The sequence below is a fragment of the Tympanuchus pallidicinctus genome, unplaced genomic scaffold (assembly GCF_026119805.1).
Source record: "Tympanuchus pallidicinctus isolate F22 unplaced genomic scaffold, pur_lepc_1.0 scaffold1, whole genome shotgun sequence".
Classification (NCBI taxonomy): Eukaryota; Metazoa; Chordata; class Aves; order Galliformes; family Phasianidae; genus Tympanuchus; species Tympanuchus pallidicinctus.
Genome location: NW_026294618.1, coordinates 43,875,525 through 43,940,987, shown reverse-complemented (window position 1 = coordinate 43,940,987; position 65,463 = coordinate 43,875,525). Strand labels below are relative to the sequence as shown.

The 65,463-nt window shown below is 41.6% G+C and overlaps 2 protein-coding genes and 1 long non-coding RNA gene across 8 annotated transcripts; 2 read left to right on the top strand and 1 right to left on the bottom strand.

Annotated features, from left to right (window-relative positions):
• The first annotated feature begins 19,356 nt into the window (after positions 1–19,356).
• SLC22A16 (solute carrier family 22 member 16) lies at positions 19,357–54,800 on the top strand. 2 transcript variants are annotated; one of them, XM_052685702.1, is made up of 8 exons: positions 19,357–19,466; positions 38,576–39,052; positions 41,080–41,197; positions 43,022–43,571; positions 45,146–45,273; positions 45,634–45,743; positions 46,219–46,318; positions 51,465–54,800. In XM_052685702.1, exons 1-8 carry the CDS (start codon positions 19,417–19,419, stop codon positions 51,675–51,677), a joined length of 1,746 nt encoding a protein of 581 aa, XP_052541662.1. In that variant the 5' UTR covers positions 19,357–19,416; the 3' UTR covers positions 51,678–54,800. The 2 variants fall into 2 exon arrangements, with proteins under 2 accessions (XP_052541662.1, XP_052541670.1); XM_052685710.1 differs by lacking the exon at positions 51,465–54,800 and adding an exon at positions 46,838–49,500.
• LOC128082050 (uncharacterized) lies at positions 21,145–32,937 on the bottom strand. Of its 3 annotated transcripts, none has more exons than XR_008207526.1 (3): positions 32,734–32,937; positions 24,371–26,640; positions 21,145–23,687 (listed from the first exon to the last, which is right to left on the bottom strand). It is a non-coding gene; the product is annotated as an uncharacterized LOC128082050 (long non-coding RNA). The 3 variants fall into 3 exon arrangements; XR_008207525.1 differs by having other exon boundaries at positions 21,145–25,254; positions 26,481–26,640; positions 32,734–32,933; XR_008207524.1 differs by having other exon boundaries at positions 21,145–26,640.
• Positions 54,801–58,113: 3,313 nt separating the features above from the next.
• Positions 58,114–64,888, top strand: DDO (D-aspartate oxidase). Of its 3 annotated transcripts, XM_052685824.1 has the most exons (6): positions 58,134–58,218; positions 58,835–58,967; positions 60,404–60,609; positions 60,753–60,861; positions 61,623–61,799; positions 63,134–64,888. In XM_052685824.1, the coding sequence occupies exons 3-6, from the start codon at positions 60,435–60,437 to the stop codon at positions 63,699–63,701; spliced, it is 1,029 nt and encodes a 342-aa protein (XP_052541784.1). In that variant the 5' UTR covers positions 58,134–58,218; positions 58,835–58,967; positions 60,404–60,434; the 3' UTR covers positions 63,702–64,888. The 3 variants fall into 3 exon arrangements, with proteins under 3 accessions (XP_052541777.1, XP_052541792.1, XP_052541784.1); XM_052685817.1 differs by lacking the exon at positions 58,835–58,967 and having other exon boundaries at positions 58,114–58,218; XM_052685832.1 differs by lacking the exons at positions 58,835–58,967; positions 60,404–60,609 and having other exon boundaries at positions 58,119–58,218.
• The last annotated feature ends 575 nt before the right edge of the window (positions 64,889–65,463 follow it).

Sequence of the window (65,463 nt, the reverse complement as noted above, 5' to 3'; positions counted from 1 at the left end):
GGAAAGAGCTGGGGGCCATTAATTAATTAGCAGTGGGCACAGTGGGTGTTATGTCAGCCCGAAGCTGCAGTATCTCCACAGGCATTTCCTACTAACCCACCTCCCGTGTGATTTAGATGTATCTGTTGTTTTTTTTTAATTTTTTTTTTTTTTTTTTTTTTTTTTTTTTTTTTTAATTTTAACACTGGCTTTTAATGTTCTCACAAGAGTCATTTACCAGCTGCTGCAGCTCACTCTCTGCCTCATACTGCAGCGCAGCTGGAAGCGGGACCTGGTGTCCTGCAATGCTGCAGGGGGGCAGCTCAGTTTTCCCCCCATCTCTGGCCACGACCAGCACAACCCCAGCACACTGCTCTGGGCCTGGCAGTACCTTACCTTCTGTTTCTGTGTCTGTCTTTTGGAGGCCTCTCTCCGAGGGCTGCCTGGCTGGCTTTCTGTCTCTTTTATGGGATTCTAAATTTGTTGGCCAATGCTCATTCTCTTCATTTGGTAAAACGCTTACAGCCCTTTGCTAAATCTGAATGGTTCCTCTCTAATTTGGGTTTCTGCCTTCCTGAAGCCCTAAGCCCTAAGGAGAGAGATACTTTGAGTCCAAATTAGTTGTCTGGAAATTGTTCTCCAAGGAACAACCATACTGCTGGCTGTGCTGGAGGTGAGGTTGGGAATGTAACCACAGTCATTTCTCCCTTCTGGGAGGTTTCAACGTTACTCTTTGTGGGCAGACACCCATATCGCTGGGTGATTGCATGGTGTTTGGTGAGAGGGAGAGCTGATCCGAGATCCCTGTTTCCACAACTGTGATGCAGGCTCACATAGGTGCTGTCTTAATGCCCAGAGCACAGTCTCTGTGGTCTCAGCAGCATTTTCCTGGAAGACAACTCCGAGGGTCCCAGCAGGAGAGAAGGCTGATGGAGCAGATGGCCTCAGGATGTGGTTGAGAGAAGGGGGGCTCATTGCTCCCTTTGCCCCAGGGAGGCCTGCAGGGCTGTGCAGCTGCCATTTTCTGCTGTTCTTTGCAGGCCAGGAGCTGGGCAAATCCCCCACCACAGAGTGCTCAGATGTGTCAGTGCCAGCCAGGCTGCAACTGTGCATCTTGTGTGGGATTGGATCCTGGGCAACATGGGGATGGCTTGGTGACAAGTATTTTTCCAGGCAATGGAGATGGAAACATCCAAGAAATGCACCTCCCCAGAATGTCTTCCAGTGGGATGGGCAGGAGCATGTTCAAGCAGAAGTTTTTGTGCAGAAAAAATGTTCATGTGTGTAATCCTTAGAGTATCTGGGAGACAGCGCTCAGGCCTCAAGAGTGCTCGGGTAGTTGGAGCAACAGCAGGGGAGGGAGCAGCTGTGGTCTGTGCGCTCTCAGTCGCTGCTGGCCTGCCTGCAAGGTTACAGCCAGGCTGGCCTTCCTGCCCTGCTGCTCTTTGCCTGTGCTCGGACTATATAATTCCTATAAACCACTCTTGCCCCAGTGTAAATGATATATCAATAAATCAGAAATGGCAAAAATATTGCTATGGCAATTTCAGGTAGAGTTTAGCTAGATCTGCTTCATTTTTTTCTTGTGGTTAGGTTAATTTTTAGAACTCGCATTAGCTGTGAGGTGGTGAATATCTCTTTTAGAAGCAGTACTCCGAGGGCACTTGCAGGAGCTCCTCTGCATCCCAGAGGTTTACCTTATCGCTTGCTGCAGGAAGACAAGTTTGTAAAACAAAAGAGATCAGTTCAAGGAAATGTGATCACCAAAGATGCCTCCAGCATCTTGCTTTCTTGGACGTGGAGCTGGAGCTGGATATTATTTGTATGCTCAGCAATACCACATTCTCCTGATCTCTCTGCTGTGCAGACTGAACAGTGCCCATGATAAGCAGTGCCTTCAGGGCCTCGCTCACATACTCATTCCAACACACACGAAGGAAGAAGAGATGCAGTAAAAGCTGCAGGTTTTGCACCTCTAGGAAGGTAGCTGGATCCCTTGTGTGAGATCAGGGTATTAGTGAGGCTCTCTGAAACCTATGTCTGCAGAAGCAGGTGGTTGTCTGGAGACTGACTGACTCTCTGATTTATTATTTTTGCTAGTTTTCAGTCTTTTCTCAAGCAGGCTGTCATGCTGCCTCTGGGATGCAGATGAAGCATCACCATCTACTGGCAGTTGAAAGGATAACGGCAGAAAAATGCGGCAGGTAATGAAATAAAGGAATGGGCTGTGCTTTTGCTAGATATCTGCAAGAACTACTGCAGGGAGGGATGAAAGGTGCTCAGAGCTCTGCTTTTGCACCACCTCACCATGTGGTTTCGCTCTGCTGAAGCCTCCTTGTCCACTCTGGCACAGTGCGTGCCTGGCAGTGACTGTTTGTTGGAGTCCCTCTTGCTGTGTTTGCACCTGCCCTTTGGTCTCATGTGCAGAAGCAAGTGACATTCCCCACACTGTTTGCCCAGGGTCTGTGTGCTGTGCCGGGTGATGCCCTTCCATCTCTGCAGTGTCTTCAGCCAGCTTGGACGCTTCCCAGCTGTTTCAACTAGGTGTCAGTGCAGAAAATATGCTGTTTCTGCAAAGCCCTTTGCAGCAAAGCAACTAGTAGATTCAGCACAGGGGTGTGTGAAGATAGAAAGATGCCATACTCCCTGCCAGAGAAGCTGCAGGTGCCCCATCCCCAAGGCACTCAAGGCCAGGTTGGATAGGGCCCTGGGTAGTCTGAACTGGTGGGTGGCAGCCTTGCACACAGCAGGGAGTTGGAACTGGGTGGGTTGTGATGTCCTTTCCAAGCCACACCATTCTGTGATTCTATTTGTTGCCCCCATTCACATGTGTTGCTGGCTTGCTGCAGTCCAGCAGGGATGTGACAAGTCATAGTGACATGAAGGAGATGGGAATCCTCTCTTGATATCAGCCCTCTCTTTGATATCCAAAGCCCACAGTTTTGCTGTTGTCCTTACTTGAAGAGTGGAGCTGAGCATGGCCATGGCTTTGCCTGCTCTTTCCAGAAGCCCCCCAGGGAGAAGTGTGGAGTCCCAAAGCCCATGCACAGACCTCGATGTGGGAAGGCAAGGGTGGTAGTTACAGAGGAAACTCACTTCCAACAGCAGCTCTTGCCCTGTCTCCCCATGATGCTTGTGGCATTTGGCCCTCCAATAGAACTTTGCCTTCAGTTTATGTGCACAGCTTATGGAGGTGACATCCCTTCTTGCTGCATGTGTTCTGAAGCTTGTGCCAATCTTCATATTGCTGCTGCAAGACTGCTGCCTTTAGGGCTCAGCTTGGGCAGACGCACTACAACAGCTGTTGCTGTCAGGTGTACAGGAGATGTATTGCTCCTCCCCAAGGTTCTAGACCTGTTGTGCTGAATACTTCTAAGAGGAAATGATAGGAACACCAGTGCTCGGCAGATGGGTCATGTTGTCTCCTAAGATAGACCCCACCAGGCTCTAATAAACCTTGGCTTTGCATTTGATTGCCACTTGAAAGGATCTGTTCACAACTACCTCTTGATATTCTTCCAAGAGTCTGTAAAAGGGCTGCAAACACAGAGGGAACAGGGACAAACCCACCCATCCTTAGGTTGTTTTTCTTACTGAGGACACTATGACCACCATTTCTCTCTGCCAGCTCTCAGCAATCGGAGGAGGCTGTTGGGCCAGGAGGAAGCAGGTTATGCCAGGGGCTCCTCTGATGCTGTCACATTATGTTTTAATGTTTGGGGTTTCAATGATCCACAAAGCAGTGTATCAACTTTTGTGTGAAAGAAACATCCCCACATCCTTGGGAACGGCAGTGAGTCCCCGATCTGGAAGTGCAAACCTGGCAGAGGGTGCTGTGAGGTGCATATCTCCTTGTGGAGTGACCATGGAGCTGTGCTGGGCAGCTGGGTAGGACGTGTGCTCTCTGCTGGAGCCTCACCAAAGCTACAACCTTCCCACAAAATATTTCAACATCACCAGCTTGGTAAATTCTAACAAAGGAAATATTTCAGCAGATTTTTACCTCCACCCTTCTTTCGTGGGTAGCACATGGCACAAAGAGAATGTTAAAATTGCAAATAAAAATCTATTAACTGTAAAAGGTGAATCACACACCCTGTGCATTGTGATATGGCAATAACTGTATGACTCTCTGCTATACAACCATTTCCCAGCGCAAACGTATAAAGGAGTAGGAGCAAGGATGCAGGGACAGTTTTACTTCTGGTTTCTTATAGTTTTTTGGCTCTCAGTTTTGCCAAAAAGTAAGCATCCCTTTTTAACATACTGGTTTGACACACCTGTGTCCTATCTCAAAAGCAAAGTGGCTTGTGAGACAGGGTCAGCACAAGAGGACAGAAGCCCAGATACAAAGCAGTTGTCTTTGTTGGTCAGCAGAAAAGCACATTTTGGGAAATAGGGCCACCCTGCAGGCTGGGAAGTGCAGCAGTGCCTTTCCTACCCTGGAGCAAGGGCAGCTTCTCTGCCAGGAGCACAGGAGGGTACAAGTAGATTTTCTCACTGCTGCTATAATCATTGAGATTTCTGATGTTTTCTGGTTGTTTTGCTTTGACTTATTTTCATTGTAGCCAATGAAGATGCTGAAAACTGCCATTGACTAATATCTGATCTCATGGCTAGAGTTGAATTTCTTCACTATTTTTCCCTGATCCATTGTGGGATATAAGGAAACATAGATACAGCTTTGCTGTCCTTATGCACTGAACAAATATCAGTATCCCAAGCACAGGGAGTGCTTGGGGGACTTCTGTGAAATGCCCACAGACCTTTTTTTGTTTTCCCAGTACTAGTATGTTTTGCACTTTACTTTCACTGTTCCTTTAAGGAAAAAGAAAAATACTCTTTCAGGGGTGTCAGCAAATCACACATCATTTTATGCACTGGGGTCATCCCACACTTCTCTGAAGAGTTCTACAATGTAAACTTCTAAGAAGGGCATTGTGAAAATACCCCACAACTTTAAAAATAAAAATAAAAATAAAAAAGTGTTTTTAATATTGAAGTTTGTACCTCAGCCATTTTTCACTGTTTTCTTGGCAATAGCTGATGTTGGATCAGAGGGAAAATATGTTCCAAAATATATTTCACAGTGGCTATTTTGGATTCAGTTGCCCATTTGATTGTGCCAAGCAGATCAACATTCAAAACACCTTATTAATAAAATTTTCTTCCACTCCTTTGCAGAAGCAAAATACAAGACCATAAGCATAGAGTGAGGCATGTATTAAAAAAAACCAACTGTATGCCCCAAGTCATGCACCCTGGAAACACAGGTATTTAGGTAGGGTGTTGCCCCTTCTATGCAGCAACTCTACTTTTTTTTTTTTTTTTTTCACATTATTTTTCAAGATTTGCCTGCTGAAATCAAGTATGAACTCCCCTGTGTCTCCCCTGTTGTTGTGTTTTTATCTCTTTCACTTCTTGGGTCTGAGTGCTCTCTGACACAGGTTGGAAAGCTTGCCTTTACTTGGCAAGGAATGCTGAACTTACCAATGACAGTTAAGATGCTCTTTTACAATTACCTGGGAGCAGGATGCACGTTCCTTGATGCCTCTTTTTACTTTGCAAAAATCTGCTGGGGTCACCTGGCTGGAGAGAGAGCAAGTGTCTTCAGGCTTTGTTCCTGCTCTGTTTTTTTTCCCTTTCAGTCAGGATTCAACTTTGGGGGGATTTTCTCTAATGTATCTTTACAGCACATCCCTCTTCCTGCTGCAAAGTAGAGGCACTGTGTTCACTGGGGTTTGTGTCAGCACACGGGGGCCTTCTTTTCCTGCCTCTTCCCAGGCAAAGAGCACCACAGTATTCACTCAGAACGCTCACACAAGGATAAGCTGCAGGATCAAGCCCTTGATCTGGATGCCAATATATTTGGAAGCTAATAAAACACATGAACAAAAAACACATTCATTTTACTATGTAAACCCTATAGCTTCTGCAGCAGCTGAGTGAACGTCCTGTGCCTGCTTAGCCCTGGAGCAGTATCACACCCTGTGTGTCATATACACCTCTGGGAGAGGACCCAGCTCCCTGGGGTCCTGTGGCAAGCTGAGCCCTGAGACCCATTGAGTCCACCATAGATGGCAGTGCTTCCTCCCTGTTGTGTCATTACTGTGTACAAAATTCAAAAGAAACCAGGGGAATGACTAGCAAAAGAATGATGTACTGGAGTTTTGATGTTTGCAGTGAAGAAGAAAGTAAATACAGGATCGTTTTCTCACGTCTGGATAAGTTGGAAGTGAGTGGCTGGAATTTTACCATGTTTCTAAAAATATTGTCTTTGAAGAGAGCAGTTAAAGAGAGTTGAAGTCTAGAAGAAATCATTTAGAAACCAAGTTTTTCATATATGTATGAGATCTGCTGAATCAAGGCCTGAACCTCTGATTGACCACCTGAGGCAAGCAATGAATCAGCCCTGGGAGCACAGGTGAAGGCAATTCACCTGTACTATTGGAAGGGGGTGGAGCCTGGCTGCACCTCTCCTAGACCTCATTTAAGAGCTGACTGCTTCTGGGGAAGGATTTCTTTGAAGATTGCTCCTCTTGGAATCTTTTCAGTGAACCCAGCTTATGGGTAAGCTTTCCGTCCATTCTTCTTTAGTATTATAACTTATTTAGCCTAACTTTCCTATGTATTTCTTAATTATAACATCTGGACATTCATTGATTATACAACACATATGCTTATGGGGGGAAGCACTAGCTGTGCTCTGCTGCTGCCACCCAGGCTCTTGTTCTAGAGAGGATCTGACCAGTGTTTTCATGTAGAATTTCAGAATAGTTTAGATTGGAATGGATCTTAAAGATCACCTAGTTCCAACCTCAACGTGGGCATGGCCACTTGATTAATCCTTACTTTGAAAATATGGTCTATGGCTTTTATCTAACACAGTAGTTCATTTTAAAACAGTACCATACGCCTTGCAGAATTTTTTATTCCTAATTTTATTTTATTTATTTATTTAATCCAAAATGCAGGGAGAAGGAATGCTGTGGAGAGTGCTGTTGGGATGGATGTCTTTCTTTGGTGTGAGAATATGTTTCATGCGACATCCTAATGCTGAGCTTGTCCACTCTAAGTAGCTTTCTGGTAATGAGCTCATCTATCAAGCTGTGGTTGAGTGTTAGCATGACATGTTCCTTTTAACCAAATCATTGCTCTCACTGTGAAGCAATGTCTCCACATGTGGCTGTACACAGGTAGGCAGTCACAGAATAAGGGGTAATGGTTTTAAACTGAAGGAGGAAAGATGTAGATTAGGTGTTGGGGCAAGTTTTTCACTCATTGAGTAGTGAGGTGTTGGAACAGGCTGCCCAGAGAGGTTGTGGGTGCTCCATCCCTGAGGTGTTCAAGGCCAGGTTAGATAAGGCCCCGGGCAGCCTGGTCTAGTATTTGATATGGCAATTGGCAACCCTGCCTGTGGGAGGAAATAGAAAATTAACAATCCTTGAAGTCCCTCTCAACCCAAGCCATTCTATGACTCTGCGGCTATTTGCAAGACCTGGGAAAGCTTTTGAGCTCCAAGAACATTTTGGATGTTTTGGAGATGTGGAGCCATGTCACCCTGTACATGAAAGAGAATCCAGGAAAAACTGCTTTTTGGCAGCTCTTAAGTGCCTTGGGAGCCAGAGCCCTGATTGTGACAAATGATGTCAGCGTTCCAGGACACAGAAGTTTCATTAAATGTTGATGCAATATTGTTTTTCAAAACACAGATGAGCTTCTGGAAACTGCTCTGGAGTGCATTTTGGAGTCAGTGGTGGAAATCAAGATGCAAAGTACAAATCACATTATGAAAGAAGTATTTTGGTATTTAAGGATTTCATCTGACATTTAAATAATGCTACATCTGTTTCTAGACATGTCTTAATATTGTTACAGTAATCCTTGAATAAATATTTAACTACTTGAAATATGCAAGCTGTAACAACTGTATAATTGTGAATACAAGTATATTTGAAAGGATGGCTCATGTTGTTAACAATAGCATCAGGACCAGCTCCAACATCACTGAACTAGATATGAATGAGCCCAATAAATGTGAGTCTCTGACTTGTTTTCAGCTGCAATCATAAATCATGTAATGGTTTAGGTTGGAAGGGACCTTAAAGCCTGCCCAGTTTCATCCATCTGCCATAGGCAGGGCTGCCATCCCCAGCTCAGCTGCCCGGGGCCCATCCAATCTGGGCTTGAGTGCCTCCAGGGATGGGACACCCACAACTTCTCTGGACAGCTGTGCCAGTGCCTCGCTGCCTTCTGAGTAAGGAACTTGCTCCTAATACCTAAGCTAAATCTCCCCTCCATTAGTTTAAAGTCATTCCCCTTGTCCTGTCATTATTAGATCATGTGTCAGTTTCCCTTCTGATTATAAGCTCCTGAAAAGTACTGGAAGGGTGCAATGGGGTCTCCCCTGACTCTTCTCCAAGCTGGACAAGCCCAGATCCCTCAGCCTTTCTTTGTAGGAGAGGTGCTTCAGACAATTTCCCTTCTGTCAGGAGAATTATTCCCTACTAATGCCCTAGTAACATCCATGTAAGTAGCATTGATATTGTTACATCAAGTAGCTAGAATTAAATATGTGCCTCCTACAGTTTAGGTTATAATTATGGGCTTGATTTCTGAAGTGAAATCTAATTCCGTACAGTGTAATTGGGAAGAATAAGAGGATCTGAGTTATCTTACCAATTGTTTCCTTTCAGATTTTCAGACATGTGGTCTTCCCTTTAAATTATTTACAGGGATTTGCTCAAGACCTTGGGGACAGTTGGAAAGGGCCATTAACTTTCTTATAAACAGAAAAAAAAACCTGTTATACAATTTTAGCAAGAAAATGGATTACTGAAATTTTACAGCACTCACGAGCTCTTTTTATCATCTTCGCTGCCACTGGGAAAACTGGTGAGCTCAGCCACCAGATGTTTCCTATCTGATGCCCCCAGTGTTTCCTATGAAGCGACTGTATTTGAAAAGATAGCCAAGAGCTGTGAATAGGCACATTAACCCTATCTTCATATGAGGTAAATTTCGTCAGCAAAAGCAAACATTGCTGTTGTTATTTTGACAGGTCTTTCATACGTGTAACAAAATCTGATGAGGATTTTATTTCAAGCAATGTATGAGTTCTGTTACTTAGTTGTCTACAAAACATAAAGCACTATAAAGATCAAGCAATTAATAACCCTGACAGTGATTAAAATGGATTATATTTGCTTTCCAAACAGAGGAGATATTTTTTTCCGGCCAGATTATTTTCCACTATTCAAACACCTCAGTATTACAAAAGTAAAGGAGTGCAGACACTTCTCCTGCTGTCATCAGACAAGCCATGCTCTGCACCCTGTACTTAAAGTTTGCTTTAGTATGAATGCAGTAATTCCAAGCTCCTTTAATGACTTCTCTTCCCCACTTGAAGTGAAATAGCCAATAGTTTCTCATCCTGCTTTAGACTTTTGGACACCTGCCTTGAGTGCACCTGTTTGTGGCACTGAAGGACGTGGTTTAGTGAATGTGGTAGTGATGGGCTGATGGTTGGAATAGATAATCTTAGTGGTCTTTTCCAACCTTAATGATTCTGTGATTCAATGAACTGAATGGCACTGTTCGTCTATCCTGTAGTTTGGGAATCTGAGGCCTTCAGAAACAATGCTGAGGTTCACATGTTGGATTGTGAAGAAGTGCTGTCAGGAAGGAGAGGCACCTCCCTGAGACTCAAGCCTTTCACACTCCAGTGCCTGCAGGTCCCAGACTACCCATGCTCGAGCTGGAAAGCTTTGTGGATTTCCACCAGAGTAGGAAGACTCTTTAAATTCCAGAATTTTATTCCAAATATATCACAAAGTCTCTGACAAAGTACCTTGGCTCAATGCAGCAATGTGGGGAGGAAAAGAAGAGGGAGGTGCTCAAAGGCATTTTGGGAAGGAGGAGACTCTCGGGATGCATTTCCTTAGCCATCTCTCCTAATGATTAATGGGTAGTCTAATTCTTTTCAAAAACATGATATAGTTTGTAGCCTACCCTGATATTTCAGAATAAGAAAACCTGGGCAACCTTTGGGAAATCTCACAGAAGCACTAGCAGTCCAGCAAGAGTGTGTTGTGCTGTAAAAGTGTGGAGGAGAAAATTGGAGCTGCACCTATTTCTGCTGCTCAAGCTTTTGCTCACCTTCATGCTCAAATATTGGCCTTCAATTCAGACTGTCCTGGTGCAATTACAGCCAGATGATACAAAACTCCCCTATGCCAGCTCAGTCCTGAACTTTGTCTTGATTTTCATTTTCAGAGGAATTGTGTTTGCTGTGCTCTTGCATAATCAGGAAATTATATGGGCACAAAAAAGGAAAGGGAAGAAGAGGGCACTTTGCCAGGGAAGGAGTAGTAGGCTGAAACAAGCACTTTGGTAATACAAGAAGGCCAAAATCAGCTAGCTTTGTCCCCCTTTTTTTTGGCAGTTGAGATTGATTGTTGATTTGATATTTAAAAAAAAAAAAAAAAAAAAAAAAAAAAGAGGGGGAGAGAGAAAGTCCAGAACCTCATTATTTTACTGATTTCGCAGCAATGCTGCCTATTTTCTCTATCTGAATTGAAGAAGCAATAGGGGATGGGGAAGCTGATTTTCATTTTACCTAAGTTTATATCTGGAGTAAGTGGCCCAGGATGATTTGTGCTTGCACTGGGAAATCTCAGAAAAGCATGAGATGTGCAGTAAGGGTACAAAATCACTGCTCTTGTTTCCTGACTTGTTTGCATTACAGTTGTCAAAATACCAGGTTGTTTGGTTTAGTTTTGCAATCAAATGCTTATGTTAAGACTTGCGTGTTTTGATGGTGAGCTTTGGAAAATTCAGTTGTGTACCCTCCATAATTTGTTCTGAACAGAAACAACATTTAGCACCTTAAAATAATTGTCCTGGAAGGACTGGAAGTCCCTGAGTGTGGGCAGACCTACTTTAGTCACTCTCGATCAGCCAAACAAATTCAGAACTAACAGTGGCAGCATGCTAAGTAATTCCTGCTTTCTGCTTGAAATCTCACATAGGCCAGCATGACGGGCTGTAGGAGGAATACTAAATAAACTGTTAATCCCAAAGGCTTGGCAAGAGCTCTCTGAGCATACCTGCCTCACTGTGGTCTTACAGCTTATTACAGACGTCGGCACAGCCAATGAAAGACAAACTGGGTCAACTGGGAGACAAGCAAATGCAAATCAGTGTAAGCCAGGTCATTTCTACTGCAAGATTTAAGAGGCAGGCATATCGAAGGGAGAACAAAATACTCTCATGAAGACAGCAGAAATGCTGTAGGGGTGCTGCTTTTGCTAGCATGTTGTCAAAGTTCAAGTAGTATTTTCACAGCAACATTTGTCTAACGACCAACAGGCATTGAAGAATCATATGCACCCATCTCAAAAGTGAAAAGAGGGACAGCTTCAGCTGCTGCTGTGTTAAACCATTGCTGGTTATTGATAGCTTGCCCAAGTGAAAGCAGACAGTGCAAACGTACTTTTTTTGTGTGTGTGCTACAGAATGCAAAAAGCTCTCTGTTGTGAGATTCTCTGTGCAGACACAGATTACCTTGTACAGGAAACCAGTGTTACAATTGAGTGCACAGTACCCCAGTTACTAGCAAACAGTGCCAGAATGTGTCATTTTTCCTGCATTTGCTGTCTAAAAGTGAGAGACAGATATTGCTTCCCCTGAAAGTCCTTGTTGTGGTGTTGTCACCTGTGCTGCCTGGGTTTGGAATTGCCTTCACTTGCTCCTACTTCCTTTGCACAGCTCCTGTGTGGGAAACCTCTCTGAAGTATTGCTTGATGAGAGAGGCTGGACTCTGTAGGACTCTGTATGAGGTTTTCTATGAGGCTGTAGAATTTAGAATTTGTTTCTTTCAAAATGTTTGTGGATTTTACCTGGCTCAGTTTTGCAGTAGTTTTTAAAGATTTAAAGTGTTTACGTGGCCAATGCCAGCCTGAGGTTGGATTTTCAGGCATGAGGGATACTTGGATGTGTCTTTTGACGTTTGCCTGAGCAAGCCTCTTTTTCCTTTGGCTCTTCATAGCAATCTAAATGCAGTCAATGCAGTGAATATAAACTTACCAGAGGCATTTTGTACCCTGAACTGGCGTGCAGTGTGGGAATGATTGTATGATTGCCTGTAGCCACATCTTTTGAGCCTGCTGACAAAGTTAGCTAACATTTCTGTCTCTGAATGAGAATTCTTGGTGAGATCACTTAATATTACCTGAATGCATATCTGATTTATTTATTTTTTTTTCAAATATGAATAACTGCCTCTTGTTTCTCGTGCATTTCTTCTAGGAAGGAAGTACTTTTCTCAAACTATTACACTTCACTGCTTTTCATGACAATGTTTAGATGATCTTACATTAGGAAATAAATGGCTTTTGCTGATGCATGGAGTATAATTTCTGCTTGTATTAGGCCAGGTACTGTTTCTCAGCATACAGTACACACAGTATGTATGCCAGATCTTTGAGGTGCTTGTGCTTGGCAGCCTTCCTGCTCTGAAATGCATGCTGCCACATCCTCAGTGCTTCAGACCATCAACAGATAGGATCTGGGAGTCCAAAATGCAGTCATTTAAGAAATTACTGGCACTCAGATCCAACCCACCTTTCTGCCAGCATGAACAGGCCAGCTAATAGGAGCTCTGTACCTCAGCCTGTTTCACAGGCCATATATTTGCTGAGGCATCAAGCAGGGGGCTGTGAAGCAGACAGCTGGTATTGGTGTCATCTTCAGTCACTTCATCTAAATCTGTCACATTGCTCCTGACTGAGTCCTTGGTTATTCATACTAAATAGTTGAAGTTAACATGATATGCTACCATGTTTGTTCTGCACTGTCAAGTAACCACAGTGCTTGCATGTGAGGTTTCAGAGAAGCTCCAGGTTTCAGAGAAAGCTCCATATATTGGCACTGCAGAAGCAGCAGGAATTCTGTCATTGCCAGTGAGGTTTAACTAACCAACTGCAACAAAGGATTTCTCTCATCAGTTTTCTCACTGCAGACATTTTTAAGCTAGGAGGCTCTATTTGCACAGCTGTGAAGGATACAGACTTTCAACTTGCTTTAGTACTAATTCTTTTGACAAATCTATGTGTAAGAGAAGATTGTATGAATATGAGAATGACTCTATCTACAAAAATACCTCATTTGATGATGTTTGATAGAAAAATTGAAGGAGTGGAGAATCTAAACATTCCCTAGGTTCACAGTTCCACTAATTACTTACACTTTCTGCCATGGACATGGACTTTTTTTCTCATTTCAATAAATCTGTCTTTAAGTTTCAACTTTTGGCTCATATTTTCTCCATCTGTGACACCACTTGATATCTCTCTATATATAATCTGTATGTTTTCCTTATTCAGGTTTAATGCAGTACAAATTCTGCTCACTTCTTAACTGAACAATCTCTAACAAGACAAGGGAACTGTTAGTTCCCTTCCCCTCTTTGATGCATTATCCTCTCAATATCTTTTATTTCTGTCCCTCTGCAATACAGAAAACTCTGAGAACAAACCATCAAAATATAGCTAGTACAAAGAGCAAGGTACAGCATTCTAAAGATGTCTTGTCTGTTCCCCAGTTAAATATGGCTTGGCAGGGAGCAGTGTTATAACCCTGCCAACAGTGCTGCTACAATCTCATGTGCTGCTGTCTCAGAAAGCTCACAAAGCAGATCTGTCACTCTCACGGTCACTTGAAAGTCTGGGAAGTTCTGCTGGAATCCTCAGGGCACATGGAGCTGGAGAAATATTGCCCAGAGCCAGCTAAAAATCGTAGCTAGTATGTCATCACTCTTCTCGCGGAAAGGGAGGAAACATATTACAAGAATTATAACTGAAACAAAATTAAAGACTTGGGATTTTGACTGTACTGTGTTATGTTTTATTTGAGCTCTCTTTAAATCCTGCTTTTGCTAAAAAAAATATGTTCTTAAGATGCTTATCAAATTTTTCTGGCTTTTATAAGGCATCCATGAAGATATCTGTGTTAGCAGGGAGTTTAGCTTTTGCTTTTCATAAAAGGTAAAGTCTAAAACTGAAACAGTATTCAGATAAATTCTCATTGCCTTTTTCCTCTGAAGGAATAGGTTTCTGAGTCAAGCTCTCACGCTATTTTCCTGCCCATTCAACTTTCTTTTCTGAATCTCTAAATTATTTTTAGATTACTCAAGAGGGCTGTTTAGTCATGTTGAACTATGGAAATTTCCATGGTTAAGCATATTTTTCGTATGCATTCATTATCTGTACAGTTGGAGTAACTCCAGACAGAAAGGTACAGTGCAGGAAGAGTCCTTGGAAATATGAAGCTGAAGCAGCATACACTGGAAGGTGTCACAAATAAATGGATCCTTGCAGACGTCCACAATACAACTAGGAGTCACTTGTTTGCTTGCCATGGAAGGGAACAGAGACAGGTAACTTCCAAACAAGAGGTGAGAAGGTTATGTTCAAGTTATCTTACAAATTATTTTAGTGGGGTTTTGTTTTAGTTTTTTTTCATTCGTGTGCCAAAAACAGATATTGGAGACCACTCAGGGTTGGACTCCACTCATACACTTGACTTGAGTGCTTGTGGCAGTAGTCAGTTCACCTGTTTGCTGCTTGACAGCTGCAGTCCCAGCACTCTGTAAAAACTGCTCCTAACCTGTGGGTTACAAGCCACGTCAAAAGGAGCAGGAAAGAGATGGCTTGGAAATTAGGTAATCAGTTCCTCAATGGAGCTGTGAAAAAGGGTTGGTAGATGCTATCAGTGATCTACTTTTGTATTTAGAGTCCAGCTGTAATTCAAAGCTCAGCATGCGTGTACATGTGCATTAGAATGTGTACCGAAATTCTCATGAGAAGCATGTTCCTTGTACACGTCTCATATATTGGTGACACTAATTTAACTTACAGAAGGAGAGGGCAGAACAGTCTGCACCAGTCGACACTGGATTTTTCCTAGTGAGAGTGTCAAACCAAAGGAGATCATTCTATAAACCATCTCTTCTCCCATTGCAAGTTGTTAAGATCACTTCTTCCTCAAGGATTGTGCAATACTGAGTGCCTCTGTTGAGCACCAACCTATCTGTGAACGCCAGAAATGAGGTTAAATTTGTAACTGAAGCTTTTTTGAGATGTGACTCTGAATATTTCCTTTAACATCTTCTGGGATTAAAAGACCAACTCTTGAAACCTCTGGTATATCCTGGAAAGAATTTTGAACACCATCTTCTCACCCCGGTGTTTTCCAAAGATTTTGTAAGAGAGGAATCACAACATCTCCAGTTCCTTCTGCTAAAAAAATCCCTAAAATTCTAAACTGGGTAGAGCACAGATGTGGATGGTCTCGTTTTGACACACTGTAATTAGAGATATCTTCCACTTCTTCAGATGCTGCTTGTGCTTGTGTAGTGCAACTTTATCATGCCGCAAGAAGCTAGAGAGCTGTGTACTGTCTGTGAACAAAGTCAGCAAAGGACCTCTACGTTTTTAGGTCACCCTGGTGAAAAACATCTCAGCGAGGAATAACTGTGACTAAAAGCACAGTTACTGCTTCACGTAGAATTGCTGTAACAGCACAGGAGGAAGGCAGGCTTAAAGCATGTTGTGCATCTTCCGAGGCTTGAAAAAGAAAGAAGGTGAATCTCTGATCACTGCATGTTTAAGAGAGCTGACATTGCAGATGTTACATTAATAACTTTTGGAAACAGACATGAGTGTTTGGAATTAACTTCAGTAGAAGAGGGTGCAATTTTTCTATTTTTATTCTGCTATGAGCAGTAAATCATGTAATTATAGAATCATAGAATCACAGAACAGCTTGGGTTAGAAGAGACCTGAAAGCCCACCCAGTTCCAACCCCTGCTTTGGGCAGGGCTGCCACCTCCCAGCTCAGCTGCCCAAGGTCCCATTCAATCTGGCCTTGAGCACCTCCAGGCATGGGGCACCACAGCTTCTCTGGGCAACTTGTGCCAGTACCCCACTACCTTCTGAATGAAAAATTTCCACCTAATGTCTAATCTAAATCACTCCTCCTTTAGTTTAAAACCATTCCCTCTCATCCTATTGCTATTAGACCACGTAAGAAGTCAGTCTCTCTCCATAAAGTCATATTATCTAAAATGCAGATATAGAGAAATGTGTGCAAGAATGTCTACGAGAGATTCCACAAAGTGACAACTGTGGATTGTTTCAGATTTAAAAAATGGTACTGAAAGGGACTTAGCTATTTCCTGCTTGATGTTTACACCAAAAATAGATCTTCCTGATACCATTATGCTGTAGAATCCTAATGAGTTTACTTGGTGTAGGAGCAAGACACTAAAAACAGGCAGAGAAGCAGGAAGGCATTACGTAGCCATAGTGTTTACTATTCGTTGCTGTTTGTTTTTGTAAACATCTATTTAAACTAGAGTGGCTCTTGGGAAAAATAAATGCTTTGTGAGTGTACCAGTGCTATCTTCAAGCACTTCAACTGGAAAAAATATGCTTCAGAAAAAAACAAGGTTGATTCAAATGAATGCTGATATTTTAAGGGAAAAATCACGTGGTGTACATTTAAAAAAAAAAAAAAGAAAAAAAAAAAAAAAGAAAAAAAAAAGAAAACAAGTCCCTTAGACTTCACATATCCTAAGAAAGTAACAAAAACAAACCTCGGACTTTGTGTTAAAAAAAATCCAATGCAGATGTGGACAGATAGCTGTAGAGCTTTCTCAGAGTAAAGCCTTCCAAAGGAGTATGAGATGGGTGTAGCACTGCAGTAGCTGTGAGGAGGAATCCTTTGCTGGACCTGATCCTCAGATTCCTTGTGGTGCAATGTGCTGTTTGCTCATGACCAAGAAGTCTGACAAACATCTGCTTTTTCCAGGTCTGTGCTGGAACAGATTGTCACTGCACTGCACGAACATCTGCACAGAGGTGCAGTTGTGCACTCAGTTGATGCCAGAGCCTCTTAAAGACACATCTCCCTGCAAAAGTGGGTAGGCTAGCAGGGAAGGTACTGTTAAAAGTGTTTGGATCACATTTTGAAAAGGAAGGTTGGCTTCAGTGGATTAATAGAAAATCTCCAGAGGTTATTTCATGCAGCCTGCTGGAAATGTGCCTTCCAGCAATTGCAGCATTGCAGTATGGTTTGGGGTGGAAGGAGGCTTTAGAGTGGATCTGGTCTATCTCCATGTCTGGGGAGAGCTGATAATAGCTTTTTAGTATCTTCTCTAGATACTAAAGGAGGGCTATAAGAAAGAAGGGATCAGACTCTTTAGCAAAGCCTGTTTGTGTTAGAACAAGGGGAAAATTGTTTCAAACTAAAAGAAGGGAGGTAAGGATTGGATGTAAGGAAGTTTTTTACACTAAGGGTGATGAGGCACTAGAACAGGTTGCCCAGCAGGGTGGTGGATGCCCCATCCTTGGACACTTCAAGGTCAGGCTGGATGGGGCTCTGAGCACACTGATGTAGCTGTGGATGTCCCTGTTTGTTTCAGGGGAGAACTAGATGGCCTTTAAGGGCCCCTTCCAACTCAAATGATTCTGTGGTTCTATGATCTCCCCATACTGCGCAAGGACACCTTCAGACTTGGAGGAGAAGGAGGGAAATCTTAAACCTGAGGGTTGTACCCACCATAGTTCTTCTCTGTACCTTTCCTAATTGTCACACAGGACTGACTGGGTGGCTGAAGCGTGTTTGTACAGCACTAAGGTCTTCTGCTGTCATCTGTCCTGCTCATTCTCCAGCAGCTTTAGATGGGTTATCTCATCCAAGCTAAGGTGTGCAATTGATGCAATAGAAGGAAGGGATGCCACCTAGTGGGACCTGGACAAACCTGAAAGGTGTCCCATGTAAAATGAATGAGGTTCAACAAAGTCCAGTGCAAAATGTTGTACTTGTCTCAGGGCAATCCTGGATATATATAAAAATTGGGAGAAAAAATCCTTCACAGTAGTGTAGTAGTCCTGCAGAAAAGGACTTGGAGGTCCTATTAGATGAAAGAAACTTGTCATGAGTGAGCAGTGTGTGCTTGCAGCCCTGAAGGCCAACAATACTCTTGACTGCTTCAAAAAAGGGGTGGCCAGCAGGGAGAGGGAGGTGATTGTATCCCTCTACTTTGCCCTTGTGAGGTGGAGTACTGTGTCCAGGTCTGGGGCCCCCAGTACAGGAAAGATGTTGAGCTTTTGGAGAGGGTATAGAGGAGGGCTACAAGGGTGGTCAAATGGCTGGAGCACCTCTCCTGTGGAGACAGACTGAGGTAGCAGGGCTTGTTCAGTCTGGAGAAGGCTTTGGGGAGACCTCATCATGGCCTTTAAATATTTAAAGGGAAATTATAAACAGTAGGGAAATCAACTTTTTGTATGGGCAGATGGTGATAGGGCAAGGGGGAATGGTTTTAAACTAAAGGAGAGGAGATTTAGATTAGTTATCAGGAGGAAATTATTTACTCTGTGGTGGTGAGCCACAGGCACAGGCTGCCTAGAGAAGCTGTGGTGTTCTATCACTGGAGGTGCTCAAGACCAGGTTGGATGGGAGCCTGGGCAGCAGAACTGGGAGGTGGCAGCCCTGCCCACAGCAGGTCCCTTCTAACCCAAGGCATTCTGTGCTTCTATAATTCTATGATTCTATAATTCTGTGATCTTGTCCTGCTCCAAGGAAGGCAGAATATTAGGTCCAAATATAATTAAGGCTTAATTATAAGTTAGTGTACTAGTGAATGATGCTGTATGGGACATGTTGCATATTTTAAGTTCAGTGAATAATACTATTTTGCATTATGTGCCATACTTTTGGGGAAAAAAATAATCATATAACTCATTACAACATAATGTATCCCAACAACAGGGCAGATCATAAGGCAACCAGAAGTAACTCTTGATAGCATGTAGATAATGTCCTGTGGGGAAAAAATGTATCCCCTCTTTTAACTGAAAATATCTGTACAAAACACACTGGAGCCTGAAATAGCAGATCGTTATTGATTGCCACAGGAGGAATGAAGCACATAATTTAATTTGGAGATGAGGGGGGTGATGAAGCGAAAAAAAGGAAAAAAAAAAAAAAAAAAAGTTGCCTGATGGGACAGGCAGAGCCCAGCCCTGAAGGAAGAGCTGGATCTGAGGCTGACGGTCTGTGTGAGGGATGTGAATGTTCTCAGGTCCGGGTGAGGGACGGAACCGTCCCCACCGCAGCAGTACCGAGACCGCGACCACCCGCACGTTGCCGAACCGTCAGGGCCGCTTCTCCGCTTCCCGGCCCGCAGTCCCTCAGGCACGCCTCTCCGAACCCCGCAGGACCACGTCCGGGGCCTCCCCTCCGAACGGCCCCCGCGGGGAGCCCCGGGCCGCGGGACGGGGCGGGGCGGGCCGCAGGGGGCGGGGAGCCGGGCCGGGCCGGTGGCTCTTCCCCGCAGCGCCGGGACAGCGGCACTGAGGCTGCGGCCCCGCCATGGCTCCCGGCTCCGAGCAGCTCTTCGACTCCCTGGGTCACTTCGGCAGGTAGTGGGGCGACTGCGTCCCGTCCGGACACACGCACACACGGAGGGTGACAGTGCGCAGCGCAGCGCATCGCACGTGCACGCAGCACCGCGTGTAGCACGGGCTTCTCTGGAGCACCGCTCACACCGCACCTCTAGGGTGTGAGCACGAGTGTTGCTCGGCGGCTTTGCTGATATTGGGCGTATCGCGATGCGTGGGTATGAGCGTATGTGTGTGTGTCGATGGCCAAAGAGTTCCTATGATCAGCGGTGCGATGCACAGGACAGCTGTTCTATGTGGGGTGTGACTGAGCGCCCGTGGTTGGTAAAATGAGGTGCGCGGCTGTGTGTGTGGCTGGTGTGCCTCTGTGAGGGTGAGCCTCTGGTTACACGTGGAATGGAGCAGAGAATGGTGGGTGAGGAAATGGAACTTTAGGACTTGTATGATGGAAAGGTGAACATCCTCTTGGCATGTTCTGTTGTGAGCTCTCTTTGTGCACAAATCCATGTGGGGGTTTTGCAGGTGCATACTGCTCAGAGTAGGTGTCCAGGGCAGACCCTTGTGTCACAATTTGGGTACAAGTTGATGTACTGGATCACAGCTTTGTGCTTTCTAGCTCAGTCACTGGTGGGCTAACCACAGTGCTTCTCCCACTGGCACATTCTGAGCATATCCCTAGAGCTCCTTTTAATGGTAAAAGTACACAGCTACACTGCACGGCGGGACATACTCTTAATCATAGAATCTTAGAGTGACTTGGGTTGGAAGAGACCTTAAAAGATCACGAAATCATACAGTGATTTGTGTTGGAAGGAACCTCAGAGATCATCTTTTCCAACCCCTCCGACAAGGAAATCTCCCATTAGACCAGGTTGATCAAAGCCCCATCAAACCTAAGGCCTTGAGTATCTCCAGGAAGGAAGCACCACGACTGGATTCCAACCCCAGTGTCCATAGCAAGCAAAGTATTGAGAACTGCTGCAGTTGTTGAGTATGGAAAGGCTATTTCTTTGCTGAACTGGGATGTTTGCTTACAATGAAATCTGCCAAGTTGTGACTGACATGCATATCCATCTGGACAATATCTTATTCATTATCAGTTCTGGGCCAGCCACAAAAATATTTTGTTCTGTGTGTACTAGGAGGGAATTCCTAGCAAACAGATTATTTTGCTGTTGCTGTCACTCTTTTGCCTTGCGCTGTTTTGTGAAAAATGAGCATTTGACACTGAGTACTGAAATTAATGAAGTAGTTTTCCTAGCTGAGAACATTTATCAGTACTTCAGTGAAAGTTTTCATATACTTTTTGCAATTAAAGGGAGAATAATCTGGAGGCCAGATTATATGAGATGCTGTTCATAGGAGTTGTCTCGGGTTTAGAGCTTTTTGGTGACCTGCAGGCTGCTGGAATGCACATGGTAAATAAACATATTACCCGTAAAAAGTTGTCTGCTACGTATATGCTTAATTATAATTCTAAAATAAGTTCTGATAAGTCTGTGTCCATCATTGTGATACTGACAGATACTAATTTCTTAGGTTCATGAAATTCCTACAGGGCCCATAGAAACTATGCATTGTGCATGGATTTATTAGGTCTGCCACAACCAGACTTAGCAGTGCAAGTACAACTGTTAGTACTTGGGGACTGTTCCGATTATCTTACACTCTGACAGATGAAGTAAAGAATGGCCAGCTGTTTGTATGCATGTATATATATTTCTGGAGAGAGTATACATGCATGATGTATCTGCTATGTATAATACGCTATACTATAAAATATATTACGTATATAATGATTCACACAGAACGCATAAAACTTTCACTTTAAGATAGCTTTGCAGAATTGACATCCACATACGTGCTGTCAATGTTTTGTTTTCCATTGGACACTCCTTTGGAAGTCTCACTGGTGATGCTGTAGTTCTCAGCGGACTCTTGAGACGTGCATGAACAGCCATAAAAAACGTGTCGGTTGTTCTTTCCTTTGCTTCTAAAGGCAGACTTTGAGCCTTCGTGGTGGGTTGACCTTGGCTGGCTGCCAGGTGCCCACCAAGCTGCTCTCTTGTTCCCTCTGCACAGCAAGGCGCAGGGAGAAGATGAGATCTCAGCCGCTGGGCTGAGATAAAGGCAGGGATATCACTCACTGATGGCTGCACAGGCAAAGCAGATGCTGCTTGGGGAAGATTAATTTAATTTGTTGCAGTTAAAAATAGAGTAGCATAATGAGAAACAAAGCTAAGAACACCTTCCTCCAATCCACCCCCTACTTCTTAGCCTCAACTTCCTGCCCAAATCTTCTGCCTTGTCCCCCTGATGGACACAGAGGAACAGGGAATGGGGACAGTGATTGGTCTGTAATGCTTTGTCCCTGCTGCTCCTTTATGGTCTCTCTCTGCCTAGTCCACTATGGGCTCCTTCGTGGCTAGACCTGGAGATATACTTTCTGTGGTGCTCATCAGGTGCATGAGTAAGGCCTGCATCTCCACAGGACTCTCCTGGGCTACTGGAACTTCTGCTCCACACCTAGAACATCTCCCACCCTTCTTCTACGCTTACCTTGGTACCTGCAGGGTTGCTCATGTCACACATCTCACTCGTCTCTCCCAGCTGCTGTTGCACTGCAGTTTTTCCTTGTTTTCGGTCTGCTCTCCTAGAGCTGCACCCAGCATCATTCACAGCTCAGCTCTGGCAGCAGGAATTTGCTTTTGGAGCAGCTGGAGCTGGCTCTGGTCTGATGTGGGGCAGTTCTGGGTTCTGCTCACAGAGGCAAACCTTGTTTTTGAATTTGGGAGTGAGTAGCATCCCTGGCCCATCAGTTCAAGAAAGCTGTTTCTGGTGTATAAGATCACTGCTTGCTATTGTAAAGGTTAACAAAAAAAAAATCCACCTGTATGCCTCAGAAGGTCTTATCTCTAATGGGCTACCTTAAAGCTCCCAATTTACCTGCACTGAACTGCATCATTCTGTCATGCAGCAGTTTCTGACAGTCAGTCACTTTGGGTTCTCCCTCTCTGCCCAGCCACTCTGAGTGCAAAACCCAAGTGCAGGGAAAGAGAAGAGATGAGTGGCAGGCCCAAGGCTGGTGATGCAGCTCGCTGTGCCCTAGCAGCTCTTTTGGGAAGCTTGGTTATTTTAGTCTACCAGCAGGACACAGACCTAACTTACCTGGTTGAGTGTGTTTTGCACCTCCAATCTACACCATCACAAAGTGTTGAATGGGGAATAGTGTAATAAGACATAGAGGCCCCGGAGCTTGTCCAGAGGAGGACAGTAAGGCTGATGAGGGGTCTGGAACACAAATCTTATGAGGAGCTGCTGTGGGAATTGGGATTGTTAGTCTGAAGGAATCTCAGGGCAGACCTTGCAACTCTCTAGAATTCTCAGAAAGGAGATTGTGGTGAGTAGGGTTGGCCTCTTCTCCCAGGTAACAGCAATAGGACAAGTTGCACCAGAGGAGATTCAGGTTGGATATTAGGAAAAATTTATTCCCCAATAGAGTGATGAGGTATTTTAACAGCCTGCCCAGGAAAATGGTTGACTCACAGTCCCTGGAGATGTTTGAGAAGTGTTTAGACATTGTACTAAGGGACATGGTTTAGAGGGGAAAAATTGGTGGTAGGTGGACGTTTGGACTAGATAATCTTTTCCAGTCGTGGTGATTGTACAGTTCTGTGTCTTGAGAAAAATGGAGTGCCTCTTACTGTTAGTGTGGATGAGAGTGAGGAGTTGATTTCCCAGTGGCACATCCAGGAGCTATAAGGTGCAGTCTGCGTGGTACGTAGAGCTTTCTCCATGATTTACAGTTTTTAGATCTTGGCTTATATTTTGTCTAAATGTCGGTGGTGGAAACTGTCAGGAGACAGGACAGTTGGGTGTCACTAACACTATTTTCAGGTTTTGTAATGAAATATTTCTAGATTCTTGTAAAAGATTGTTCTTTTAAACTATCCTTGCATTTGCATCTGGGTTTGGTTTGCATTTGCTTTTGTTCTTTTTTTTTTTTAACCAAATGAAAATAGACAGATTTTCAAATGTTAGTTTTATAAGTGAAGTATTGTACTAACTGTTGGACTGTTTAACAAATTGGCAATGATTGTTTTTTATCTTTATTGAAATGTTTATGTATTGATTTGGGTTTAAACGTCTTCCCGTAGTTGCCTTACACAAGCTTGTCACCTGGTGAATGGGTCTGCTCCAGTTGGGATTTCAGAAACAGCCCTGACCAGGATTAGCAGTGGCCTATGGGAAGAAGAGAGTCAGGACAGAGTGCCTGCTGGGGCAGGATGCTCACCTCTTGCACCCAGACTTGGGCTCCACGAGAGATTATCACATTTTTCAGTAGTCTCAGTGCTTTCTGTTAAGTGCCCTAACACTTTGCTAGGGGCCACAAATAGAATGGAGACTATACTTAGCCTGTAAAAAAGCAGACTTCATGTTAGGAGAGGTTCCTTCAGTGGGTGTTTGCAGTGCAATCCCTGCCTCTCAACACCATAAAAGCAGTATTTGAACACTCAATGCTAAGACCATTTCTCTTCTCCCTACATTCTATGACTCTTGTTTCATTTCTAAGGCCTGCACCAAACCATCCGTCCTCTTTTCATGTCTCACAACTTTTCCAGGCTCCTATTTTCATTCATTTATTACCTCTCTTGTTTCATAGCTTGCAGCTTCTCTTGAGATCTAATTACATCTTCTGCAAATTGTGATACATACATGATACTTTCAGGAATTTTCCAGAACTTATTGGATATGTATCAAATAACGAAGAATCCCAAGTATCTCAAAGTAAATGCTCATCCATTCCTTTTCAATAAGAGATAATAAGAATACTTTCAAGCAATGTTTTTTCAAACTCATGTTTTACCAATGTCTTGAGTGATTCTTCCCCAACAGAAAAAGACTTTTCAAGCAAATGTACTTACTGGATATGGAAAAAGTTGTGGTTTTCTTTTCCACGTTAGAATGGAAAAGCAGGTAATCATGTTCAGCATTTGCACACATGATTAGGCTTTACTTTAAGAACAGAAACATTACAAGCATTTTCAGAAATACTAATATAATTAGTGGTTAGTACATCCTACACAAAATTAACATTTGTAAACAAAATAAAATGAATTACTGTTTAAAATTTTACATTTTGCAAAAATGAGCAAAATACTGTGGTTTTGAGATTGCTAGCTGGATGCATGCTAGCTATTTTATACAATGGACAAGTTTATAGCAATGTGTCTTCATTCAGTTTTGAAAATGTGTTTGTGGACAGCTGTTTGCATTTACTGGAATGTGCCAGAGAGAAGAATCTCAAATCTAAGTCCTCCTTTGGCTCCTAGTCAGAGGTGGTGTTTGGCAGGAATGCTTGAGAAATATTCTTCAGCTTTATAACTGTACTATATTATGTCTGAATCAGCCTATGTTTATCTCAGGTGCCCATGGGCTAAAATAAGTGGACCTAGCTGCATCTAGCTGCATTTTAGGAATAATTGCTTTTTTTTTTTTTTTTTTTTGAGTATCCTGATATTTTGTAAAAGGCACTTGATCCCACTGGTGGAATGGCATCATAATAGCCTCGGAGAAGTGAGACAAGCCATGTGTTTTCACAGAGCAGACTCTAGCAGCTTCAACAAAGCTCTTATTATCTATGCCTGACTAGGCAAAAGTAGAAATATCTTCAGGGCTCAGAACCAAAGGTGGACATTGGCAAGTGCCCCTGGATAATGGGGTTGATGCACTAGCAGTGCTGTCTGCAAGAGGTACTCGCTGTAGTTGCTGGGATCCAGATCATGCTGGAGGCAGTCTAGCACAGGATCTGCACAGACAAAATTGCACTGCATCAGAATGTGCTGGCAACTTCTCCCCACCTGCTTCTGGAGGGAGTAAGTAGATTGTAACAGTGTGTGTTACCAAGTGTGTTGCCTGTGATTTGGTGCCTGGTATATTGCTGCTGTGAAAGCTCTGTTGCTTCTATGAAAGCTCTGTGAATAATTTTTTAATGATGGTCATGATTTTCTACAGTACAAAAGTTCCCCCAAGTTGGAAGGAAATGTTTTATAAAATGGACTTGCTCATGAGAAGCTTGGCCAGTATATTGCAGGAGGTGACATGATTCAAGTACAATATAGTATTAAATTTAAGGAATTCTTTGAAGGTCCCAGAAACGTTCAGCACATGCTGTAAAAATTTCTGTGCTAACATGCTGCCATACGCAACAAGAGCAGAACTGAAATATGTGCACAGCTGACAATTTATTTCAGGTTGCTTGAGAAAAATTAGCGATACATAAAAAATTTCAACTGAGGTCTCCATTTCAAAGACCAAGATTAGAAACAGTGTGATGACAAACTGTACAGGACAGAGACTTACAAGTGCTCATAATGGCAGATCTGACAGTGCATATAACTTGGGAAGGAATCCCATTTCTTTGAAAAATACTGAAATTGCCTAGAAAGCTAATATATGCTTTAGTATCATACACTGATAGCCAACTGTACTGCTCAGCTCACTCAAACCAGATGTTCTCTGAAGTTCATGTGAAATGAAAGGTGATTTCAGGAATCTAGATGAGCCATTGGTTGGATCAGAGACTGAGCTCTTTCCTCAAGAAAACGTTTTCACTAAGAGGAGAAGCTGGGATTCCTCTTCCCATTATTTGGAGGCATTGCAGATGTCTGGCATCGGAGGTGCTGCCTCACCAGTGCTGAGATGGGAATAAAGGACACAGCTTGGAGAGTAGATAGAAAGGGCTGATAAGGCAGGAAGAAGAATACAAATACCAGAAAGATCGCTCAGGAAACTGGTCTATAAAAAATATGATCTATACTGCTTTATGAAAAGTATTCAGCATCACACTTGGATGGAGCACAGTACCATCTCAGCAACCTCTTCTCCTGTCTAAACTGTGAAAAAGATTTGGAAGGCTCTGCTTACCCATTTGATCCATCCATCCCGTCTGTGTTAGCTCTGTGAGGAAGAAGTTAGCTGTCCAAATCAAGGCTCAATAGTGTAAATAAAATAAAGAAATAAAGATGAGCTCACCAGCATTACAGGCATGTAGTACAAACTTCAAACATCTTCCTTAGTCTCCTTGTCAGCAAAGATAATGAGACTCTTTAAAGTTGTGATTCATCTGACTTATTTTCAGTGAGTGCTTCTGAACAGGATGAATGAGGCTTCTATATTTGTCTGTGCTTCTGCACTGAGTGAAAAGGGAATCTAGATAAGTATAAATGGGTATGGATGCGTACCATACACAATATATTGCCTCCAAATGTATGGTATACATCCAAAGTCTAACTTATTCAACTAGTTAAGGCTTAGCTAGAAGGTTGGGATGTGGGAGATACTTCTGGCAACATACTTTCTGTGTCACAGGACTAGCCAGCATCTTTCTATCAAATCAACACAAAGCAGGTAACACAGTGTTTGCACCACTCTGCTCTATGTCAAATATAAGAAAGATTGTCAAATATGCAGCAGCACTACCGTTGCAATGCTTGATACCTTGATAGCTTTCCATCAGCAATACTTGTTGTCAGTTCCTTGAATACAAGCAATTCTAATAAGGCCAGAATTTGAAATGCCAACATTAAGATCAGAGAGAAGGAATCAAAGCTGTTCTGGAAACACAGTAGGCAAAAGTGTGTGGGTTTTCTAGCCTCTAAATTGCAGGTATAGATCTTTTTGTTCTTGGTGAAAAATCAGAAAATGATACTATTGATGTACTGTTCAGATAGTCTTTGCTCTATAAATATTACCATATCTGTAACATTACATTTCATTTGAATGTCCATCTGGAGAGAAAGTCAAGTATGAGAGGTGAAAAATAAGCAGTAATAAATAAGCAATATTCAAAAGCTATTCTGCCATGAAACTACTGAATTTACAGTGAAATTATACTGATGAGACCACATTTCACTTAAATAGCTCTTTGTGTCTCAGACTCCAAAACAAATTGCTATTTGGATATTTTTTGGTGTTTGGATCTTTGGATCTGGTTTATATCAGGAGAGATGGGAAATGGCAAGAAACTTCTTTCAACTCCACCCTTCTGAGAGAGAGTTCTTGTTTTGTCCAGGGTTAGAGCAATTGGAACCTCCTATCACTGACACTTGCTTCTTAGGCTCCTTGCAAAGCTGTAGTCAGTAGTAGTTCAAGGTAGCTGATCTTTGTTCTGTCTCTTATCCATTTACAATGGGTGCAGATAGTACAAAAATAGATCTGTTAAGAAGAAACCTGGCAGGTCTGAGCAGAATCCAGTTTTTTTGTTGTATTCTTGTGGAGAACGGAACACTCTGCATTTCTTGCAAAAACTTATGTAAGGTTAGAAAACAGCAATGTTCTAGTTCATTCCTTTGTACCATAAGATAAAGACTCAAGGAACACACCTGACACTGCTGTGGAAGGATAACAAGGTAAAAGAACATTACAGAACATGTTAGGAAGGTATTAAAGTGCAAGACCTTGGAAGAGTGACAAAAGTAAAATATGTGGTTTGTATTTCTTTGTTTTTAATTTAGATTATGACAAGAAATTGAAAGGTGTCTGCTTTTCACTAGGAAATCAAGAACAATGTAAAATAACTCTTGTTTGTTGGTGATGGAATAGATAAATGGCTAGGTTGTAAATAAGCTCTTTGTCTAATTAAAATGAAAGGCAGTATTTTAAATACCCAAGATCGATTAAATTGATTCTTGATGTTTCATCTAATGTATGTACTCAACAATGTGTAATTTTCCTCTGGTGGCCTTCTATGATGGAGTGATGACATTGGTGGGCAAAGCAAGGGCAACTAATGTCATCTACCTGGACTTGCGCAAGGCCTATTGCGTGAACTCTTGCCTTCATCCCTATCTCTAACTTAGAGACATATGAATTTGAAAGGAAGGCTGTTTTGTGGAGAAAGAATTGATTGGTTGTTGCAGCCAGCGGGTTGTGGTCAACAGTTCATTGTCTGTGTGGAGACCAGTCATGAGTGGTTTCTCCCAGTCTTCAGTCCCAGTTTCAGTCTTGGGTCTTCATTTTCATCTTTGTCAATGGCAGTGGGATTGAGTATGCTCTCAGCAAGTTTGCTGATGAAACTAAACTGAGTGGTGCAGTTGATAAAATGGGAGGGATGCCATCCAAAGGGACCTGGACAAGGTTGAGAAAAGGGCCCACATGAACCTAATGAGATAAATAACGCCGAATGCAAGCTGTCGTGATCTGGGAGATCCCAGATAGGGGAGAAGAAATCATTGAGAGCAGCCCTGCAGAGAATGGCCTGAAGAATCTGTTGGATGAAAAGCTTGACATGAGCCAGCAGGATGTACTTGCAGCCCTGATGGTCAGCAGTATCCTGGACTGCATCAAAAGAGGTGTCGCTAGCAGGGAGAGCGAGGTGATTATCCCCTTCTGCTCTGCCTTCCTGAGGCCCCATCTGGAGCACTGCATTCAGACCTGGGCGCCACAGTACAAGAAAGACGTGGAGCTTTTGGAGTCAAGAGGAGGTCCATGAAGGTGACCAAGAGAGTAGGAGCACCTCTTCTATGAAGAAAGGCTGAGGTAGCTGGGCTTGTTTAACCTGGACAAGAGAAGGCTCTGGGGATACCTCACTGCATCCTTCCAGTACTTGAAGGGAGACCTACATTTTATGCAATCTGATAGTAATAGGACAAAGGGGAATGGTTTTAAACTAAAGGAGAAGAGATTTTGATTAGATGTTAGGGGGAAAATTTTCACTCAGAAATGGTGAGGCGCTGACATAGCTGCCCAGAGAAGCTACGGATGCTCCATCCCTGGAGGCACTCAAGGCCAAGTTGGATGGGGTCCTGGGCAGCCTAAGCTGGTGAATGGCAGCCCTGCCCGTGCAGGGGGTAGAATTAGATGATCTTTAAAATCCCTTCTAATCCAAGCCATTCTATGTTTCCACAATTCTTCTTAGAGGAGAGAACACAGAAATATTTTCTTGTCCCATGAAATCAGTTAGGTTAGCAGAATCAGTATCCAACAGTGAAAACTGGAAGAAGTTTAAATAAAAACTGGACAGAGGATCATGGCCAGGCTGCTAAGCAATGCAAAACAAACTGAAAAGCTCTGCACTCATTTGGGAAGGTCCTGTGAGGCTGATTCACCACTGAAGGAGAAGTAACTGAGCACTTCTATCCAGAGTATTTGTGATAAAGAGGGGCAGTTTGGAGGAAAGGTGGGTTGTGAACCTGGAGAAGAAGCTGGAAGTCTTCTTGTGTTCAGTAATCTCCTTAAATGTTGGTGTAGAGATAACTTGCCATGTCTTGGAGAATACAGCCAATTAGGGATACTAAACTGGCTAAGGAGACGAATATTGGTGGGACAGACCACGTGGCCTCAGAAGAGCCAAGAGAATAGATAAATAAGGGACGATACATAGACCATACCACACAGTGCATGTCATCAAATCTGCATGAATATGCATGGGGAATTGTAACTTTTTTTTCAGCAGAGAATCTCTGGCTGAAATTGAGTTGCTTTTCCATGATGTTTATGTTGACCTTGTCTCAGATTTTAGAAGACATGTTATTGAAGTGTCATCCAGTGTGCTTGAATTCGTTAGTCTTACTTGTTACAGTTTTTCACAGGAGGTCTTCTGAAACTCAATGAAGAATGAGAAGTTTTATAAACATTTTCCTAGTGGGGAACAATTAGATTTCTCATCTAGAACCAATCTTTATTGGTTAACAATATGTGGTATGACAAAAAAAAAAAAGAAAAAAAAAAGAAAAAAAGAATTCAGGACTGAAAATGAACTGTCTAAATTTTCTTAGGCATTGTTATGAATAGGGATTGGAAAACACAGTTCCTTTTAACTATTACAGCAGTAAGGCTTAATTATTTTGTAAAATAGGAAACATGCTGGCCTTTGAGTGTTTTATATCTCAGCAGCTGTGGGTTCATGAAAGCTGCAGGAGCAGTTCTGGATGTAGGCAGTGAAACATGAAATCCCTGCCCAGGAAACAGAATGGGTTTGTGTCTTATACCTACGCTATCGTGTCTTGGTATTAGAAAGGATGGTCAGGAGTTGATTACTCTTCATGATGTGTAAGGTTATAGGGATGTTCAGCAGTTCAATACAGTTGTAACTAAACTCTACAGGGAGAAGGTAAACATGTCGCTGTAAGAGTATTAAAAGTGTCTGAACAAGAAAGGGGATTATAATGAATAGCAGTTCCTAATACATTTTTGGGTACTGTGTAATTAATAACGGAATACATTCAGTTAACCAAAATCGAGTAATGCAATACAAAGCAACAGAAAGCAGCTTTGATTTTCCTTAAATTTCAGACTTAGAGATATATAGAAAAACATATAAAACCAAAGTTAGGTGGAGAGTTCAAGAGAGGCAAAAAAAAATGGCAGTTAGTAATTATGGAATCTTCTCATGATTGACATTTGCTTGCTGCAGTCGAAAAGGAAAACAAATACTAGCAATATGTTTGTAATATGGCAAAAAGAGAAAGTTCACTTCCTCTTATTGGAAAAGATTAAAGATTTTGAGTAGAAAGTATCTTTTTTTTCTAGCATTATTATTATTATTATTATTTTTAACCATACCTTTACTCATTTCCCAGGATATATAAAATTAAATTAATTTAATTACACTGGAATTTACAGACAAAACTTTTGTTATTTGCTTTAATTTAAGGAGAGTTTTCTTCCTGTCCTTGTGCTCATGTCAAAAGTTATTTACATAGACACTGCAATACAAAGGACCTGCCATAGTTGCAGCAAAAGATAACCATTTCCAAAAGATAATAAAAAAATTAATGATATTCTTCTTGCAGTACTGGAGATATATCTCATGTAACACTTTTTATGGTAGCTGACAACAGTGTCTTTTTAATGACTCTTCGAGGTAATGTTAAAATGATGCATGTAGATAAAATTATAGTAGAAAAGGTTGCTAGTGTAGATGGAAAATGTTTTCTTATATAACTAAAGCTGGAATTCGTTTACTTTGACTGAGTTTGTTCTTCTGATGCTCAGATGCAGATCCATAATGAAACGATAGAAGTGGAACACAGGATCAGTTTTAAAATACTGAAAGAATGATTTGGTGTCTGCTGTTCAGTGAATGCATGTTGCTGCACAATGCATATTGTCACAATGATGGAGGCTTTCTTATTCCTGTTGGTACCTGTATTGTTGGTACATTTAACTGCATTCAACCGTGTCTTCTCCTCCTGAATACAGATTCTGGAAACGACCCTCCTGCTGATGTGTGCTGGGACTATCATTTGCATAGTTTAAAACACCCAAACTTTTGTCTCTGTAAGGCAAGCAAGGCTAGGTCTGTTGTATATTTAAGACTGGTTCCAAATCTGCACCTCTGTACCATAGCAAAAATACTTCTGTGTCTCATTGAGCTCCTATAAAAAAGTAAATGTGTAAATGTAAGTAATCACAGCTTGTTGATTTAGAGTGGGAAGAATGCTGAATGGCTTTTCTCACATTAAAAAAAAAAAAAAAAAAAAGAAGTGGGATTCAGAACTGTAAATAGTCACTAAACACAAATTCTTTTAGAAACGTTAAGTATCTGGCAGTTTCATTTCACTGAAGCCATGCTGTTGAGTGTATACTGCACAACAGCAACATGCTGTGTTTTCTGTCTTTGCTCTGGTTTGCTAACAGGGTGGTTGAAAATGCAGACAGTAAAAATAGTTCTCGTAAATCCTGTAGAATAGTGCAAGTGTTTGCTAATCATAGATCAACTGTGTGACTCTATCCTCCAGTGGAAGGTTTTTTAAAGTATTATACTAGCTTTTAAGGAGCATCTAATAGATTTGCCATCAATTCCCCTTCTCCTCTGATGGATAGACAAGAAAACAAGTTTTATCTGGAAAATATTTTGTGTTACATGAAGTTGTCAAAAAACACATTTTGAATTATTGTCTAACAACACATTTTGTCTCAGGTGTGCACTGCAATAACTGGCAATAGTAAAAGTTCTCTGAGGTAAGGACTTGCCCTCTAGCTGACACGTGGCAGTGTCTACTTCAGATATTGCCTCCCAGATGAACCACCCTGCAATTAGGCTGCTACTGAGTGCTTGCGTGGATGCAGTGGAGATTAGATCAAACAACTGATCTGGCTTGTTTGTTTTTTAAAATTGTCTCTTTTGACATCTTTTTTTTTCCAAGTTAGATCAGTTTCCCAGATAAAATTTGCAGCTGGTCCACATAAAAAGTACCATCACAACTGAGGAGATTCTCAGGGGATCGCTATGTCTGAGGGAATAAATAAACTGTGGGAAAGGAGAAGGGAAGAAATAACTTACCAGGACAGTGCCACAGGGTATGTTGTGTCATGAGATGATAGCCACAGTGACAGTGGTCTGGGATCTAGTTCATTATCCTTAGTGTTTCTTCAATTCAGGAACTGAAATTATGATATTAAAATTTGCTTTTCTTAGATCATAAAACTTGTGCAGACAGATCAGAAAATATGAAGGTGTTCTATTTTTACTGTAAGCTGCAAACTGAAAAAAGAATAACCGGGGAGAAATTTCACAAAATACTTTAAGAAGGACTGGCACATTTTCATGCTGTGTCTTGTTCAAGCTTTTATGAAGACAGTTTTATGCTCATTTGACTTCTGGCATTCATTAAGTGCCTCTGCACTGGAGCAGTAACCTACAAAGTCTTCTTGACTTCTATATTTGACACTCCTGGCAAGAGTGACAAAATGTACTTGCCAAATAATTATCTCCTGTGGCAAGTCACTAAAGAGATGGAAAAATACTGTGAAAAGCCAGAGATTATTGTAGTTTTTAGGACAGTCTTCATGTTCACAGGTCTTAAAAATAAAAAATAAAATTTTTAAATAAAAAAAACCCCACATAAAGTATTCCTTGCAACAATATACTTTACCTAATCCATTATGTGTATGTGAAGGTAACAGGCATATAAAATATCCTTTCCAGCGACTGCCTTTTTTGAGTTCAGTAGAGGAAAACAGATGACAGACTTTGCTGAGAGAAGCTTTGCCTTCTTTTGGTGAATGCTGGTTGTATTTATTGCTGCTGCAGTTCTATTTTCTTAACGTTTCAGTGCGTGAGCAGCAGTATCTCTTATGTCAGGGAAATTTAACTTTTAAAATGGAGTTGGTAAGCTTGCTAAAAGGATTACATTACATGAGCCTGCGGTTGAGAGATTTAAGCTTATTAATAGACGAGTTTCTTATCTGTCCAGTGTTCTTAACTCAAGAATTAGGGAAAGAGTTAATCATTCACAGCAGACAGCAAAGACAGCATAGACTTTAACCAGGGTCAGCAAAGTGCAGGGGTTCTGCTGTCACCTCCTGCCCCAGCACAGCTTGCTGCAGGGAATGCCCAGGGCCCCCAGGCTGCGGGCCGTCCTCCCACAAAGAAGAGATGCTGCCTGAGTGTAGGCCAAAATACAGACCCAGGATTTTAAGGCTGGGAAGAGCAGTGATGTGTCCTAGGACACCCAGTTGTTCAGAGGGAGGGGGCCTGGCTAGCAATGGAGCAGGGAGCATCTGTGTGCCCCCTTGCTCAGCACTGTCTGCTGTTTTAGCAAACCTCTGTCTACCACACGTGACTGGGCCCATGGCTTTCTCTGTCTTTTGTCAATCTGCAGCTGCCCTGGCAAGAGAAGTTCAATGTGTCTATGGTACTTTTCCATCCCACGTATCATCCTCCTTACATACTTTTCATGCTTTCTATGTATTGTCACTGATGGCCTAATTAACTCCTTTTTGGTAACTATGCGAGTTATCCAATTTCCTGACCTCTGTGCATTCGGGCTTTCTAGAAACAAAGCTCCTGGTATCCACAGGAGAAACTCACCAGTTCACAGGGTTGAGTGTTTCAATCTGGCATTGGCAGAGAAGATGCCATCAATACACTACTGTAGTCAGCCATGAATTTTGCCTTCACAGCAAAGGTGAGCTTTCAGGTTTTGGGGTTGTACATATTTTCAGAGTGAGCCCTAGCCAGCCCATTGTGGAATTTTACTGGAGAGAACAGTAGGGAGCTTTTACAGACAGAAAAGCAGCCACTCAGTGCGGAGGCAGGGCTGTGGGTTGCCTTCAGCCACTGGTGCTGCCAGACACGTCTGTAGCTTCACATCCAGCTGTATTCTCTCCTATTCCTGCTTCCTCTGCCTGCTCCTTGGCTTTTTTATTCAGCTGAGAGAGGTTAAAAACTGCAGTGCGGTCCATCCTTCAGGATTCAGCAACAGCATGACTACTTATTGTAAAAACACACTTTTCACACACTAGTTAGAAATGGCATACATTATGTCTGTTACCACCCCTCTGGAATTCTATTTTACTTTTAGTGTTTGCTTAGCAAAGGTGCTACAAATGAGGTAAGAAAAAAAATTACATTGTAGAGCAGATTTCTTTGTTGGAACTGAATAAAATTTTTGTAACACTGAAAACTGAAGAACATTTTTACAAGAACCAGTTACATCTAGTTTTAAGTTAAGCCCTTGAAAGATGGGAGAAATGTTGCATGGCACAGATATTTCTGTAAAATAAATCCTTTATTGCTTTTTGTAAAGGTGGGCACTGTTCAGTAGGACACAGTGGAAAAATGAGGAAGGGGTAAGGGATTGTAACTTACTTAGTTTTACAAAGCAACCAGAGGGGAAATCTGATAATTCTCTATGAAAAAATGATAAAAGACAAGGAAGATTTATTCAAGGTTGCACAAGGATGTTTCATAAGCGGCTAATAATCTCACATTAAAAAAGGGGACATAGAGATTAGATTTAATGAGGAATTTTCCAACAGAATGCTTTGACAGTGGAGCAGTCTGTCAAAATGGTTATTGAAGTGCAATCATAAAAGGTGTTCAGGAAGATATATGGTGAAACTCTCAAGGGTGAAGTTAGTGCAGAGATTAGCTAGGACTGATCAAAATTACAGCCCTGGTTATGCTCTTGGGATTTAGGTTTTACAGAAATAATATAGTGCATTTGTTCCTGCCATCTTCTCAGCCTATATTCTGACAGGCTTTTGTCTTCCTTCAAAGCTCTCCAACAAGAAAGAGCATAAATGTCTTTTTCTTTCTCACTTTTACGGGCTCTAGAAGAGAAGTGATGAACTTGATGTTTCCTATGCTGGAAGAGCTAATTAGGAAGCTCAAGATGAATGTATGGGAGTCTGAATTTATTTTGTTTTACCTGTGTCTGGGAAATAACAACTGGGCTGTCTGACACTACAATTTCTTCATTTTTTTCCCCTACAATTTTTTCCCCTGTATTCAGCACTGGTGAGGCCGCACCTCGAGTACTGTGTCCAGTTTTGGGCCACTCACTGCAAGAAAGATATTGAGGCCCTGGAACGTGTTCAAAGGAGGGCAACAAAGCTGGTGAGGGGTCTGGAACACAGGCCATATGAGGAGAGGCTGAAGGAGCTGGGAATGTTCAGCCTGGAGAAGAGGAGGCTCAGGGGAGACCTCATTGCTCTCTATAACTTCCTGAAGGGAGGCTGTAGTGAGCTGGGGGTCGGCCTCTTCTCTCGTGTCATTAGTGATAGGACCAGGGGGAATGGCTTCAAGCTACGGCAGGGGAGATTCAGGCTGGACATGAGGAAGTATTACTTTTCAGAAAGGGTAGTCAGGCACTGGAACGGACTGCCCAGGGAGGTGGTGGAGTCACCGACCCTGGGGGTGTTCAAGGAAAGACTGGATGTTGTATTGAGGGACATGGTTTAGTAGGAGCTATTGGGAATAGGTGAACGGTTGGACTGGATGATCTTTTAGGTCTTTTCCAACCTTGGTGATTCTATGATTCTATGATTCATGTGTAATGACAGATATTGCACATACTGGGCATCCTGGTTCCAGGTATGCCACTCTTTATTAGCTAGTGGAAGATGTAGTTGCATTGCTTCTAGGGCTTTAATAGAAGTCATCTAGTTCTGATGTCATCCCATTTTGCATCCTGCAACAGTAGCCCAAGTTTCTGAATTAGCTCTTGCTCTGCTATTTTTAAAAATAGCTTTTCTCTTTTGTTGAGAACAGTTGCAGTTAAAATAGCACTGAAGAAGATAAATTAATAAATATTACTAACCATATTTCTCTGTATTAACAGGGGGACAAAGGATAACCTTTGTTTTTTGGGTAGTTCAATATTGTTCAAAAGCCTTTCGGAGCAGTTTCACTCTTGCTTATGGGTAGCTATCTAGTTCTCCAGAAGCTGTACTGACAGAGGATTGATAGGTTTAAGGGTTGCTCTGGTTATGTCCAGTTTCTCTTGACCGTCTCTCTCACACTGTCTGATGGGAAAGAGCACAACATTTGTGGGAGTCTTCAAGAGGGAAGTGGAGCCCAGCTTACTGAGCTGCCACTGTGAACTTAGCCATCCGGCCCTCTCCTCAGACTGCTGTGGAAAAATCTGTAGAGCTATATGCATACAAACAAAAATGCATACAAATACAGTGCAAAGAAGGTGGAACTGTGCTCTTTGCAGTAGTGTCCAGTGCCGGCACCAGAGGCAATAGGCACAAACTGGAACACAGGAGGTTCTGTCTGAAGAGCAGGCAGCACTGCTGTGCTGTACGGGTGACAGATCTTCCCAAAGAGGCTGTGGAGTCTTCTCCTTGGAGATCTTCAAAAGCCTGCTTTTGAAAAACCTGCTCTGGGTGTCCCTGCTGGAGCAGGGGTTGTGCCAGATGGACCCAGAGGTCTCTGTCAGCCTCAGCCATCTAGTGATTCTGAGAGATGGGGATGGTGAGAGGAGTTAGACTACACAACAGAACTTTTCCATTGAAAAGATTAGTTGGACACTGAACACAGCACAATGTATTTAATTACTTTGGCTCTGCGTTGTTTAGAAATTCATTAGAAATTGTGATGATAGATGATTAAAAGTCCTAGGCTAGGTTGTGTTGTAAACCTTATCAGAAGAATTCAAGGCTAGATTGCATTCACGTTAGTAGGGGGTGATCTGGAATTTGTGTTTGTTACAGGCACGTGACATTTCAAGGCAGTTGTTTTTTAGGCATAACTTCAGCAGAGACAGCCTCTGACCATGTTTTAAAAAGCTCTTTTTTGTTTCCTGCTATCCAGATCCAGCGTATGCTGCATTAAGGATGTATGTGTAGAAACTCACCCAATGCTTCTTCAAATTTGTGCAACTGGTTGATTTCTAGTAAATAAAAAAATGAAAGGAGAAACCAAAGCCATAACGTTTTGTTTTGTTTTGTTTTCCCTGAGCAAATGTTTTACTAATTCTGTGCATAATTTTAATAGTTATTAGAGGAAGAGATTTCTTATGTTTAGACTGTGGGAATCTCCTAGAATTTGCAGTGAGTGATAATAGTTTACTGCAAGTCTTTTGACATTCAGAATATGTGTGCATTTTATACACAGAGACTTGCTTGCATCTCAAGCATATTTTAAAAGCTGTTAAAGTGACAAACTTCAGGCTATACATAAAACATTCTTTTACTATGTTTGTTTTATGATACCATCTTTATACATAACTGCACACTGCTGAAGCCAGACCCCCCCCAGATTTACAGCTATGTTCTTTTACAAAGCTTTTCACCCTTCAGATTCTTCCTCTACACACCTACATGTATTATCTCTTCGTCTTTGTGAGATGACAAAGCAAGGTAGAAGATAGATGGAGTAGAGGTAAATGGATACAATTAAGAGAAATGAAGGGCATAATGTGTTTGCTTTGTGCTATTTGACATGCATATCTCTATCCCTGAGGAGCCGAGATTGCAACATTCTGGTTTCTCTGACCATTCTTGTAACCTCAGGTCATCTTTTCGGAGATTTTGATGGGATGGGGTTGGAGCTGGGAGGTTGCTTCCAACTTCACACTGAAGCTCAGAATTGATTCTTTTTAAATGGTCTTCTCTGTGCAGTCATACACATAGCTAAGAGCAATATTGGCTTTTTGACAAAAGAGATATCTGGTATTTCCAGAGGACAGACTGCTTCTTTTCTTATCATTGTTTCTTGCAAGGCCTATCTTATCTTGAAGCCATGCTACAGAACAAACCACTGGAAATAGATAATGCTTCCATTTACAACTTTGCCGCAATCACTGGACTGATCCTAGCAAAATAATTGTGTTGATGGTTTTGTGTCTATAAAAAGCTTTCCTTCAGTAAACCGTTTTTACTTCCCTTTGCAGATTTCAAGCATGTGTGTATTTTGCATCTGTCTTTCAAGCTATGTCATGTGGCATCCATTACTTAGCATCTGTGTTCATGGCGGTTACACCTAACTTTGTATGTGGGATCCCTGGAAATGTGAGTAGCGTTCTCTTCTACAACTCCTCTAAAGCAAGTCTAGAGGACATCTGGACAACGTGGACATCAACAGAAAATTACATTGTAGCCCAGCTGGAAAATGGAGAAATCTGGGAACTTAATCAATGCAGCAAGTCCAAACGAGAAGTCAGTTTTGACCTAACATATGAATATAAAGGCAACAAGTCCATATTTTCTTGTTCTGATGGATTTCTTTATGACGATACAAAATGGAAGAGCACTGTTGTTACGCAGTGGGATCTGGTCTGTGACCGAGAATGGCTGGCAAAATTAATCCAGCCTACGTTCATGCTTGGAGTCTTGGTTGGAGCGGTGATTTTTGGTGACATTGCTGACAGGTAAAGTGTCATCCTCTGAGCACTGTACATTCAGACTGCAGTAACTCTGTGCTTGTGTACCTGTTCTGTTGTTTTCATTCGTTGTGTACAAAGTCAGGTTTCAATGTTGTTTATTCAGAAAAAGAAACTCAGTTTCTTGTTCATATAGCGAGTACTAATTTTCCAGTGTCTTTGCTAATCATTTGCTTTTGGAATTTATTTCCTACTTTATATTATCCATTGCTCTAGGCTTGGTCCCTCAAATTGCACTGTGCAGCTAGCATTTTGTCCAAAGACTTACTTTTTTTTTTTTTTTTTAAGAGGAATGGTAAAAATATCAAAAGTAAAACCTGGGAGTAAGTGTTCTTGTTTTCCACGAGGAGAGATTCCTCATGATAGCGTTTGTTTCTCTCTGGATATGCTGAACTGCTTGAGGACTACAGGAGGATTAAAACCCATGTATTTTGAAACAAAAAATGACCTGACCTTTGTCACAAATACAGCTCTCTGGGACTGATGCAAAGGCTTTGAGGGATTGAGCAAGCCCATTTTTTTTTCCTTGCTGCCTGATTGCATTCTTTGCCTGAAAGGTGAGATTAAACTTCTGCCTCCTGAAGGTTCGTCCAGACAGAAGTAAAAAGGGTCACTGCTGTGCTTTGCTGTGGTTCCACCTACTTACCAGCATGACCAGAGCTCTGCCTGAACCAAAGGAAAACCAAAGCAAGCTCAGGGCCCCCACCAGAGCATTCCTGTGACCGCTGTGCCAAGGCTGTCCTTCATTTGGCCCTTATGGCTCTGCCTCCCCTGCTGTTTTCTGAGATCGTGCACTGAGAGCCAGCTTCACAGATAGTCTCAGAAGTGGCAGTGAGATCCAGGATGCCTAGCTGTGCCTGTCTCCTCATATGACATTTAGTTTCCCAAGCTACACTGTACTGTCCTGAACAGTTTATATACTTGTATTTTGATTTGAAGACTCCTTTAGTGTTATGCATCTTTCTCCAGAGGAGCTTGTTTGTTAGGTGGAGGGTGAAGATATGTTCCACAGCAAACACTATGAGGAGCAAAAGGAGGCCAAGCACGTTGTTCTCTGGTTTTCCTTCATTAGTACAGCATTTTGGTCTGGCAATGTGGGAATGCCAAAAGATGATCTTCCTTTAGTTTGTCTTCTGGAACACATGGAATCAATCTTTCTTCTCAGTTCAAGGCTTTGTAAAACCTCATTTAATACAAAGCCAGAATATAATACCAACATTTGTTCTGTGTCTCTTTAATAAGCCATTGCTTTATTAATTAATACCCAGACATGATTTATGAAGTTAGGTTCATATTGTTCTCATTTCAATTAATTTAAGCCATGAACAGTCAGTTGAGATAATACATCCTGAGTTGCAGATTTACAACTATGGATTTTACAGCTGAAAGTTATTATTTTCTGACACATTCTGGCTGGTGAGAAATAAGTTTGTGGGTTCCTCCCATTCCCAATTAACAGATTTCCCAACAGAAGAGCCAACTGGGACCCACTGGGATCTCTTCTGGCAGGGGTCAAAAACCAGATGTGTGTAATGACTCCTTCCTCACACATCTTCCTGGTCAGGGCTGGTGAAAGATGGTGAAAGACCAAATAAAGAGGGTGCTGGAAAGAGCTATGAGGTGTTGTTGTTTGCAAATGAATATCTGAAAAAAGCAAATCTTATGTACTGACTTCATAAATAAGACAGAGTAAATCTGCAGATTAGTTATTGGGCAGTTAACCTTGACGCTGTTATGTGAGCAATATAATGTCACTTGTAAAACTTAGTTCTGGCAAGAACTCCAGGAGTTTCCATTTTCCTTGAGTTTAGTTGGAATTATTGAAAAGAAATAGAAATTTTCTTTCACATATGGCAAGGAAAATACAGGAAAATAATGCACAGTGCTTTTGGTGAGTGAGAGCCTTAGGTACAGTATTTTCAGACTCATTTCCAGACAGGCTCTCTGCAGTTGCAGTTTTATTCTGATGGAATGTTTATGGTTGCTCATCATTTTATTGCTGCTGTGCTTTACAGACTGGGAAGACAGCGCGTTATGTGGTTCACAAGTGCTGGTCAGTTTGTATTTGGCATCACAGTGGCATTCACGTTTGACTACTACAGCTTCGTCATTGTTCGCTTTCTCCTTGCTATGGTAAGAGAGGAGCTCACTGGCTCTTTCATGTGTCCTTTCCTTACCCTTCTCAGGAAAACCCCTTTTTTTCTTATTTCCTCTTCTACTTCATTATTCTAAAGCCCCATCTGTTGCACTTATTTCAGCAGAGCAGGGAGAGTCTGAATGTTCTTGGACCACAGCACTTTTCCTCTTTGAATTAATAGAAAGCATCTGTATGAAGCAGTGTTTGGTACCTCCTCCATCCCAACCTCTGCTGGACTGGTAATTAAATACCAAGTGTGAGCAGTGAACTCTGGTTTTTACATTGCAACTGGCATTGCATTTCTCCTTGCTGTTACAAATGGAGTACATATTTCTTAAAATAACAAATCTATAACGAGTATGATTTTTTATCTCTGCCACTTGCATTGATGGAGGAGAGATGCACTTTTTCTCTTCTATGCATCTCTTTGGTCTTTTAAACTACATCTGAAGTACTAAATAAATAGGTAGACATGTTTAGCACTTAGGTGTTCATACTGTACTTAAGGATGTTCCAGTATATGTGTCTAAGTATATCTATACATACATAGATATCCATATATCTATATAAGGTATACATGGTAACTGATTTTTACATCCAAAAGTATATTAATAATCTCTCATTATACAATGCATCAAGACATTAGAAAGCTGTCAGAAGAAAAATGATGTAAGTTACTTAAAGGAGGTTGGAAATTTGAAATTAATCACATAATTTAATATATTCCTGTGGGCAGTCAAGAGAGGACATTGTAGCTGGACCTGCCTTTGCCTGATTACAGCACAGAAAGGTTTCCCAGCAAGAAAACTGCATGGGGATTTCAGCCTTGAACAGTGATATCACCACGATTCACTTCCCTGGTGTTGATGCTAGGGGCTGTGGTAATTTATAAAAGCAAAAAACTCTGACCAAACAGATGCCATAGGTCTTAACTGCCCACTGGGAGTAGATTTGAGAGGAGATGTGAAACTGTAATCCTTCACCACTGAGATCAGTGCAGCTTTCCTGTCAGCTTCAGTGGGTTCACAGACAAGGGTTTATCAAATGGAAGATTTGTAACCAGAAAATAGATTTTTTGATTTGAGTAATCAAAATAATATACTGGAATATTTTCTAGGTAGAATTCTAGACGTGTTCTGAAATGTTTTAAGTTAACAAGAGTTTAGAGTGTTACTAGCAAAACTGAAATACATGTAAGATATATATAAAGATATATATTCAAAGAAAAAATCCTTCAATGAAGAATATGTCAGTAATTCCATTCTATTAGTATAGCTAGATCTGTATAAGAACCTGTAACTCTGAAAATGTGCTTCTCTTCCAACTGTAAAAATTTGATATAGTGATATTTACAGGAGTATGAAAGGTAATTCTCAGCAAATGTGCTGTCTGTGACATGCAGATTAGTATTAGTCTACTTAAAAGCCAAGGTTGAGGTTTTCAGAAGTGGTAGTTACTTTGGGAGACTGTTTTCCTGAGTGCCCAGTTTGTGATGTCGTTAAGGACTTGATTTTTGGAAGTGAAGTGATGACAGCTAGTTAGGCACTTTTTCAGGTGTCTCTTACTGGCTCTGCACACTAAAGGGAAGCATCCAAAAGCACATCACGTCTTAAAACCCAGTTCCCAGGTATTCTGAAAGTTTGAATGAGGTTTTTTGTCCAAGTGATTTGTTTTCAGGTTTGCCTCTTTTCTGTTGCTGAGTAACAGGTCAGCACAGTGCCAGTTAAATGTACTCAAATGAGGAATGCAGTTACCTGTTGCACGAGAAAAGTAGATAAAAACCTCACACTGTTTTTTTTTTCTCTTTCTCCATTCCCCAGGTTTCAAGTGGCTATCTGGTTGTGGCTTTTGTTTATGTGACTGAATTTGTTGGCATTAAAGCACGAACCTGGGCTTCTATGCATGTCCATGCTTTTTTTGCTTTGGGAATTATGGTTGTGGCACTCGTGGGATTTTTGGTTCGGACCTGGTGGGTGTATCAGATATTTCTCTCCATAGCAACTCTTCCCTTTGTCTTGTGCTGCTGGATGCTTCCAGAAACACCTTTGTGGCTGCTATCAGAGAAAAGATATGAAGATGCACAAAAAGTAATCAATATAATGGCAAGGTGGAACAAAGTAAGCACTTCCTGCAAAGTGTCTGAACTGTGCTCAGTCCAACAAGATGACCCAGGCACTGACAGAACAAGTGGCAATGGTGCATCCTCAACCAAGAAGCACACCATCTTAGATCTGTTTTGTAATTGGTACATTGCAAGAAGGACCATCACGATCTGGCTGGTCTGGTTCACTGGGAGCCTGGGGTACTACGTCTTCTCCCTGAGTTCTGTCAATCTAGGAGGCAATGAATATTTAAATCTGTTTCTCATAGGTAAATAGTTTTTGTGCTTTATTATTTTTCTGACAGAACTAGAACATTAAATTCAGAAATGTCTGGAGATTAGACAGACAGTTTTTTTAACTTTATTTATCCAACTATGAACCTTGTTCCAAAATTTTCTTGTTAATTGGTGATAAAGCTGATTAGTACAAGAAGAAATCTCACTGTTTTGAGAAAAGAACTGTTTAGAGAGAAGAACTGAGAATTTGTTGGTGTACAAAACTCTTTTCTTTTTGTCTTTGTGATTGTAAAACCACATTCTAATTTTCTCCTCTTCATCCTGCAAGCGTCTGGCAGATCCACACAAAACCTAATGGCAGCAGACCAGCAACACAAAATGCATATGTCATTCTGTTAAAATTAGGAGAACATAGAATAAGTTAAGGCTATAGTCATGTGCAGTCACAGTATGCTGAGTCAGTCTGTACAGAAAATAGATTCACGGTTCTCAGAAGCAGGAATAATTTTGTTTTTCTCAAAAATGTATTTTTAGTTGTGCTATTCCTTTAATTGATCTGACTGTAATATTCCTGTGGTTTATAAGCTGTTATGAAGCGCATTCAAGGCCTGACCTGAAGTTTGTAAGAATCAGTGGGAATACTCCATTGACTTCAGAAGACTTCAGGTTGGGCAGACAGCTCTGAGATAGCAGGGGAATAAATTATGTGCTTTGTTTTATGTGACCCAGTGCTCTCAGTTAAGATGTACATGCCTGTCCATGTACATCAACACACAGAAGGACTGTAACTCTTGTGAGCTGAATTTGAGTTGTCACATACTGTAGTGTATTGATAGGCTGGCATGGTGAAGAGTGAGTGCTAATAACAGAGAGCAGTAAGTAGCTCACTGTGCCCACCTCTTCCAAAAATATTCAAGCAGACTGATGTAGAGCAACTGGCTACAGCCTGCTTTTACCAATACAAACCTCAACATTTGTTTTCCAGTATTATAGGTGCATCGACATAGTACACATACTCAGTAGAGAAACACAGCCTATTTGTTCTTATGTTCTTCCCTGACATTACCCTGGACATAGCAAGATTCTTCATGAGCAAGTTGGCTTAAAACATGTCCGGAATGGTTTAGGATCAGTATGATTTATCTGGGGGCATACCATGCTCAAACAGAGTTTGTGAACAGTTCTTGCCAAATATTGGTCTCATATGGCTGCATTAAGTTTTTCTGGAAAGAGATGTTAGGAAGAGAAAATCTACCCAAGTGGGTTACTGTAAGCAGCTGCCCTCTCTTTAAAGCAAGCCTTGCTGTTTTCTGTAATTTTCCACCCCAAGGAGACTAGGAACTGCTCTATGCTGTAAAACCTGTTCCACTTGTCCTCCTTCATCCCCCACTGACGTATCTTAGGCTATGTTTTCCATCATCTGTTGCCATTTCTGTGACCAGATGAATGATCCTAACACAACAGTTGTCTCTAGATTTCACATATTCGTGACATGTACAATCAAGCTAACTTTCTAGATTAAATGAATCCCCATAAAGAGGAAGCTAGAGTTATAAGATGAATATGTGTAATCATGACTTAAAATGAAATAATTTCATACTGACAGGTGCTGTGGAGTTGCCTTGCTATATCATTGCTTGCATTGGGATGGACAAACTGGGAAGGAGAAACACACTCATTCCGTTCCTTATTTTAAGTGCACTGATCTGTGTTTTAATTATGTTCATACCTCAGGTTAGTCATATATTGTTGAAAGTGTTCCTTCAGTAGACATTTATTTTATTGATCCTGAAGTCTGTGGAGGCAGCTGTTCTTTCCAAATCATATGCTTTTAAAATGCAGCTGCCAGTCAAGGATAGATTTCTGTATTTTCAGTACAGACTTCACAGTACTGTTGCTGGAGACAGATGTAAAATGTTCCCAGGGCTTCAGAGAACCAGGACTGGTAAAAAGTTGTGTGGACACTTTACTTGCCTTAAAGAAAAAACGAGTAATAAATATTGCTTTGTGTTTAAAGAAGAGTCATGGATTTAATTCGAGTTTGGAACAGTGAAGTTTTTTGGTAATTTATTTATTTGTGATCTCTTTCATTAGGACTTTAATGTGTTAATTATCTTGGCAAACATGGCTGGAAAATTTTCAATAGGTGTGGCTTTTGGCCTTATATACCTCTACACAGCAGAACTGTATCCAACAATTGTAAGGTAAGAATTTTTGCCGGAAGATATCTTTCATTGTTTTGTTGTTATTTCCTTTTCCTTTTTATGCTGTTGTGCCAGAGCTAGCAGCTCTCGACATTAGCAACATTGGTCTAAAAGACAGGAAAGGACGAGTACCCCTGCTGCTAAGAGCTGTCTAGTATTTGGCTGTACAGTAAACTTTTATTAATTTTTCATTTCCTTGGCCATTGATTGGTTTCACTGAGGAACTAAAAGAATACTCAGTACTTTCCTGTATGTTACCTATGCCTTTCTTAATAGCCCCAGTTCTTCACTCTATAGTGCATGCTGAATGCTAATCTGATTTTGTCTTCATTTCAGAAGTAGCTGAATTTCACTGAAACGTAAATTCATATTGTTGAGGCAGTAGCTTTCTAGCATAACTTCAACTCATGGCTGCTACAATTTCTAATTGCTTTATTTGCTAGAATTCTTATCAAAATATTTGTTTTATTTACAGATCGCTTGCTGTTGGAAGTGGGAGCATGATGTGCCGTGTAGGCAGTGTGGTTGCTCCTTTCTGTGTGTATCTGAGAAGTGTTTGGATTTTCTTGCCACTTGTAAGTATTTACTTTAATTATAAACATTTCAGGTTCTGAAAATAAGTGTGTGTCACTCGTTTTTTCAGGAACTGAAAGTTGAACTTTTCCTTTGAAAAGAATTGAATGAACCATTCTTGTTCTAAATTTTAAGACTCAAAGATTATTAACTTCCTATTGTTAAGAATATGCAGTAAAGCAGAAGGGAGACTTTGAGTCACTGAAGTGTGAGAAGTTGTTGTGATGTGCAAAAATTTCTGTTCATTGGGTCCTTGTATAAATTTATTAAATAAAAATATTTCCCACAAAATTATACTTTATCTTCCATGTAACGTTTCAGAAGTGTCTCAAGTCCATACTTCTTTACTCTGCAGACCATGCTAATAACTTACTCTTCATTTTTTTCCAGAGACAGAGTTTTTCTCTTTAAGAAATTCACCGTGGTGGCTGTTTTTCTTTATAATATATATTTTTAGTAATATTATTCTATTTTTCTATTATTTATAACATTCTTCTATTTTTTTTATAATAAAATCACAGAATTGCTCAGGTTGGAAAAAACCTTAAAGATCATCAAGTCCAACTACATAAAATTCTTCTTTAGCCTTTTCCCTGGCTTCCCTGGGACGCTGCACTTTAGGAATAGACTTCTAGAAGACCAAGACTGTCTTAGACTTACTATGCTTAGTCTTCACATCTATGCCAGGGCATCTGCTTTGTACTTTTCCTTTACGTGAACCAAACTAAGCAATTCATGAAATGGAAAAATTAAAAAAAAAAGAGAAGCTAACGATGATGTTCATGGTAACTTTGACAAGAAACAGGACCTTGGATTCATTAAGCACACTGTAATGTAGATGATTTCCAGGTCATGCTACTATTGGATCCTTATCTCTAATTGCCCCAGGAGAAGACAGGCGCAGACCATTCCTTCATAGATCTTGGGCATTTCTTCTATGTTATGTAGCTTCAAACCCATTTTGGACAAAATATTTTGTTTCTTTCCTGCTCACAATAAACTGTATTTGTTGATTACATTCCTCTTACGCATTTGCTGCTTAGAAATCATGCAGCTTTTCAATACCTTTTTTTTCTCCTGGAAGATAATTTCTGCTGATGCAAAATTATAAGTAATTATGAAGTTTACATTAAGGTTATAAGTGAACAAGAGCTTATTAACAATTTAAAAACAGTTTGAGTTCTTTCAAAACCCCCTAGAATTTGCTTTGTCTAGCACAGCAATGTTATATGTAAACTGGATGTGTCAGAAGGTAAAAATACAATAGGATGTGTCTTTGACCTAGATTCTAATTTTCTCTACCACACTGGAATTTCGTGCAAAAAATGGCATTGTGTCCTTTTGATTTTGCAACAACAACAATGAAAACCTTATAGATGCTAGATTGGTTTGAGAGAATTCTTGGGAATTTGTTTCATAATATAAATTAATTACATTTAATTGTTTTAGATGAAAACAAAGCAGACCACAAAATAATTTATTCCCTCATGCTCCTAAAAACTGTTTTCTTTCTAAGTAATGACCCCATACTAACCAATACAGCATTTCAGGAAAGACACAGAGAACAATATTTGCACAACAGAGCAGCCATAAGGGAGCTTCTCTTTGTCTGGTCAATGTTTTGCTTACTAGCTGAGATAAGCTTTATCTGTGCAGAAGTGCTGCAGTCAAACCACAGATGATGAATGCTCAGGTATGCTGAAGAACAGTGGAAATGGCAATGTGAACAGAGGAATTATTTCAGCTCTGAGCAGCCCTCAGTGTGCAGAAAGTCCCCATAGTATTTGTGGAGCTGTGTAGTCGTTAACTGTGAATATGTTTTCATTATTAGCTCCTACTATAAAGCAATTGTCAGTTTATTAAATAGACTTGTCTAAGCATGGTGCAGATCTTGCCAAGACTTAGGTAAAGTAAGTGGTTTGGAATGAAAGTGAAATTAAATGGATTACATTTCTGAGTAAGCTGATGTATATCATGTTGACCTATTGTATACACCACGCACTGTCAAGCAGTTAATGCCACTATTTGTTTGACATTCTGCCTCGCATACAGTTATGCCACCTGTGAGCAATGCAAACACCTCATTTGAATGCCTATAAATTTTGAATAGCTTGCTAAAAATGTAGTTTGTATGCGACAACTTTCAAGAAGAGTTGTAGTAATGGTGCTGCTCTATGTGTGTCCTATTTGTGCTTCTCGGTGGTTCAGGATTATGTTCCATTAGTATTTTAACAGGACCTTGATTTTTCTGTCAAATGCATCACAAAGCACAAACAAAAACAACTCCACTGAGGTCAGTGAAGTCAAATGAATGAAAATCCCGTGTTTTAAATATTTTTCATTGTAGTTGAATTAGGGATTTTGCAAGTAAGATTACGCTTTTAGACTGGTTTCAAGCAATCAGATATGAACATATTTGATTGTCAGGCTAGAAGAATTTCTTGTTCTCAAAAGTAAGGGTGTTATTTTGTAGGGAGATTTAATGCAAATCATCTCTCTCTCTCTAGTACAAGTCTACTATCTCCCAGCCTTATACCAGTGTGAAATTAAATTTGTTGCTTCAGGTAGTGAGGAAGACTTAAAAAAATGGCAGCACATCTTTTTTGAAGTTATTCAGGGTAGCTGTTAGAAACTGCTGGATGCACTGAAGTGCTGGGAATAATTTGAGAGTTTGACTAAACTGAAAGTCAGATTTCAAATGAAGAGTCTGAAAAAGCAGTGACTTAAACACACACAGCTGCCACATTAATTTTAGTGGAGCTTAAACATACTTAAATATTTTGCACAACAATACACTTCAATCCATAAACATTTAACTCTTGGCTGTATCAGGAAAACATTTTCTGATGCTGAATTACATATGGACAATGTTACACACAGACATAACATACACACACTGTGTGTGTTTGGATCACACATAGGGCTAGATCCTGTCAGATGCCACATGAAGAGTAATGTCCAGTTTGCTAAAGACTTGTTTTGAATTATTGTAACTTCACTGATAAGTTTGGATACTGTCCCTGAAAAAATAGAAAAAAGAAAAAAGAAAAAAAGATGATGTTTGAAAAGTCACTTCATTAATATGCTGTGATTTAACTGTTTCATATTCTGTCTTTCATAGGAAGCACTGGAAAATGCATTGTAGATGAGGTAGAAGGGAAACAGAGGGAATTAGCCTGGGGTGCAGCAACTTTCACACTGAAAAAAAAGACACACAGTGATGGAATAGAGAGCTGAGATTAAAGGCAGGAAAGGTGGTGTTGTGCAGGTGTCCAGGATAGTGGGAGTTCACAGGGCACAAGAGGCAGGTTCATGTGAAAGGGAAACACTAGAAGAAAGTGTCTGAAAGACCATATGGAACAGAGAAGACATACATCTACAAAGCATAGTGTTGTTTTAATGTTGCTGTCAGGCATCAGTAGTGACCCTGTTCTCATGAACTCTGAGTGTATGGATATCCAAAGAAATTAGTAGTCTTTTAAGCTTCGGTCTCCTCAAAATCCCTCAGTATTCTCAATTATAAATGTATGACAGCCTAAGAAAATGCATAAGAAAGGTCAATATGGAATAGAATTTTGCAGAATTTATCCTGTCTTGCTGTGACAGAAAATAACTTCTAATAGTAGAGGAGAGTTTTGTGCTCAATAGTGAGTGTGTTCTCTGTTCTAGTTGACTTTTCAGACACTTTGTATTCTTCTCACTCAGTACTATTTCCTCTGGTCCTATTACTGCTAGGATATTTTTTGTAATTTCACATGGTGACCGAATGAATATTTTATTTTTGCTGTCACTTGTGCTATTAAACAGTATTTTGAAGAAAGAAGAGTGTATGGAACCATATGAATTTTGCTTCTCAAAAAGTTACTTGAGACAAGGAAAAGCGGCAGAGTGCATTTGCATGAAAACAGCTCTGTTCAAGGTCACAGTGGAGAACTCCAGTTTTAAAGCATCTTTCTAACTTGAGAAGAAAGTCTTACTTAGATGCAGATGGTAGCAGGCCAGTTCTTGTCTCCAGCACTGTGTGAGGAAGAAAGGTGTTGTAGTTCCAAATGTCTCACACTTGTAGGGCAAGTATTAAACAAACAGGACAAACATGAGAATCAGCACAGGACCAGATAAAGATAATACAGTATTAAAGAACACAGTCATGAAATGGAAAAACACTGAGGCCAGGCATGATGTACTGTGCAGAAGCATTTAAATCAAGAGAGATTTGGATTATTTATAACCTAACATTGGAAGAATGTCAAGGTTTTAATGCCTGTACTGTACTTCAAAGGAGGAAAGTAGAAACTGTTCTCACTGAACAAATAAAGAAATAAAGGGAAAAAGAGATGCTTGTGGAGCGTGTGCATCTGCATCTATCCTGCATGGTCCTGGTGCTTGCTCCTTGACACCGAAGCATGCTGTTATGGTAGCATGTATGCCACAGACAAATCCAAGATGTGACCGTGGTGCACATGTCAGTAAATACCTGCACCCCTACTGGATCTATAATGAAAGTTCAGCAAAGTATTCCTGTTGAGAGTTATAGTTTCTGCTGACCACAAGTTAAGTGCTCTCCTGACCCCAGATGCACATTTCTGCAGCTCCAGGCCAACAGTCTGTACCTAGAAATTCTGGTCTGGCTGTACATAGGATGAGCAAGGATGCGGGTACAGGGGGAGAGGTTCAGGAGATAGAGCGTGGATTGAGGTTATAGGTGGTGGGGAAGTTCCAGCTCTGTGAACACGCATGTAAAATAAATGAATGCAATCCTATAATCTATTTTTAAATACATGCATGGTAGTAGAAATACCAAATGAAGATATATATATTCTCTTTTCTCAAACATAATTATTCCTCCTTGCACTGTATTGATTCCTTATGGAAAAAAAAAAAAAAAAAAACAAACCAAAAAAACAAAAACAAACACTGCATTTGTTCTTCATTAATTCTAAACTTGCTATTCATTAATTCTGCCACATAAGATTTCATTTACACAATAAAAAAGGAGATCTTTTGTACAGACAGCATTTCAGACTTATGATATTTGCTTTACACCGCAGTTCCTTGAATTTTATTTCAAGTGTACTCTCAAGCAAGACCAAAGATTTGCATACCTTGAAAAACATTTCTACCCTTACAGCTGCTTTTTATTTCTTCTAGTTGCTTGTTGGAATCATGGCTCTTCTGAGTGGAATATTAACATTAATGCTTCCAGAGACACTTGGAAAACCTTTGACTAATACTTTGGAGGAAGCTACAGAAATGGGAAGAAAGAAGGAAAACTGCTCAGGAAAGACTCCTCCAGCAGACAGTGGTGCAGCATTAGAAAAGATAGAGATGTTTGGTCAAGAAACAGTCAGCACTGAGAAATAAAACAAGATCAAAATGGCTGTTCTCAGTTTTAACAATTATATAATTTATAGGTTATTTTATTCAAGAGAAGACTGTTCTGTAATATCTGTCCCTTTAAATTTGTATCACATCTTGCCTTTTTGACAGAGCAAGAGTACGAAACCTTTTCCACTTGACTGAGGTACTGCAGAAAATTTGATGAGATTTCTAGATCCCTTCTCAAACTTATTTTGCCTTTAGAAAACCTGTCTGACTTGCTGTGACCAGTTGGAGTGATTATTTTAGTTCTGTAACATATCTGATTACATATATGTAAAAAAAGTGCCAATTCTTACTTTGGATTTTCTGTGGTTAGACTTGTAAACCCACCACAATGTGTCTTGTCTTTTTGCAGTCATCAGTTACAGACTCGAGAATTCAATACATAGTGAAGTCAAACTCACAGTTATAATTCAAGAGAGAAGCCTTAACCTCATCAGGTCATACTAATAATTTCAAACTTAAACTGTTTTTTTTTTCTTTTCAAAACTGCTTCCAGAAAAGTTATCTTTTCTAACAAAAGTATTCTGTGGAATAGCTTCTGACTGAAAAAATAATATTAATTTTGCAAAATGTGCAAATAGTTCGTATATTATTCACTCTGTTGAATGGTAAATGTATTTTTATTAGTAGCTTAGAAAAAATTGTTCACTGGATCTACTTGCTATCTTAATAAGTTCTTTTTTAGAGAAAACTGCCTGAGGCCTTTTAAAATACTTCTCATTCCAGACTATTATTTCCGTGCACCCTTTCTCACTTTGTTCAGGTCAGATTAAGTCTCAAATTTGTCTAATGCTTCAGAGCAACACCAATGCTTGTGTGCCAAACACTTCCATACTTCCACACTTAAGAGGCTGAGCCCTTCTTAGTCCTCAGAGTAGAACAAGTGGTATATGAGCCTTATTCAGACTCTGCAGTGGTGGTCTTAGTTATTAAAGAAAGATTAGTAGGCATGGAATCTAAACACATTTGTATTAGACTCCATAGACTCATGTGGACTCTGCAGCTCCATTTTTTCCTTACAGTACAAAAAACCAGTTACAAAAGTATAACTTAGAAAATGATATCAAGAGGACAACGAGTTATTACTTGTTCTGTTTTTTTTTAGTCAGTGTCTGTCAGTGTCTTTTAGATCTTGTGTGAGCATCAACACTCATTTACTGGTGCAGTGACTGTGCCTTATGACTGTGGACCATAGAAAACATATAGATAGGAAAACATAATTCTAGCTGCTCTTTTATGGCTTTCTGCCCCAGCTCTCTTTTTGCTGTTTACCTCTAGTCCCAGAGGTTTCTTCCTTGCCTGTGAGTCTGTATCCTTGTTTGAGCAGATGGTGTGGGAAGCTTCTGAACATCCCTTGCCTGGTTTGTGTGAGCTTTGCTGTCCCTGGTGTGAAATCACAGTTCTTCTCACCTGAGGCACCTACTCACAGGCTACCTTTCACAATCTCATGAAAGCAAGTCTCTCCATGTTTACTTCTTTGACACGTACCCCAAAATCAGACATCTAAATTATTGTAGATAAATATACTGTGTGCTGTATAGTTTATTTGTCATTTTTTCTATTGTATCTGCATGACCTTATTAGTTTCAGTGAATTCTGAAACTAGAGTAATTGTTTATATCCCCCTATAAAATATTATTTCTTCTTCACTGCACTGTCCTACTGTCCTAGAGTGCTTTGGTTCTGGATATAGGATCCAGTCATGTCTAATGTGACAACTAATGTGCTTTGAAGGCAAGCAAAAATCAGCGAATTTACATTTAGGGTGTTTCTGTGCGATAATTAAAGAGGTCTTTGTTCTCCCTTCAGTTATGTGGGTGTCCCAGTATTTGCAGAGAAAACCTCTGAAGAGAACTGCGTGGATTACTATGGCTTCTATCAAGATATAATTTGCTCAGCAAAAGTATGTGCTTTTAACCTTACCCATGTGAGTAATCCCATCATCATTCAGAGGAGCACTTGAATACATACTGTGATGACTAAAGATAGGATTACTCATATGCTGTGGCTTTCTGTTTTGCTCAGGAACAGACCCAGTATTCTTCCACTGCTTTCAGATCCCCCTCTCCCAGTTTCCAGAGCAGAACAACTGCCATTATCTTCAGGATCTGTTGCCAAACCCCGAGTGCCCCACCTTAAACAAGTACTTAACCATACTAAGGGAGAAAAGGGCAGTCGTTCTAACGGGCAGTTAAACTGACTCAGTCTGACTTTGCAGCCACTGTCCCCTTCACAAAGCTCTAAATAATTGTGTTATTTTGGGGTTCTTTCACACGATACTCTCTTTTTCATATGTAGTCCTATCTTATCTGCTTTCATTGCATGGGACAGTACAGTATGTTTTAACAAGGTAATAAAGAACAATTTTAAATTAATTTTTCTGCTTTCTTATCTGCAGAATAACTGACTTGGACATTACTCTGCTTTAAATAGTCAATGCATTTTATGTTTTCCATTGACTTGAGGGATTCAGGACCAGGTAATCTGTAATTGGTGTATGTAAGGTAGGGAAAATAAGAAAAAAGGAAGGACTTAAATGCACACTGATAGTGAGCAATCCTTGTGGGCTACAGTTTTAATCTGTACTCTGAAACACAATGCAGCCTGATGGCTTTTAACACTTAAAGCTAGTGCTTCCTGTCTCTGATGTCAGTTTGTACTTGGTCTTTAATTCAAATGAGATTTGAATTTCCCTGAACCAATTATACTTTTTTTTTTCCTGCTGGAAATGAAATGTGAATTGATCAACAGGTATAGCTTTGGGGGTTTTATGCATGAGTAGCTCTGAGGATGCTCTGGGGCTTCCTGTCCTTTCAGCTGAAGAAGAACATTATTGTAAAAAAGGGAAATAGCATTTCTGAATTTCTGTCAGTAGAATTTCTGCTTGTTTCTATTTCCATGTGGAGGAAAATATGTTTAACACTAGTTATATGTTATAAATGTAGCATAGATGGGATGAGTTGTTTTCTTTCTCTTCAATATTCATAGATTATCTAAATCCTCTTGAAAGAGAGGACTGAGTTTAAGAAAAAGAGCTTCTAAGTTCCTTTGGGGCATGTTTTCCTCTCATTGCTAATAAAAACAATTCCTTTTCATAGTTTTTATCTGAGTCCTTCAGTTCTTTTAAGTTTATATTTGTCATATCCATCTTAGAGCAAATTTATCGTGCTGAGCAATGGCTCTTGAAATATGTGATGGTTTTTTGAGTTTTGGATTAGAATTCTTATAATTGCTGCTGGTCATTGTTTCACAACGATAATTTGTTCTGTCCTAAAATTGATATAGTATTTTACTGAACAGTCACACAGTTTGTAAGGGACATCCTTTCTGGGGTGAGTGAAGGAATTTTCATTAGTTCAATGATAACAACTAAAGAAAATAAATGTGTTTGATATTTTTAATCTGTATTTTCAAAAGTTTGTGAAGAGATGCATTTTTACTTTTATAGCTCACTTCAGTTTATGGAAGTTTCTGCCACTTAGAAAACACAGTAGACAAAAAAGCTGTGCAAGCAATATACATTCTGTATCAAATGCTCTGGGCTGTGCCCTGAGTGAGTGAGGGAGAGAATCCTGCCTTCAGGATTCCAGCAGAGAAGTTCTGTATGACAGCTCTGTGGAAATATAAGATGGTGTGACGCCTCTGCTCTGGGTGAAAAGGGGGTGGAGGGCTTGCTGGCATTCTCCTGTGTCTTTCACAGTTTATTTTTACCAGCTCCTTACGTGCAGTCACGTAGGAAGCCTCCATAGCATGGGGCTCAGCAACATGCAAGTTCTTTGTGTGTGCCTTACACAAGAGCTCACAAAATGCAAGGTCATTTGAACTGTGGGGGCATGATGCCAGAATGGCATTTGTGACTGCTAAAAGGAGGGTGTGGATCCATCTTGTACACTTGTCTGTGTATCTGAAAGATGCCTGCCTGAATCCCACAACAGAATTGCAGGGAACAAATTAAACTCCAAGATTTAAAATGGTGAGTAAAGACAAAAGAACAAGTTTATGCAATCAAAAGAGAAAAACAACCCAGCAACTCAGTGACTTCAGTCAAGTCATATCTGCACTGTTTTCATCTCTCATGAAGAAAAGTGTATTCACAACCTAACCATTTTGTATGTGATTGTGAGCCAGGTGCATTTTGGAAACGTGGGGAAAGTACGTGTTCTTGGGAAAGAGTTTATTTGCCCAGAATATGTGGCTTTAATACAATATATGTGAACAACAATTTTTTAACATGCATGTAACTGCAGATGATAAATACAAGAATAAAGCTAATCACGTTATTTAATGTCTACACTTTTATGTAATGTAATGAACTCCTAATGCTCAGCAGCTCTTTTTGGTGCATGCTTCTTGCAGGAGCTGGGCTGCTGCTCTGGCATTTCCTGCAGATCCCTCCTGCAGTAAAACACACGTGATATCTGTTTCCTGTTTTCACATGCAGATGTAAACTGATATTTGTATAACAACTCATTATGTGGTTACTTGTTTATGCATTTCAGTTGCAGGAAGAATATGATTCTTTTCTCTCAATATTTGTATAAGCTGGCTGGAGCAGCAGTCCCTAGGACAAATTTAGTAGTGACAAAAATAACTATGGGTATAAAAAAATGGGTAGGAATTGATCAAAAAGAGAGTAGGTGACTACAGGGGTGACAGAACAATGCAACTCATATCCACTTGGCGTTTTGTGGATGTGAAAACGAAGTGTAACTTCTTGCAGGAATTGAAGTTCACAAATGGCATAAGGAAAATGAGAATTGCAGCTATCTATAGCCCTATTCTTTTTTATTTGTCCTTTAGTCCTTCTCAGGAACCTACTTATTTTCCACTTCTCTTAACTTTTGAATTAGTGCAAGTTGTGCCACGCATACTTTGTTAATCTTGTTTATTCTGATCAAGTTACACCCGACACTTGGCTTCATCATTCTTGTTTTTAATGGCTTTATATGTCCTTGGTAGGTAGTTTAGATTCTTCCCTGAAGGTAACTGGAGTGAGTAGCTTTGTTAAGAGAAATGTTATGCAGGAGATGATGAAAAACAGAGAACTCAACAAGAGCCTGTTAAAATACTATTTTTTTTACTAATAGTAAGAAATCTGAATCACCTCTGATACTGATTTCAAGAGCACTGAGTTCAATGAAGCTGAGAAAAATCAAGCCTAAAAAGCTGATATCTCAAATGGGAAAATATTGTTTTCTTAAGATGTCTGACATATTAATATGATTGCAAAGAGATTTGGACACAAAAACAGCTCTTTCAAAGAAACGATTAGCCTAGGTTTATGAACAATCAGAAGTAATGGCGAATTGCTTCCCCATCTAGTGACAGATTAACTCCTCTCCTCCTGCATGCCTGTCTGACACAGGCTTGGATACCACTTGGGTGCTTGTTGTGGGGAAGAAAGGACCCAGCCATGATCCTGGATCATGGGCCTCTAGCTATTCATGTTGCCTTCTAATGTTTCACTTGGGGAGAAAGATGACTTGCACTGGATGGAAAAAAAGAGCACGACAGGGCAGTTCTTACAAACCTCTCCATGGTTTCATTGCCACTGATGAGAAAGAAAAGCAGTTTTCACTGCGGCGGTCATGAATGTAGCAAAAAAAATGTTAGTACTTTCACAAAGCTTTTTGATACGGAAATCAGTATTGCCAGTACCTCTCTGATATTAAGAGATTTCTTCCCTGTCTTATACAATTCTCTGTTCTTCTCAAAACTTTCAGAGAAAATCAAGCTGTACTATCATTTTGGCAAAATTTTTCCTTGTTTTTTCCGTCACTGAAGGAAAAAGTGGATCTAAAAAGGTCAGTGATTATGTGTGTGTATGAAATCATGTCTTTACTTGCACGGTTTCAGAGCAGCTCTGAGGAAGGTGAGGCAGGTGCTGTGCTATGTTTGCCCTGCTGCTGTGCTCCTAGACCCCTTGGGGGCTTCCTGCTCGGTGCTGAGGCAGCTGTGGGGAAAAGGCTTCATGGCAAGTGCTGCTCCAGGAGGATGGAGGGGAGCTGTGCTGCTGAGCCTCTGAGTTCAGGCTGTCAGTAGTCATCCGAAATGCCACGGCAACACCATGCACCCTGCAGTAAGACACCCTGCTTTACAATGTTGTCAGGACCCTGGAGATCCTGCAGGCAGGTGTGCTTCTGGCTAAGCTGCATTTTCCTGATGACAGCATAAATGCTCGCAGGCTTGGCTGGCTGGCTTGTTCTTACTGACCATGCTGACTGATGTGCCATGTGTGTTACCACCACTCTGACTGCCTGCTGGAATCTTGCAGTGAGCCCAGTGCAACTTTAGAAACACCCAGTGTGCAGCTAATTGCTAGTAAGAGAGGTAAAGTGGGATGGAGGAGCCTGGGAGCCTCCTCTCCGTGCAGCAAGCCAAGTCCTGGCAGCCGGAGAGTAGGGCTCAGCTGTGCCCGGGCTCAGAGCCAGTGCTGGGTGGGTCGGGTCGGACACACGCAGCCTGCAGCAGCAGTGGGGCTGGGGCAGCTCTCAGGGGCCACCCGGCCTCTCTTCTCCAGGTATTTTGCTCTCCCCACTCTTGTTTACTTCTGTTTCGGTTTTGTTTTTGTCAGCTGCGATGGTGCTCAGCGGGCAGGGGAGGGAGGCAGCTGCCTGCTCAGGCAGCAGTAGGGCCACAGGGCAGCACTGCAGGCCTCAGGAGCTCACAGAGGTGGGACTGCACTTGGGTATGGCAGGAGATGGGTCAGAAAGAACCTGCCTGCACTGCAGGGTGACAAAACAGACAACTTTGCTCCGGCCTGGCCATTTGTTCTGACCACAGAGGAGCAGGAGGGTGGCGGGGGCACTGTGTCAGCTGGCTGGCCATGCTGGGTAAAAATAGCCTGTCCTTGTGAGCCCTCTCAGGTGCGTGCAGGCAGGAGTGTGAGTAATCCTTCTGCTCATTGCATCAGCAGCTTTGCAGAGCCCAGGCTGTGCTTGCTGCTGGGAGCAGGGTGGCCTTTAGCCTGTGCTTTGCACTCAGTTATTTTTTGACACATTAGCACATTAAGGTCTGATGTGCTCCTATCTTGCAGCAGTCAGTGCTGGAACACAGCGTGACAACTGTCCATTGTGTTTGGGCTCCTGTGGGCTCCAGCAGCACCCACAGCCCCTTCCTGCTCACACTTCTGACAGCTTTTGCAGTGCTGGGATCAGCTGACATCAAACCATCTCGCCTGTGAAAATCCCATCTGAACCGGGGAGGTTTGCAGTGAAACCCAAGCTGCCACTGAGCTGCAGTTCCCCTTTCTTCCCCAGCCGCAGAGAGGTCAGTCGGGAAATTCAATCCCCATCTTAGTCCTTAGGGCCCCAACGCCTTAAGGCGCTGGAAGGGCCGAGGGGTGTGGCTTGTGTTCAGAGCAGAATTTCTTCAGACTGGGTTTATGGTGACAGCGAAATGGGTTGGCAGTGCTGGTTCAGGGTTCTTCTTCACTCCTTTGTCCTCTTTCCTTGCTGTGTGGGCACTTTTGCGGTTGCCTTGTGAAAGGAGATGTAATAATTGACAGGAAAAGAGTTAAGCATCATCCCAGAACAGGAGGAGAGGTTGCAAAAACCCTGGGCCGTGGTGCAGAAAGAATGCAACGATAAGCAGCAGTGCTGGTCCCCCCTCCCTCTTACCACACAGCAGGGACATGGCTTAGTGAGCATGATAAGTTGATGGTTGGTCTAGATGATTTTAGTGGTCTTTTCCAGCCTTAATGATTCTATGATTCTATGACATCAAACTTCATGTAGTTCTGCAGGGAAAGTGAGAAGCTATGAAGTGTTGTTGGTAAGGACCTTGTAAGTATATGTAAACTCACACAGCTTGTCTCATCCAAACTTTCATCAAATATGTCAAAGGCCATGGAAAGATGGAAGGGAAATCAGCATTACCCTTACAACTGCAGGTACTGTTTTCCTGAAAAGATTCTCAGAGAACCATAGGTGAAGCTGAATTCTGAAGTCAAGGATGAGTGAGTCCCCTTGGACTCATGAGGAGAACAAAAGTAAAACTGTAGCAAGCAAGACCAAAGGCCTGTCTCAACCAACACCCCCTCCAAGAGTCAGTATTGGCAGTACTTCAGGAAGGCATGAAAGCTGTAGGCAAAATAAACTTTTCCCCATGGCGCACCTTCAGCTTTTGGCAGGGATCCCCAAAGGAATGTAGGTGCACCTCAACTCTGGTATTTAATAAAAGCTTAATAATAATGTAATGCATTAATTAAAGATAAATCTGAAGGATTTATCACCTCTGCCTTTGCCCAGTCTGCTCTGGGCCCATTTATTCCCTGGCTTTAGCGAGTTTGCGGATGCTGACGTCCAAACAACACTGTTCCTCTTTGGTGGCTAGAGGCCAGTTTTCCTGGAACTCCAAGGGGCACTTCTGTACTCCTGACCCCACAGGAAGATTGATGGGTGCTTCACTCCCTGGGTGCCACTGAGAAAGACTTACCCCATATTGCTACACAACTGCCCTATGCACCGACCTCTCTCTTGCTCTTTGCTGTGGATGGGGCAGGGACTGTCTGAGTTGGGACATTTCTCAAATGTGTGTTGTCATGCTGAGGGGTGGTGATGCTTATCCTCACCTTTGTGCAGTGGCAAGTCTTTATTTAGCTGCCAGGGGTTATGTTGTGTCCTGCGCAGGTGTTTAAGAGCTGAAGATGCTGTGCACACTGCAGCTGGGACACGTTACCTATACACCATCTCAAATGCCCACAGGTGCCTATCTCCAACAGTCCCCAACCCACAGATGGCAGCTCCCAGGGTGGCAGTGGTGGGCGCGGGGCTCATCGGACTGTCCACAGCGTTACGTATTGCTGAGGTGAACCCCAACTGCTGCTCCATCACTCTCCTTTCAGAGCAGTTCAGCCCCAACACAACGAGCGACGTGGCAGCTGGCATGCTCATCCCTCACACTTACCCAGGTGCGTGTGAGCTGGTGTGCCAGCATTTTGAGAAAAGTATCTTTTCCTTCACTCCCGCATGTCCTGTCTCCTCGGTGCTGCCTTATCTACTTTCACTCTTTGAGTTTTTACTCTTCTGTGTGTTTGGTTGTATTTGCATACAGGCACACCAATCCACGTGCAGAAGCAATGGTTCAAAGAGACTTTCACCTACCTTTTTGCTATCAGCAACTCAGATGAGGCGTCAGAGGCTGGCATTCACCTGGTCTCTGGGTAAGAGCAATGGCAGGGCAGCCTTTGGCACGCAGCTACTTTGTGCTGCAGCAGGCAGAGGCTTTTCTTTCTGAAGCTCAGGTGCATGCCTCTCATAGTAGCTCTCAAGATCATATTCCCAAGAAACTGTACTGCAGCTGTTTCAGTAGGATATATTTTCAAGCAAAGTTCATGCATGAGTATGCACAGGGAAACCATGTGATACTGGCCTGCCCCAAACTATTTTTTATAATGGATATTCTCCGTGCTGTCATCAACCAGCTGCTTGCAGCAGAGGTGATCTCTGGAGGTGGGACTGCAGGATGCTCCGGCTTGTGGAAGTCAGCATGGGAGTGCAGTGGGTGTGTGTGGGACTGCTTCATGCTGCCTGTGGTGTACACCGAAATCTGGCTGTTGGGAGCGCTGGAGCTGGGCTTCATGGGTACACAAAAACATGTGATCTTCTCTCCAGTCCCTCTACAATCCCAGCTGCAGCCTTTTGTGATCATACTATTTTCTTCAGATCTTGGCATTTGACAAGTTTTAATGTGGACCCTGAGCCTCTCTCCAGTTGATTTTCCCCAGGGTATAACACTCAGGCCTTCTGCTTGAGTGCGCTAGGGTATGGGCTGTGGTAGCAGGCAGAAGTGATTGCCCTTTGCAGAGTTGTATAGTTCAATGAGAACAGAACACTGAATCCTTGGGTTTGTGCTATGATTGCAGCAATGGAGCATAGCACTAGCAGCTACCTTTTGCAGCTTATTTTGCTTGTGCTCTTCCAGCTGGCAGATCTTTAAAAACCCTTCTGAAGCTGAGGTGCCTTTCTGGTCTGACATTGTCCTGGGGTTCCGACCGATGTCCGCAGCAGAACTGCAGAAGTTCCCACAGCACAGCCACGGCCAGGCCTTTACAACACTGAAGTGTGACTGCCCCCCCTACCTGCTGTGGCTGGAGAAAAGGTTGGTTTGGGGCAGGATGGGTTTGCAGAAAAAAAGCCCAGGGGGTGAGGCTGGCAGGGATTCATTATGCATGGATAAAATTGGAGAAAGGAAAACGCAGCAAGCTGGTGTGTACATTTAGCCCATGTAAGTACTCTTAAACTGAGCAAATGAATGTCTCCTCTTGAGAGAAAGTGATAGGCTGCAGTCTGATTTCAGGTTAAGTGAAGAGACATGTACCCATGCTGTGGTACAAATTGCCAGCTGAGCTGATGGCTTGGATGCCTTTCATCTCACTGCAACATGGGAGAGAATGCTTCACGTTCCAGCAGCCATCCTGGGAGGCTGCAGAGCTGCGGGAGCGCTGTGCTGCCCGCTCTGTGCATACACTCTGTCAGGTACCATTGCAAACCAAGTTGGAAATTGCTGCTGAAGTGCAAGCAAGTTGTTAAACCATACTATGCCACATCAAAGAATGTAGTCTAATGAGATGATTAGGTTTTTTTCTTTCTCCTCAGTGATGAGAAACAAGGACATACTAAACATGTAACTAATTCTCAAAACTCTGGTGATGTGAACAGTGTTTATAGACTGTTCTCTTTGCAAGCTACAGGGAAGATTGATTTTGCACTCATCTTGCTGGTCAGAATATTATCCCTGCTTATTTCCTCTAATTCAGGAATTTCAGCAGCTTTTTATTGGTATGTTTTTAAGACGCAATGGCAGCATCCCAGTGACAAAGCTTAGGTTAGGGTAGTATGGTTAGGCTGCAGTTGGACTTGATGATCTTCAAGGTCTTTTCAAACCTGAGCAATTCTATGATTCTATGATTGTTAGGAGTTTTCCTAGCACTTTGCTGAACCAGGGCAGCTGCACAAGACTTCCTCAGATCCCACAGCATCCCCCTTATACCCAAACCCCCTTGTGTCAGGGGTTGATTTGGAAATGGATGTGGAATATTGAAAGTGCAATAATGATGGCACTAGCATAAGTGGTTGGTGATAAAGCTGATGTTTTCAGCTTGCCTGAGTTGTTAAAGCTTGGGAGTCCTATAGATGTGAATTTCTGAGATCACGAGGCTCTGTCTACCTACGGTCATATTCCGGACCATTCCACTGTACCTTTTCCAGCCCAATCAAGTTCAAAAATAGCTTTGATCAAGCCAAATCATTCAGATCACAAACAGAAGCCCCATGGTGTTTTCTTTATTTTTGTCCCTTTTGCTGCCCCATTTTATTTTTGATCTGTATGTTAAAGACAATCTCATAAAGTGCCTAATAATTACATGCGGGTCTAAGCGGGTTCTTTTCTGCTCCAATTCTGTTTGTTTATTTGTTAGTTTGTTTTTTTTACAGGTTGAAAGCAAGCGGTGTCCAGATACACACCAGAAAAGTCACAGATCTATGGGAGCTGCACAGCGAGTATGACATTGTTGTCAACTGTGCAGGCATCGGAGCCCGCCAGCTTGTGGGGGACCAGCAGCTGTTCCCCATCAGGGGCCAAGTGCTCAAGGTTCACGCTCCTTGGCTGAAAAACTTCATCCGGGATGGGGATGGCTTAACTTACATCTACCCAGGGATAGACAGTGTAACTCTCGGGGGAACCAGGGAAAAGGAGAGCTGGCGTCTCTCCCCTGACCCTGGCACTACCAAAGACATCTTTGACAGATGTTGCTCCCTTGAGCCTTCGCTGCAACGAGCTCGGGATATCAGGGTGAAGGTGGGCCTGAGGCCATCCAGATCATCTGTGAGACTGCAGAGAGAGGTTCTGAGCCAGGGAGGAGCCAAGCTGCTGGTGGTCCACAACTATGGGCATGGGTCAGGTGGCTTTTCAGTGCACAGAGGCACAGCTGAGGAGGCCACTCACCTGGTGGGAGAATGCATTGCTGCTCTGCAGGGTTCCTCATCCAGGGCCAAGCTTTGAATCCCTGAACCTCCTTTTCCTTTTACAACAGGCTAATGCAGCATCTTCTTTTAGAACCTTTGGACTTTTATTTCATTAATAAATGGAGAGAAGGAAACTAAAACAACTCGTGCCTTTGCAGGCACTTGGTGGTATCTCACCTGGCTTCCAGTGGCCACCTTGGAAAAGTGCAGTGGGTCCATCCCAGCATTAGCCCAACTCTCCATCTCCTCCGTCTGGTATCATTTCTGCCCTGGTGATTTCTTCTAGCTTTGTGCTTGGGAGGGTACAAGATACATAAATATCCTTCACATAGCAAAAATCACTGCTTCATTATAATACAAATAATGTAAATTAATCATTTATTCATCTACATCTAAAGCATATTTGATGTACTAGATTCAGTAAAAACTAATTCTCTGCTGTTGTATTAGATCTACTCTAGTACTGTCCTTACTTTGCCACCTTGCTAACGAATTTTACAATTGCCTTTATGAGTTACAATAATAGTAAACTCCTGCTGAGTGCTGCATGACAGTGCTTTGGGTCAACTCTTGCAGAAAGCAGTGGCAGGGACAGGGACCCTGTCATGCACAGGGAACAAATAAGTATGATTTCAGGAGTAGGTTACATATTACACCTTGTGTGACTTGATACAAAATTTCTGCGAGAGGAAGTTGCCAGGTATGGGCCAGATTTATACCTCACCTTTCATGCTTTATTGCAAGTATCTTCTATTCTGAGTCTCTCTTGTTTTGCTCTCAGAAATAAGCTGATTTTTCCCAAATAGCAGTATTGAAATGGCCAGTCTGCCTGTATGATATGAAAGAGAATTTATCAGGGTGGGCTTGGGAGCACAAAAATTTCTACTTCTCTTCAGCACTTGCAGCTTTTCTTGTAAAGTTGATGAAAATAAACCAGCGACAAACCAACAAAGATCTTAGCACCAACTGCAGTTGTGTGAGTGAGAAACAAGCCATGTAAGTCTAGATAAACACTGCAAAGAGAAATTTGAGCTTGCTGTCAAAGTACAAGATGAATGTCTGACTGTTAGTGATTAAACTGCTCATTAGACTGGAAATGGCTTATTTAACTGTTAGCATCCACTTTTGACTCGTTCTTTGTCCTCAAGATTACAAACCAAATCAAAATCCTTCAAGAAATAACATGATTAAATTTGATAAATAAAATTCTAATAGCAGAGCAAATGTCATCTATGTGGTGTTTTCTTTCATAAACAGGAGTTTTTCTCTCATTCAAAGAGGCTTGCAGAGCCAAGAGGGGCCCTTGTATAACCACCAGGTTCAGAAGCATTTGCCAACTCCTGCTACTGGCACAGAGAATGAGGACAGTTACCCTTCACAAGGGACAGCTGTCGAAAAGGAACTAATTTAAATAAAACTGCAGGTCAGTTAGTGCTTGGGATCAACCTCAGCCAGCCCTGCCTTCAGCCATTTTGCCTTCTTCCCAGCTCCGGCTGCCAATTTTATGCTCCCCCCCCTCTCCCCCCCCCCAATAATTTGTCTTTTGAAAGGGCAGAGCTGCTGCTTTTGGCAGCAGTGTTGGCATTAGGCTTGTCAAAGCACAGCTTTGTCCTCAAATAACACAGAACAAAGAGATACATGGCTTAAACCCATGAGAATGGGTTATGTTTTCCTTGATTTTAATCTTAAAGTTTAGCTTAAGTTTGAGCTACAAAAACTAATAATACTCATAGCATGAATATATAGCACCACATTCTGCACTTCTGTAATTGCCAACGTCATGTGATGACATGGGTTTT

Coding starts and splice junctions, on each gene's coding strand:
- SLC22A16 (XM_052685702.1), top strand. CDS start 19,417: ATGGCTCCCGGCTCCGAGCAGCTCTTCGACTCCCTGGGTCACTTCGGC. Junction 43,572..45,145: donor TTTAAATCTGTTTCTCATAG/GTAAATAGTTTT, acceptor TCATACTGACAG/GTGCTGTGGAGTTGCCTTGC. Junction 45,744..46,218: donor CTGTATCCAACAATTGTAAG/GTAAGAATTTTT, acceptor TTTTATTTACAG/ATCGCTTGCTGTTGGAAGTG.
- DDO (XM_052685817.1), top strand. CDS start 60,435: ATGGCAGCTCCCAGGGTGGCAGTGGTGGGCGCGGGGCTCATCGGACTG. Junction 60,862..61,622: donor GGCATTCACCTGGTCTCTGG/GTAAGAGCAATG, acceptor GTGCTCTTCCAG/CTGGCAGATCTTTAAAAACC. Junction 61,800..63,133: donor CTGCTGTGGCTGGAGAAAAG/GTTGGTTTGGGG, acceptor TTTTTTTTACAG/GTTGAAAGCAAGCGGTGTCC.